This window comes from Dreissena polymorpha, chromosome 6 (genome assembly GCF_020536995.1).
Source record: "Dreissena polymorpha isolate Duluth1 chromosome 6, UMN_Dpol_1.0, whole genome shotgun sequence".
NCBI classification, from domain to species: domain Eukaryota; kingdom Metazoa; phylum Mollusca; class Bivalvia; order Myida; family Dreissenidae; genus Dreissena; species Dreissena polymorpha.
Window position 1 is genome coordinate 28,473,612 of NC_068360.1, and position 72,089 is coordinate 28,545,700.

The 72,089-nt window shown below is 36.1% G+C and overlaps 1 long non-coding RNA gene across 1 annotated transcript; it reads left to right on the plus strand.

The window, feature by feature from the left end:
* The first annotated feature begins 36,252 nt into the window (after positions 1-36,252).
* LOC127833950 (uncharacterized) lies at positions 36,253-37,447 on the plus strand. Its single transcript, XR_008027688.1, has 2 exons — positions 36,253-36,400; positions 36,985-37,447. It is a non-coding gene; the product is annotated as an uncharacterized LOC127833950 (long non-coding RNA).
* The last annotated feature ends 34,642 nt before the right edge of the window (positions 37,448-72,089 follow it).

Below are 72,089 nucleotides of genomic sequence, written 5' to 3' on the forward strand. Positions count from 1 at the left end.
GTATGTGTACAGTCATTGAAATTTAGATGTAAATCTACAAGCAAGTGGGGCTAGTAATATGCGAATTCGAAGTAGCCTGAGTCAGATTTTACTAGCCCAAACATTTTTGTTAAAAATGCAGATAAACATAACATAAAACATCCAAAGAAGCATTTATTTATTCAATCTTTAGAACACAATACAACACTCTTATTAATTTCATCCTCATCCAAGTCAGCTTCCTTTTCATCTGAGCCAGCCTCTTTCGGATCCTGAAATAAGAAGAAATTAATTTCACACACGGATTTCAATTTAATCACAATTATAAATATATACATTAAGTTTAGGTAAAAAATTAGCAGAAATGTATCCCATATATCCATGTGAAAGAGAGAGCAAACCTGAACCACCAGAAAATATATAAGCAATTTAGTGCTAGGTTATTCTACAAAAAGCCAGTTGACAAATGCGTCAATCACACTTACCTCAGATTTGCATTCCTCAACGACGTACTTCAATGACAACTGTTCGGCCATTACTCTCTGTGTCCCGAACGAAACGCAAAAGATTTATTTTTCATAATAATAATCCGGGAACCACAAAACCATGCGCTTTATGCACAGTAATCCAATTATCGGCTGATTGCCCAGCACGTGCGCGCAGTGTGTTAAAACATAAGCAGCTGTTGATTTAAGCGGCTCAAAACTTCGTTTACAAATATTGAAAATGAAATTCGAACTTGTTTTGTTAAATGAATTGTACAAGCAACTAGTTTTTTGCTGTCGGACTAGTGCGAATTTCGACGACTGTGTGTATATACATATGCATAACAGGATGATGCACGCCAAATGGAATCGTATACCATCTGTTAAAAACAGAGTTATGGCCCTTTGTATCTTGAAAAAATGCTTTTTACTATAGGCACTTTTGTGTCCGGAGCCATATCTTGGAAGTGCTTCGGCGGATTTCATTGAAACTTGGTATGAGTATATATATGCAAAAGAGGATGATGCACGCCAAATGGCATTGTATACCATCTATCTGTTAAAAACAGAGTTATTGCCCTTTGTATCTTGAAAAAATGCTTTTTACTACAGGTTCTTTTGTGTCCGGAGCCATATCTTGGAAGTGCTTTGGCGGTTTTCATTGAAACTTGGTATGAGTATATATATGAATAAGAGGATGATGCACACCAAATGGCATTGTACACCATCTGTTAATAATGGAGTTATGGCCCTTTGTATCTAGAAAAAATGCATTTGTTTGCGTGTCAGCAGCTATATCTTGGGAGTGCTTTGGCGGATTTCATTGAAACTTTGAATGAGTATATATATTGATAAGATAATAATTCACGCCAAATGGCATTGTACATTATCTGTTAATAACGGAGTTATGGCCCTTTTTATCTTGAAAAAATGCTTTTTTGAGTGTCAAATATGACACTTGTGTCCAGCAGCATATTGGCGGGGGATATCAATTCAACAAATTTGCTTGTTATATCTATACTTGCTTGTCTGACAATTATTATTTCTTTCAAGTTATCCACTGTTATTCCTGTATTACTTTTGATCAGTAAAGTGATGCCTTGTTTATTTGTATGTTGTCCGCTAAGATAAATATCTCCGTCCCATGCACTTTTCAATGTTTGTGCGCAGGTACGTGTGATGTGATTTTCCTGTAAAAGACTTTTTTTCGTCTAACCATTTGAAAATTTAAGTGTGTTTGTCTTTGTTATATAGCCCTTTTACATTTAGAGTACATATGTTAATATTCATACAAAAGGAGGAGAAATACATGCCACTTTTCTTGTTTCTAACATTTTAAAATCATTTTGTAGAGCTAGATTATTTATTGATACTTAATTATGCAAAATTATATTACGCTTTGACGTTAAAAACAATAACCTTCCATGTCGTTGATACATTCTGTTCATTAAATTGATCTACGTACTTGTTCATTTATTACAATGGTATTGGTAACTATGCCCTGCCTTCATTTAAATTGATCTCGATACCATTTTTTGAACATTTCATTATCATTAACCAGGTTTTCCAAAGGAAAAAACTGGTTATTAGATTGGCGAATGCGGGCGGGCTGGCTGGCTGGCTGGCGGGCGGGCGGAACATGCTTGTCCGGGCCATAACTATGTCGTTCATTGTCAGTTTTTTAAATCATTTGGCACATTTGTTCACCATCATTGGACGGTGTGTCGCACGAAATAATTACGTCGATATCTCCGAGGTCAAGGTCACACTTTGAGTTCAAAGGTCAAAAATGGCCATAAATGAGCTTGTCCTGGCCATAACTATGTCATTCATTGTGAGATTTTAAAATCATTTGGCACATTTGTTCACCATTATGGGACGGTGTGTCGCACGAAAGAATCACGTCAATATCTCCAATGTCAAGGTCGCCACGACTAAAAATAGATTATTTTTAAAAACAAACTTACAAAGGGGGTTAATTTTGTTTGTTCATTTCAAAAGTTCAGTTTGAGTTTTCTCCCTTTATCAGAATTTTTTTTCACAATGAAAACATGGTTTTGTGACAATTTTGTCCCTTGTTAACACTTTGCTTTCCGCGTGGTAAGACCACCATTGTTAAATGAATGAATAATTTAGTGAATTAGTTAAATGTGTTTGAATATCGTTCCAAAATATTTTATAACACTTGTTAGTGATGCTATCAGATCCCGAACTTGTGTTATTTTGCATTTCTTTAAGAGCTAGTCCACATTCATATTCAGTTAGTAATCCGTCACATACTTCTTTTTCCTCTTCATTTAAAGCATGATGTGTTTTTTTACAGAGGGTGTTATTTTCAACATTCTTTCGTTTATAGGGTTTCAAAAAATAGGCTTGTACTATTATTTGCACAATATTCATATTCAGTTTGTTATCCTTCACATACTTGTTATTCCTCTTCCTTTAAAGCATGATGTGTTATTATTTTACAGAGGTTGTTATTTTCGACATTCTTTCGTTTATAGTGTTTCAAAAAATAGGCTTCTTCTATTATTTGACTTTTATTTGATATGTCTTTGCCATTAACTACTAGTCTGTGTATAGTTTTGTGTTTGCTTCTACGTTTGAAAATGTTTGCACAGTATTTTGTATTGTTTTCATTGTGTTCAACATGATGTGCCTGGCTCGAAGTATTATGCCATTGAGGTGTGTGTGATAAATTCCTTCTATTATATTTTTTATGCCCCCCTTCGAAGAAGAGGGGGTATATTGCTTTGCTCATGTCGGTCGGTCGGTCCATCCACCAGGTGGTTTCCGGATGATAACTCAAGAATGCTTGGGGCTAGGATCATGAAACTTCATAGGTACATTGATCATGACTCGCAGATGACCCCTATTGATTTTGAGGTCACTAGGTCAAAGGTCAAGGTCACAGGTGAAGGTCACAGTTACTGGAAATAGGCATTTTAAGGATTTAGCATGGTTCAAACAAGGGAAACAACTACCGTTTATGCATGTTCTTTTTATTACAGCATTTGCCTCCCTTTAATTCATTTAAAATCTCATTTTACAGCAGAGATTCCAAATCTGACCTGTAAATGAGCCCCATATTTACTGCCAGTGCTAGGTTACCTTTTCCCATTTGATCAATCTTAAGTATTGGTATTGTAATGCTGCTGCTACTGCTACTGCTGCTACTACTACTTCTACTACTACTACTACTACTACTACTACTACTACTACTACTACTACTACTACTACTTATACTACTACTACTACTACTACTACTTATTCTACTACTACTACTACTACTACTACTACTACTACTACTACTACTTCTACTACACCACCACTACACCACCACCACCACTACACCACCACCACCGTTCACAGTGACAAAAAACGTATTCACACAATGGCTGCTACTACAACTTATAGCCCATATAGGGGGGCATGCATGTTTTACAAACAGCCCTTGTTTTGTAAGAATTTCCTTCTTCAATGGAGGTGGCATAATTTGTGTTTCTTTTATGCATCTGTTTTTCAAGTGCTTCAATGACTTTTATGGCTTCATTTTCAAGTTTGTGTGTTTCTTTTTTTTTAGCTTACCTGAGCACAACGTGCTCATGGTGAGCTTTTTTGATCGCCTTTTGTGCCTTGTCTGTCGTGCAGCGTCAACATTTACCTTGTTAACACTTTAGAGGTCACATTTATTGTCCAATCTTCATGAAACTTGGTCAGAACATGTGTCCCATTAATATCTTGGACGAGTTCGAAAATGCTTCTTGTTGTTGAAAAACCTGGGTGTCAGGGGGCGTGGCAGTTTTCCTAATATGGCTATTGTAAAACCTTGTTAGGACTCTAGAAGTTACATTTTTTGTTTGATCATCATGAAACTTGGTCGGAACATGTGTCCCAATAAAATCTTTGACAAGTTCAAAAATGGTTCCGTTTGGAAGAAAAACATGGCCGCCAGGGGGCGGGGCAGTTTTCCTTTTATGGCTATAGTAAAACTTGTTCACTCTGTAGAAGTCAAATTCATTGTTCAATCTTCATGAAACTTAGTCAGAACATTTGTTCTAATGATGGGGGGGGGGCAGTTGTCCTTATATGGCTTTAGTGAAAACTTGTTGACGCTATATTAGCCTTATTTATTGGCCAATCTACATGAAACTTGGTCAAAACATTATTTTGTCCCAATGAAATCTTAGCGAAGATTGAAACTGGGTCATATGAGCTTAAAAACTAGGTCGCTAGGTCAAATATAAGAATAAACATGTTGAAAGTCACTTTTTGGTCTAATCTTCATGAATCAGTTTGCATTTGTCCAGAATAGTCTAGTTCCTTTTGCTCTCAGGTGAGCGCCTTAGGGCCTAACGGCCCTGTTGTTTTAAATGACGTGCATCTTATTGTTGTGTTAAGTATCTTGCCTTTAATTATTTCCCATAAGGTGTTTGGATTTGCATCTTTGTTATCTTAAACTGTATTGGTTATTACCTGTTATATTTGTGTTTGATATTGTGTATCTTTTCAGAAGCTATTATTAACTTTTAAAGTACCTTGGGCCTCTTTCAGGTTGTATTTCATGCAGTTAAAGTTCAACTATCGAGTGATCAGTCATAAATCCTGGTTTTTAAGTTGCATGTGTTGATAAGGTTGCAAATAGACTCGCATATTTAAAAAAATCTTATCTCCAAAATATTGCTGTTTTTGTGTTTGAGTGCCAGGTGAATTTTCTTTCATTATGATAAACTGTATGCCTTATGTCTATTAAATTGTAGTTTTCAATAATGTTATTCAAAATGTTCCTTTTTTGGAGTGAGTATAAAGATTTCCATTTCTTTTATCTCTAATAATGGGTTAAGAACATTATTAAAATCCTCTCCGACTATAATGTTCTTATCTTGGTTATTTATTATAACATTTGGATTCATCTATGTTCGGACCGTAAACGTTCATTAATGCTAATTGTTTTTCGTGTATTTTTATATCTATACTTGCGTATCTGCCAATAATTATTTCGTTCAAGTAATCCACTGTTATTCCTGTATGACTTTTACTCAGACAAGCGATGCCTTGTTTATTTGTATGTTGTCCGCTAAGATAAATATCTCCGTCCCAACCACTTTGTTTGTCAATGTTTTTGCTAAGGTATGTTTTAGGTGACTTTCCTGTATAAAAAAGACATATATTACTTTTTTTGTGTAACCATTTGAAACTTTTAGTGCATTTGTCTTTGTTATTTAGCCCTTGTACATTTACAGTACATATGTTTATACTCACACAAAAGGACGGAATTGCATGATACCATTCTTGTTCCAAACATTTTAAAATCATTGTGTAGAGCTAGATTATTAGTTAATAGTTCATTATGTCAAGTTATATTAAGCTTTGATGATAATAACAATTACCTTTAATGTTGATACATTGTGTTCATTAAATTGATCTCAGCACGAAGTACTTGTTCATTTATTGTGATGGTATTAGTAACTTTGCCCTGCCTTCAGATTGATCTCAAAACCATTTTCAAACATTTCATTATCATTAGCACTTTCCTTTCAAAATGCCATCATTGTCATTATATTGACTGAAAATAGTCTACCAGTCACACATAACTTAATTAATATCTCCCTTTTTAGCTCGACTTTTAGAACAAAACAAGAGCTATTGTCATAGCCAGGTAGTCGATGTTCGCGTCTGTTTAGTTGTCTGTAAATGTCAATTTCCGCAAAGACTATCAAAGATATCCTCTTCAAACTTACAATACTTGCTCAATTTCGCCTGTTAAGTCCATACTGACAAGGCTGGTTACCATGTGACCTATATTTATGGAATTATCTGCCCTTGTTTTGACTTAGTACATAGAAATATTGTCAAATTCTCAACAAAAAACTTAATTTTCTCAAACATTGTCCAACCTTTCAACTTGACAGTCTACATACTTATATAATATGATGACATGCAACTTCTGTTAAAAGCACATACCTTTATCCTTCATATTTTGCTAGTTATTAGTTTACCGACTTACAATTTCTCAAACACTATCGAAGCTTTCAAATGAGAAGCTTGACATCCGTTCAACACTTAAAGAAACCTAGCCTTACTTATGAATCTTCGTCTTCATCTCTTGAAAATGTTTGTCTGTAAAATACAACCATAAATCTAATATTTAATTTAAACTTTTTCATACATACATTGTTTTAAAGCCTCGAAGGCAGGCATATGGTTTCTGAACTGTCTGTCCGAAAAATTATACTTTTGCCATAACTTCCATACTACAGAATAATTGTTTTCACTTGATATTTGTACACAACTCTTCTTTGATCAACACCTTCCCACGGACATATTTCTTGATGACCTTGGCCCTTGAACTCAAAAGTCAAAGCACCCAATAACTTAACATTCACCATAACTTTGTGGTTCATGATTGGATTTACTTTATTTTTGTCCATAACTCCCTTTTGGACAAGACCTTCCCACTGACCTACTTTATGATGACCTTGACCATTGAATGACCTTAGCTTAAAGGTCGAAGTGTTTAAAACCAGATAGACATATTAAGCACGAGTAACATATTAAATCTTCAACTTCATAACATCAGTATACATGTACACTGTATCTGGCAGCAAAATAGCGTGGATCCGTTTGCATTTACTTCAGTTTAGTCACTACACTTCTTTCCAAGCACCCTAAATTTAGCCCCAGGCCTTCAGCGCCTTCGGCGCTTTGATTTCACAATGTGACTGTCCTCCACGGTCGTTCTTCAATGAAAAGTGTTGCTCCAAGATTTGGGGTAGATCTTTGTTTGGATTATATAATGACAGACACAGAAATGAAAGCCAACTGATCAAGTATAAATAAACATATTGTATTGATACCCAAAATAAAAAATAATGTTGTAAGTACACATATATATTTATCTCATATGACATCTGTTTCTTATCGTTGACGTCAATGGAGTATTAAAATGTACTGGTCGTTAAGAAAATTTAGGAAATTCTTGTTGGTCCAAATTAGCAAAATAATCTGTATTACCCCGAAAGCAAACACATTTCCTCTATATATTTCACTAATTATTACCACATAAGTGAGGAAATAACACGTGTTTTACTATTTAAAAATACGCTTGTTAAAGCATATTGACTTTAACTAATTTACAGGACACCTTTGAGAAGAAAAAATCACGTTTGTAATGTACAATTTATGTTAATTATTTCATTTAATGCTGGTGATAGACTACGATTTTTGCAATAAATCCAAATACAACATTTTCAATAATGAGTGAACCTGACAAGGATTTTCATTGAACAAACAAATGAAAGTACTGTAGGTGTGACGCTATAACAACGAGAACATATTCTTACGTAACGTAGCCAAGTTATAAAATGAACATTAAACAGGAATTCCTCGTGCAAATCGTTTTGAAATCACATTGTCAACTCGTCCTTTTCGTTGATAGCTTTTAAACATGACACATGTACGTATGTGATAATTGTGGTCATCCTTACAAGTACTGCATGTATTTGAACAGACATTCTGAACAACATTTTCAAGTGGAATACTGGACATGTGTGCAACCTCATTGCTCGGCTAAAATATTAGTATAGGCTTAGGCTGGAATTCTTTCTGTGCCCATTTAAAAGCTGTTTAGAAACTAAACAAAGATGAAGCTCGATCAATAGGTATTAATGCTCCCAGTAAGGATATCACACAACGCATACAACGTAAGTGAGTAAGTGAGGATAACTAAATATACGATTTATTACAGAATAAATGTGCTTCTTTGCTACAGACAACATCTCATGTGACAAGTTGCGTACCTTTTAATGGAAGTTTAATGCATTGTGTGTCTTTCCACGAAACCAGTATTGTGCATAAGGAGTCATATGTGTTTATGATATTTTGTATGAGTAAAATAATGTACACCAGCCTTCCGGTGTGTACAGCGATGTTAATGGTAAGGAAAGTATTTCAGAGAGGGTTCAAGAGTGTCTACCAAAGAATGTGTGATGACGTCGTATCAGTTCTTTGGCGACAAAAGCAATGGCAACAGCACTTTGAAGGGGAAAAGCACGCACTTCACAATTTCCGTTGCCTTGCAAAGGGCATCATATATTAAGGAGATCCACTGTTTAACCAACAGGACACATTATACCGAGCTGAGTGGTTTCATTGAATAATATAATGTTAAATAATCTGAAAAAGGTTAAAGGTTGTTTTTTTCTTACTGACGCGGGTAAATGTTATTTGTCTTTTTTGTAAGTTATTTATATGTTTGAAAGTACATTCCACTAATGTTAAATGGTAACACACATATATATTTTATTTGACCTATTACATATATAGATTATACAAATTTGATTTTCAATATGTTTTAATTCTAATTTCATGTGACGGGAGCGATTTTCATTTATTTTAACAAAACTTTATTGTATATGGTTCTTTAACTATTATCCTTTTAACTTTCATGTATAATTACAAAACGTTTACAATTTTTTATCAAATTTAACAAATGTCTTTAGTTTACATATGAATCGTATTATGTTTTATATGCTCCTTTTATGATCCATTCTTAATGTCTCGCTATGAATTCACAAAATAAACATCACACTATAATTTGCAGATTTATAGTTTCCTTATTTTGTCCAAGTTTTCTATGATTATTTTTCACTTATTCCTCCTAGTTCATCACATCATATATGGAGCTCTGGAAAGTATAGGGCATAGAACAATCAAACATATATGCATGTCTACTCGAACAAGCAACCAATATATCCATCTGTGCCGCCGCAGTTCAAATGGGAATAATGAATATAATATACTACAGTATTGTATACAACTTTGTGTTGTTGATGTAACCTTTACACTTTAAAATGAAAATAAAACACAGCTTCTTTTGAATCCTCAAATGTTCAAAATAACCTATATATAAATTAGGATTGTTTTATTTGGTTTGGTTTACCATGACATAAACATAAAGCTTTAAGATGCCGTTTCATCATTTTCGATTAACCCTGTTTATAACATATGCCAGTTTATTAAAGCACAACGTCATGATGTGACTATTATATCATGTTTAAATGGTGTTATATCTGAACGAATACAACCTTAACCCTAGAACAAACACCAAAGGACAAAGATCCTATTATAGTACAGATCGTGATAAGGCATCGTTCGACATTTTAGTGATCAAATTTTATGTACATTACGTTTTGCCGCATGACGTCGAAAACCCATCTAGAACCAAATGTAGTGAATTTGTTGCGAAGCGAAGCATTTCTAGTTTCTTTGTCGCAATTGTTTCATGGCCCAATAAAAATGCATGATAATAAGCAACGATAATTAAATATATAATAGTGCGTTGTGATGCGAAACGTACATTCAAATTGAATTATCGTTCACCGGCAATTAAACATGCCTATCGGAAGTACGAACATCGAGCATTCCGAAAGCTCGCCCACGATATTCTTTACTGTATATGCTCGAATAAAAGTGCCAAACAATATAGTGTCAGATTTCACAGATATATTTGCATGAATTAAGCTATTAACCCGCTAAAACATTTCTTAAATGTAAAATAAGAAAATTAGATTAGTGTAGTTGGGTGGAAAAATCACGGGATTATAATTGGCCATATGGATAGGTGGTCCAGATGGATTTCCCGTTTGACCACCTCTTAACCCATTGTATCCATTTGACGATGCATATGGGTAAGATTGTCCGAATGCAAGAGCAAACATTTATTTTAATGGTGTAGTTTTATTTTCTTCTTCTATATTGCTTCCATTTAAATTATTACTCAAGAATGAAAATCACAGCAGTCCTGCAGTGAGTCCTATAAAATGATCATTATAATAATGTTAAATAATAATTTAGTAGTATGCAGCATGTGCATATATTTTGAGAATTGTTTAATAAGAAACTATATGTGTTACTCAAGCCTGCACGATCACTACGTTAGCTGCCTTTATTAGGAATTCCGGCTGTTTGTCAAATTAAACAAAATAGAGCAGACAGTTGTGATGAACTAGTACGACAACTATAAAGGTACTGTTAAATTGTTCGATAAAGCAGGTACTGGTCAAAACTAGCATACACTATTTGCAGCAATAAGGAACATGTGCAAAAAGACCACGTTCTTCTTTCGTGATAAGACTGAAATAGGCATACAAGTTGGTAGTTTTGTAACCAGACAAATGCGTATTACAGTAGTTGTACGTACGAACACGACAACGACGGGGCCATGTGATTGAATAAGAGGTACAATTACAACCAGACATGTTTGAAAGAAATAAATCACATGATTTCTCTTATGAGTGTTTATTTCTTGTGAACGGAACAGACATTTTATCTACACACAAACAATACTTGTTTATCGTAAATTGTGTTAACGAGCCATACTGTTGACACTGTTTCCACTGTTAGATGATAGTAATTGATGTACGAATTCGAATGTGCTATACATTTCTTTATAAAGGCAATGAAGTTAACGGACAATAGCCAATCGATGTAAAAACATGTTCATGCAAACGCAAAATACCATTACGAGTAAACAAAAGAATAAAATCTATCTTTAATATTGTACCTGTAAAGATATCATGTCACATTATGTTATTATTAATACAAACCGAATCGATCCCCAATTGTCGATATCTAAAACGTTTTCAATATTAAATGTAAACGTGTATAATATAAGGTATAAACATGGTATGATCAGAAGCACTGCGAACATGTTTTATATATAATGATATACGAGTAGTTGTTTAAGTTTGTGATTGCATAAAACTAATCATAAAAATGTCATTTATAATTTAAATATTTTTAAAGTTGAATCCGGCTAATACATTTACTACGTGGCAGTTTCCATTTTTAGCTCACTTTTGCACAACGTGCCATGGTGAGCTGTTTTGACCGCCCTTGCTCAGTCATTCTTCTTGCGTCGTCAATAGCCAGTCTTACCTTATCTTAAATTTTCATTCAAACGACATCATCCCCTAAATCGCTGGACAGATATAAACGAAACTACACAGATTATAATCCGTGGGTGATCTTTCAAATGTGTTCAAATAGTTCGCTGCACATTTAAGTGACTAGAGCTACAAACAATTTCGAAAATGAAAACTTCAAATGTCATCACGGGCTTACTTTCCGTAATAGCGTATTCTACTATGTTTGTTTTCCAAGCATGTCATATGTTTAAAATTCTCAATGTCCGCCCCAGGGAGCACGTCATTCACAAAGTCTTATATAGAAAATACAATACAATTTCTTTTCTAAAACTACAAGACACAAAGTTGTAATTTTGACATGTAACACCCCAAGTTGGTTATAGAACAAGTTTATTCAAATCATGACCATGGGATCAAAATTATCCCCGCCCTGCGGATTACTTACTCCCCTTACAGGTATAACTGGAAAAACCTGGCATTTTGTATTATCGATAAAGTTTTAAAGGCTTCTTAATATACTTTTAAGACTTAAATGCAACTTATATACGAACAGAATGCGAACCTCATATTTAACCCTGTTCGTGGTTAATGTGGAATTTAGAATCAACTTGGCAAGTTGTTGATTAATTATGAACATATTTTACGTGCAACATTCACTAATTAACAGTAAACGTTGAGCCATACTAAAATTCGTTCCAGAAGCAAACACCTGTTTGTGCGAGTATAAAGTGTAATGTAACTATTTTGAAAATGGTACAATAATCCATGGCATTGGTAGAGAACTCAGATATCGCTTCAATAGTTCTTGTTTTATGGCATTATCAAATATCTATATACTTATAAATATAGACTGATTTTTATTAATGTCAGAAACTTTCAGAAGAAGAAATCAGTGCACATGATGTAACCTAATTCGATGGGATGACAATGTATACACAAGTCCGATGAAGTGTTCACTGGGATTTTATTCTGCCTATTATTAATGTAACAAGATACTTCCAGTAATCTTGAGATCGTAAACTATCGAAGTCCAATAATTAAACTTACGGCTGGCGGCCAGACCCTTACGGGCCTGCCCCGCGATTCACAATAAATTGAATCCGATGTAAAATTCTAATTAAACTCGAGATGGACTATTTTTGTACTAAATGTTGCCTATGGATCTGGTAGCTGCAACAAACATCATGATCATGGAAAAGGACCTCCAATTTGTAACATTTTGTTATGAAATGGGTCGACTTTGTTTGGTTTTCCAACTTTATTTGTTATGTATGATCTTTACGATTCCGACTATGGGGTTCACTTTCGTTATGCAAAACTATCTTACAATTGGAGTCTGTTATACAACAATGTATTAGGTTCAATTTCGTTACGCAAATTTGGTCTAACATTTGAAATATTTGTCGCTGATGTCGATCCATTTTATTCAATGAATTACGTTACAGATGGTTTAACCATTTTATCAATAAATTTAAGGCTAAGGCACAGGCTAATAAGGGACGACACTTTCATCCTCAACTATATTTTTGCTAAGAAGAGACTTTCTTTCTACAGAAAATATAATAAAAGAGGAAAGTGTCGTCCCTGAATAGCCTGTGCGAACTGCACAGGCTTATCTGGGACGACACTATACGCACTTTAATTAAACCCCCTTTTCACAGAGCACGGCTCAATTGAATCTGCTGTATTTGGATTTATTGCTAAACACCCCTTCGATCATCAACGTTCAGTGAAATTCTTTACATAAAGTGTACGTTACATGTATTTACGTGATTTTTTTCTCAAAAGTTGCCTGTAACTTAGTGAATGTCATTGTGCTTTAACAGGTGTCATTGGTTTCTAACTCACTTTCCTCACTTATGTTGTAGTTTTAATAGAAGACATTTGTTTTCCTTCGGGGTATTCGTTTGAAATAACTTCGTTAGTGAAGTGGGAAATACATATTTTGATTAGCGCCTGCGCGAGTGAAATGTATAATGTTCTCACTTTAATGAAAATAATATTTTTACGTATTTTTAATACTTTTAATTATTTCTTTCAAATAAGTAACCTTGACGACGGTATGCCCACTCCATTTTCTCTTTAAATCATAATACTCGGGTTAAGAAATTCAAGCGCCATGCTACATTTGAATGAATATTTTTCTCGGGATTTAATTGTTATTTATTTGTGCTGCTACTGCCCTTTCCAACAGGCATTTGATAGTCTTGATTTGAGTCGTCTTGACACTAGTAAAAGCAATAAGGGCCCTGATCAAAACCTTAAGTACGAAAACAATATGTGCACTAACGGCGGCATTACATTAGATAGCATATGATGTGGTAGAGGTTAAGATCACAGTTAATAAAATCATCAGCATGTTTTCCAATTGGATTTTCATGACGTTAATTGACCAGTCGCCAAATACGAGATCGCTCCGCCCACTAAGTTGTGTTTTCATAAAACGCTTTATCCATTACTCCGACAGTCTTTGTTTGTCGGACCATGTGGCCGCAATAAACGAAATCTGATTGATTATTTCGTGAGTTTGATTGACAGCTGGCGACTGGTCAATTGCAATGTTTCGATGGTTTGTACAATACAAACAATTTTTTTTAATAATATACCTGTAACTTTGACATGTGCAAGATAAGTTGATATAAATGTCATCCAAATGCGCTAGTTTATGAAACATATATATTGCATTTCGACTAAGATGCTTTTTAAGGTTGATTGTTATAGTTTACTAAAAAAGATGCGGAATCCAACGACTTTTTTCAATAAAGTGTCCTAACAGGTCAAAGTGCAGAGTCACGGGTTATTGTAACATAAAAATTGTTTCCTCCTTTAACCATGTGACCCACGACCATCAAACTATACATGTCGGTTATTCGCGAGGAAAAGTACATGCGACCATGTCATAACATCAGGTTTTCAACGTTAAAACAATACATCTACTTGATTTTAACTGTCCACACACACTTACAGCGCAATACATATACACATGTATCCAATCTCAAATTATTGAGCGGAAGACACACGCTATCTTTTTAAACTAAAGTGACCTTGTCCTGACTAGCCGCATTTGTTATCCCTAGCTAGGACTGTAGTTAATCTACCTACGCACACATTATTAGGAGAGTATGTCCATCCTTACTCAATTTACTAGCTAAACCGTATTTTCTGTTTTTGAAATAGTGAACTTATCACAGACACGACCGACTTCAATTGAAAGCTCAATATAGTAATGCTTGTAAGCTTCCTGTACATAATTATCAGCACGGTCCATCCATCCTGACTCATGGTATTGGAGTTTTGTTTTACTTTATCAATGGTATTAACCCTTGCTTGGTTTTCATGTCTTTCAGATTTAGTGTTTGCAAGCGATCAAGTGCATAAAGCGCGCTCTTAAGAAAACTGATAAGTCGAATTGAACTTGAACGTGCCTTATGTACCAAGGTATTTTGGTACATTTTAGGTATGTTTTATGGATTTTAAAAGTAAGTTGCATAATATTAAAAGGATGAAAAAGTGTGACGAATGGAAGTATAATGCCATTTGAAAAATACTTCTCCATATTTTCGTTGGAGGAATAAGGGCAAATCATCAAATACACTTGCGAAGAGCTACTTTAAACTTTTACAAAATCGGATACTGTTGTAGAGAGGATGCGATTATTAAACGCGACTGTCGTTGCTTATGGCGGATATTTAAGTTTCAAATGTTTCGCCTTTACATAAACATTTGGAAAGATAATTGTACACAATGAGTCATATAGCTTATGCGTTTGCTTTTGCTTGACTCCATTGGCCCGTTACCAAAGGATTAAAGTAAACAGCTGGAATGGAAGTCTATCATTCACAGCAGATGCTGCCTCCCACACAAGTGGTGAAGTCCATGTGTACGCACCATATCTTGGAATGAATAAAACATTGCCGTTTAACAAAAGACTTTCATTCGCTGCGAACAGTTGTATTGAGCTTTCCGCCACGCGCATTTGATAAAAACGGCGTTTCTATCCAATCAAATGTGAACATGTCAGTTTATTTAACAAATGTTCGTTCAGATGGAACTGGTCCGGACACACATGTAAGCATTCCGCTTCACTAGGACAATATGAGATTGCAAGCTATGCACCAAACTACGATAACACCAATCCCTATTTATCGTGATTGCTAAAACTCGCCCTATTTTATTTTTCTAGGCCTCACCGGATAAACTTTCTCCATCTCGGCACCAAGCATGTATTCTCTATATATGTATGGGTATTCAGGCAAAGAAAACATGTAAATTAACGAAACGATATTCTTATTACTATTTAGCAATTAAAAAATTAAAAATACTTAAAACGTTTTACTTTCACAACATATGTGAAATAACGAGTGTAATATTCTGTTAATGGTATTAAAAAGTGTTGTTCAAAATTGAATGTTGTTATAGATATAATAAGAAAAAATAAAATATATGTAATATATTTTATGGATGCGGTGCACTTTTACTCTGAGGTGGTGTCCAATGGTATTTCACTTGTTATGGTTTACTCGCGGATACTAATGCCGCGCAATAAAATCATTTTATAGTGCCCACCTGAAAAAACACCGATATTCAACGGTAATATGAATACGTACAACCTCTTTTCAAACGTCAACTGATTTATTTTGATTTATAAAAGCAACGACAACGCTATAATTAGTTTCTCTATTCACATACGTGTATGTCTATGAGACGGAAATACATGTAGTATAATTAGTTCCGTATTAATGTAGTCGGGTGGTGAAAAGCGTGCAGCCAGTCTGGGACTCGAACCCTGGACACCTTGCTTACAGGGCGAGTGCTCTCCCAACTGATATAACCGTCCGCCACACATATTTCCACCAATCCCCTTCCAAGTTGGAATTTGTCCTCGAATTCGAGACTGAAAACAGTGAATAACTGATCTCGACGAACCCACGGGCAAGTTCAATGGAGAACTGTCCGCCACAGTCCCCCGTTGGGCGCCATTGTCGCCGGGTAGTGAAAAGTGTGCAGCCATTCCGGGACTCGAACCTGGGACACCTCGCTTACAGGGCGAGTGCTCTCCCGATTGAGTTAACCGGGCCGCCACACATCTTTCCACAAATCCCGCTTAAGTTCGATACCGTGACATTAATGAAAGCCTGTGTCCTCGCTTATTAATATGCCTACATTTAAATCAATGTAAGTTCATTTTGTTCTGTATTTATTTGTTTTTAATTATTACATTGGATTGATTGGCGTCAAGTATTAAATGTTAGTTTGTGTTGTTGTTTTTTCATTCAAGGTATGCAGCATCGGGGAGTATGATGTGCTTGGGCATACCCATTTCAATCAAGGCTGTCTGGAGTCATCGGTAGTTTTTTGTGTTTAAAGTACATCTTGATGACTGCATTCTTTATGCTGTAAATCTATAAAGGAAAGCCGCTACACCACATCAAAAGTGTCCGGTTTATCACGTAAAGCAAATAAAACTAAACGTACATGACATGAGTTAGAAAAATAAATTGATAAATTCCAATTATTATTATGCACATTAAATGGGTATGGTTGAATGTGTTCCAGTGCACTGCTATCGAACATGGTCGTTCTGCTCCTAGTTGCAGGTCATGCTGCGACGAAGACTTTTGAAACACCAACTGCACAATGAAACATGGGTGGAGGTAATTCAAATTTTAGATCAAACAAACGAATAAAAACATGATTTAACCAAGATTTTTAGATTTACGTGCATACACTTAAGTGATAAAGGAGCATAGATTCCAATGACAATATTTGCTTAAAGATAGCATGTTCCTGTTCCCGCATAATAAAACTATAGTAAAACAAATATTGGTAAGAACGAATCTTAGACATCGTCGTTGAAATGTAAAATGAGGTAAGATTAATCATCCCATTTCAAAGTATTCGGTTGTACGACTATGAGGCTTCTTTTGTATCACTTTTCCTTTGTAACAAACATATATATATAATTAAACACGATATACAGATTAACTATGCGAAAACTTAAATAAACAATATAGACCGATTACCAGCTATTCTTCTACTAAATGTCCTGTCAACAACAAGAATTTATGATGATCCGAGAGGTATTGGTTCGAACGAAGATCTTGAAGACAGGTGTGATATTAAAATTGAATATCGGTGATTGCTGAATGTTAGAACTTATCCTATATTGAATTTTACATGCCAATCCGAACATACAAGGCATGAATTCTGTTTAAATGCTAATCGCAGTTATAGGTTTGGCTTTTTAATATTATTTCGTTAAAGTCTTATTTCAACACCGTTACTAGATATAAAGCTATATGCATTAGTCAATGTTTCTCTTATAAAGTATGGACATTGGGCATTGTACTCCCATCAATGCCCCCGAATACATGTGTGAAGTTTCAATAGAATATCAGGATCAAAATCCTTTATAGTGTTGTAAACATTAACAGCATCAAGCCGACAACGACAAATCGGTGAGTGGTATAACTCGAAGATTTCATAAAATCGTCTAGTAAACACCATACCATGTAATTGCAAATGTTCTTCAAATTTCTGTTCACGATTGGATTATTAGTTGAATCTTATATAAAATAGATGTTATTAGAAGTATGGCAAATAGCTTACCTATCTAGTCTCGTTATACATTTTATATGCAGCACAAATATATTTTTTAATTATGTATGCATATGTATTTGGATTTCAAAAACGATACGGATTTTCATTTATATACGACTACGCAGCACACATATATATGTGCCACTTATATCAAATGATCGGTAGAAATTGTGTGTAAACTGTTTCATTTTACGGTTCCGTGAAGTTTGTTACGTAATGGGACTTGGGAAATCTATATCGAGCAGAATTTGAATGCCTAGCTGGGTATTTGGGATTAGAACTTTTTGCTAATACTGAGCCGGTGTCGTATACTGGGTAAAGGGTATTCGAACTATCGTGAATAACGTGGCAACTTCAAATCCCTAGGAAGGGTTTTCGAACTAAGAATAATTAATACAAAATACCAGTCGGGTATCTGAATTATTCGATCTATTGCAAACATGGATGGTAGAATCTAATATGGGGATAATATACTCGACCTGTTGCGAATATCGAGCCAATGTTTACGGTTGTTTTGATGGCCAATATTTAGCCGGCTGGTTATTCGTCCCTCGCCAATTATGCGCTACATTTCGAATCAAAGCGCTGTAGGCGCTGAAGGCCTGGGGCTAGGTTTAGTGTGACGTAAAATGCATTTAGGATGTTTTGTCCGAATTTCTCCCTTTGTCCGAATTTATACGGATTGACCCTAGCGATTGAGTGCAGAAGCTCAGATACTGCAAGAAAAGACAATAGTTATGTATATACTACAGTGTACATAGGCGGTGGAGGACAACACGATACTGTAAACTTTTGTTCAAATCTACAGATCTGGTAGAGGTTCGTTTACGTAAGCGTTGAAGATATACAACAAAAACATGGCCGCAAAAAAACTGTTATTGTTGGCGTCAAATAAAAACCTTTCAATAGCCTTAAATAGTTTTCTATAACATAATTAACAGATCAGGAAAACACTCATACTTCCTTTGTAATGTGTATACAAAAGAAAATCCACTTAAGCCCAAGTCTCACTTTTTCCGGTAGAGCCCCGGTCCATCCCGGTTTGCTAACGCCGGTCGACCGGCGAGGACCGGGATGATTCGTAGCGTAGACATTTTTTTAACGCAGTCACACTATTTCCCGGTGCCGCCCCGATTGAAGCCGGTCAACAGCCCGACAGAGTCCCGGTCAACCCGGACTGGCTACAGTTTATCCCGGTCAAGCCCCGGTTGTCGCCGGCAGTGCCCCGGTGAAAGCCGGCAGCTTCCCGACATAGCCCCGGTTGTCGCCGGTAGTGCCCCGGTGAAAGCCGGCAGCGTCCCGGCAGAGCCCCGGTATACCGTAACACCGCCGGCACTCACCGTGTCTATACCGGCATCAGACCCCGGCAGAGCTACAGCAACGCCCCGGTTTCAACCCGGTCGTCGCCGGTGATTCCCCGGCGGAGCCCCGGTGAATGCCGGTGGCATTCCGGCAGAGCGCCGGTTTTCTTATGTACCGTAGCTATACCGGAACTCTAACGGCATTCATTAAAATGAAAGAAAAGAAAATTGCATGAAATTGATTTTCTCTTCTTTCTTCGCATATTTCTAAGTATTGTGGTATTCTGCATTGATCATTAAAGTTTAAATACAATTCACCGTACAATATTTATTTTTTTCCATTTTCAGTTTTGAACCCCAAAAATTATATTTCCTCCATTGTTTGTGAACCATTTTTTTACAAAATTCACTCTCATTCATCCAAATGTTGAACAAACAACACTTTTTTAGTATGTATTAACAGATAAATGCGTAATATATACAAATATGATAGTTTATAACATGTGACAAAAAGAATAAACAAACAAGGGTTGTTTGTAAAACATGCATGTCCCCCATATGGGCTGTCAGTTGTAGTGGCAGCCATTGTTTGAATACGTTTTTTGTCACTGTGACCTTGACCTTTAACCTAGTGACCTGAACATTAATAGGGGTTATTTGCCAGGCATAATCAATGTACCTATGACGTTTCATGATCCAAGGCGTAAGCATTCTTGCGTTATCATCCGGAAACCATTTTACTATTTCGAGTCACTGTGACCTTGACCTTTGACCTAGTGACCTGAAAATCAATAGGGGTCATCTGCCAGTCATGATCAATGTACCTATCAAGTTTCATGATTCTAGGCTTAAGCATTTTTGAGTTATCATCCGGAAACCATTTTAATGTTTCGAGTTACTGTGACCTTGACCTTTGACCTAATGACCTAATTGCAATTTCTAGTCACGAATCTTTTTTTAAATAAAGTGTCAAAAAAACATGGCAAAAGGAAATTACAATCTTCGAACATAGAAATCATCTTCAATTTATACTTGAATGAACAATAAAGAAAACAAGAGCTGTCAGAGGACAGCGCGCTCGACTATTTGAGTGCTTGACAGTATAACATAATCCATCATGGGGAAATTGTTCAAATAGCTCAATAAGGTCAAGGTAATTGTTCAGGTATATTTTCAACAATCTATTGAACATTTGTAAAGACATAAAACAAACTAATAAGATTTTTTTTCAAGTTTGATAGCAATAGCTTAGGTGGGATGTTTGGACGGCCTTCAAAAATAAAGTAAATAAATATTTGTTGTTGTTTTTTGGGTTGGGTAGGGGTGGAGTTGAACGGGGATATAATGTGGGATGTGGTCATTTATTAGACAATCTTTCAAAAAAAAGGGGAAGGTGGGTGCGGGGGGGGCGGGGGGCGGGGGGGCGGGGGGCGGGGCGGGGTTGCAGGGATTTTGGGTTGGGGTGTGGGGTATTGTTTTGTTTGGGTGGAGTCCATTGTGGTATTCAGGTAAGTTTTGTATTGTCAAATCATCAATAAAATCTTATCATACATAAAGAAGTTATGGCAATTTAACTAAAATTTATTCTTGTGACCTTGAGAGTCAATTTCATTCAAAGGTCAAGGTCAAATTTAACTTGCCGGGTACAGTAACCTCGTGGTAGTAAGAAAATATTTGAAGTTTGAAAGCAATAGCCTTGATACTTTAGAAGTCAAGTGGATCTAAACACAAAATTTAAGAAAATATTCAGTTACTAAGACAAAAAAGGACCATAATTCTTATAAAATGCTTGATACAGTTGTCTGCTCTTATTTATAGATTGGGTTCATGTTGGTAAAAAAGTTTGCAAAATATGAAAGCAATATGTCAAGGGATATTGAGAATATTTGAGGTGGTACGCAAACTTTAAAGGGGCCTTTTCACAGATTTTGGCATGTTTTAACTTATTCATTAAATGCTTTATATCGATAAATTTAAACATTTGATCGTAAAAGCTCCAGTAAAAAATCAAGAATAAAATTAAAAAAGGAAAAGAACATTGCCCGGACCAGGTTTCGAACCAGTGACCCCTGGAGTCCTGCCAGAGTCCTGAAGTAAAAACGCTTTAGCCTACTGAGCTATTCCGCCGAGTACACATGCTGAAACGTATTTTATACCTTATATAAGCAATCTTCGTAGTTTCACAAAATTTAACGACAAAAACAGAACTCTCCAAATTATTCAATCGTTTCGCGTTGCAACGCTTTATAATTTTTAGGTTTTATAATCGTCAAAAGATGCATATAATGGCTATATTAGAGCATGGTAAATGTTCAGTATTACTGTTTCCTCACAAATATCATAACTAAAACGAAAATTTGCGAATCTGAAACAACTTTTTTCAATTTTGTCAATTTACCAAAGCGTGAAAAGATCCCTTTAACATAGATTTATCAATAATATGCATATTCTAAATGGAAGAAGGTCCATAATTCTTACAAATTGCTTGATACAGTTGTCAGCTCTTGTTTATAGATTGGGGTCATATTGGTAAAGAGGTTTGCAAAATATGAAAGCAATAGGTCAAGGGACATTGAAAATATTTGAGGTGGTACGCAAACTTTAACATAGATTTATCGATAATATGCATATTCTAAGTGAAAAAGCGCCATAATTCTTACAAAATGCTTGGTACAGTTGTCTGCTCTTGTTTAAAGGTTGGGGTCAAGTTGGTCAAGAAGTATGCAAAATATTAAAGCAATATGTCAATGGACATAGGAAATATTTGTTGTGGTACGCAAACTTTAATATTAATAATATGCATATTCTAAGAGAAAAAAAGGCCATAATTCATACAAATGCTTGATACAGTTGTCTGCTCTTGTTTAAAGGTTGGGGTCATGTTAGTAAAGAAGTATGCTAAATATTAAAGCAATATGTCAAGGGACATAGGAAATATTTGGGGTGGTACGCAAACTTTAACATTAATAATATGCATATTCTAAGTGAACAAAGGGCCATAATTCTTACAAAATGCTTGATACAGTTGTCTGCTCTTGTTTATAGGTTGGGGTCATGTTGGTTAAGAAGTATGCAATATATTTAAGGAATATGTCAAGGAACATAGGAAATATTTGGGGTGGTACGCAAACTTTAACATTTGCACGCTCACGCTCACGCCGACGCCGGGGTGAGTAGGATAGCTCCACTTTATATATTTCATATATAATAGTCGAGCTAAAAATTGGTGGTCACCAGTGAAAACGAAAAGTTCCCGCTTTACAATCAAGGTTACTCCCATTTTCCAGAAACGCCATACTGAATTTGAGATTTTTATATGTGAGCATAAAGATGAGCTTAATGTTAAAACAAGAGCACCGCCTTGCGGGTGCAGACCGCTCATCTATTTTCTTTTTAAAGCTGAAGGGACTCTCAATTTCAATCACATAGGAGGTAGGGGTGGAGTGAAGAGGGGTGTATAGTGTGGGGGTGTGGACATTTATTACATTATCTTCCAAAAATGCGGACAAAAAATGCCAAAAAAAAAAATCGGGGGGGGGGGATGGGTGGGTGGGGGGGTGGGTGGTGGGGTGGGTGGGGGGGGGTGGGTGGGGGGGTGGGTGGGGGGGATTCTTGGGTGCGATGGTTGGACGGTATTTCAAACATAAAATAATAAAAAAAAATAAATTGTGTTTTTTAACCGTTTCAAAAAAAATTGGGGGTTGGGTGGGGTGGGGTGGGGGGTATAGTGTGAGAGTGTGGTGGTCATTTGTGAGATGATCTTAAAAAAAAATTAGGGGGGGGGATTCGGGGGGGGGAGGTGGGGATGGCACGGGGGATGGTTTGGGTAGAGTCTATTGTGGTATGTCAGGTAAGAGTAGTTTTGTCAAAGTATCAATCAAATCTTATCATAAACAAAGAAGTTATGGCAATTTTAGCAAAATTAAATAATTTGACCTTGAGAGTCAAGGTCATTCAAAGGTCAAGGTAAAATTCAACTTGCCATGTACAGTAACCTCATGATAGCATGAAAGTATTTGAAGTTTGAAAGCAATAGCCTTGATACTTTAGAAGTAAAGTGGATCGAAACACAAAATTTAACCATATATTCAAAGTTACTAAGTCAAAAAAAGGCCATAATTCCGTAAAAATGACAACCAGAGTTATGCAACTTGTCCTTTTACTGTACCCTTATGATAGTTTGCGAGTGTTCCAAGTATGAAAGCAATATCTATGATACTTTAGGGGTAAAGTGGACCAAAACACAAAACTTAACCAAATTTTCAATTTTCTTAGTATAAAGGGCCCATAATTCCGTCTAAATGCCAGTCAGAGTTACACAACTTTGCCTGCACAGTCCCCTTATGATAGTTAATAAGTGTTGCAAGTATGAAAGCCATAGCTTTGATACTGTAGGAATAAAGTGGACCTAAACACAAAACTTAACCAAATTTTCAATTTTCTAAGTATAAAAGGGCACATAATTCTGTCAAAATGCCAGTCAGAGTTACATAACTTTGCCTGCACAGTCCCCTCTTAATAGTTAGTAAGTGTTGCAAGTATGAAAGCAATAGCTTTGATACTTTAGGAATAAAATTTATCTAAACACAAAACTTAACCTAATTTTTCAATTTTCTAAGTATAAAAAGGGCACATAATTCTGTCAAAATGCACGCCAGAGTTATCTAACTTTGCCTGCCCAGTCCCCTCATGATAGTAAGTAAGTGTTCCAAATTTGAATGCAATAGCATTGATACTTTCTGAGAAAAGTAGACCTAAAATTAAAACTTAACCGGACGCCCACGCCGACGCCAACGCCGACGCCGACGCCATGGTGATGACAATAGCTCTTTTTTTTCTTCAAAAAATACATGAGCTAAAAATATTATAAATAGAAAAAAAAGAGGAAAAGCCTATAATAAATTCATAAACATATAAACATACATACATCTCATATATCATGTGTGAGATGGAACCTACTCAGTGCAGTAAGATTTGCTAACCTAGTTTGAAATTGCACGTGAAATGCGTTCTTCTATAAATAAGACTTGAAAATGTTACAGGGAAATAAGAACATTAATAATTAAGTAACAAGGCACATTTAATCATTCAATCAAACACGTTTAAAGGAAAATAGATTTATCAATTTATCTATGACTAGTGATACTAGTGATATTAAACTTTAAACTTATTATGACAAACAAAACAAATACATGATTGTCATGGTAGTTCTTTGAAGAACTTCGACAGGTTGGAATAAGTGTCTCCAAAAGACGCTTGGTATTGTTGACCCTGGGCTGACCGTCAGAGTTATTCATTATAAAAATGTTCTTTAGACCATCGCGTTCAAAGATCATTTTAAGATGCATAAGGTTGAGTCCAGAGCCAGCTATAATATTTATGTTGTTGCAGCATTGAACACATGACTGTAAACAAAAACACTCAGTGACTGGAAGTTCCTAGCTTTTTTCTGGGTTGAATTTGAGTCCGTAATCTGTCTGGTTTCATTTTCCTCCTGCACAGGTAATCAGCATACAATGTTTCATTGAAAAGATAACACCATTGTTCCTTTCAAGTTGATATTTGACTAGTACATGTAGTTATATTCAGGCAGGTTCATAAGAACTTCAATAAGTTTAAGTCGAACAAAATTGTGCATAATTGCAAATTGTGTATAAATAATTTTAACCATTTTTATTTATTAAAATAAAAATATTTGGTCTTTTCTTATTTATTTGGCTTCAATAAGCCTTCTAGAAAGTTGTTTCTATAAATTGACAACATTTTCTTCATGTTATTTAACAATCCAATCATATACAGATGTCAAATACACAAGCACTTGTATAGGAGTAAGAACTGACATTAGTGTTTCATGAGAAGGTGACATAATCCATTATGCGTCATTGTATTTATTTATTCAGACATTCACGACATAGCATGTCATTACTAGTATTTTATATGATACACCATTTTAAACTGGATTAATAAGTAAGTGTAAACACCACATATATACATTCTTCATCCAAATGTTAATACCAAATACATGTATTATCCCTACTGGATATGAAACTGACTATTAACGTTACATTTTATTTATTACTTAAAACATTTGTTCTACATTAACAATCACATAAATCTGTAAAATACCTACTTCGTTTCCATTTTATAAGCATGTCTGCTGTAAAGGAGATAGTTGAAACTTGATGAATGGTCCTCCCCGCATGTATTTCCATTTTTTATAAGTTCAATTGATCATTGGAACATACAGTGTTCTAATTATAATGTTGAAATGACATAAACACACTCAATCTACTTCATTGAAAAATAATGAAAATGAAGCAATGATAAACTTCCTTTCTCTATTGATGAGCTTGATTGATCACTGATTGAATTAACATTGATAATTCAATCAGTGACTTATCAAGTATATCAATAGAGGTGTTATAAGTAGCAGATTAATCCCCCAGTATGAAATATGTTAGGGGGAGAAAAGACTAGGGTATTAGGAGGAGAAAAGACTAGGGAGAGAAATGTCCAAGGGGGAGAAAAGACCAGGGGGAGAAAAGACCGTACACCAAAATCACTGACAGGGTGCACTTTTCCTACAAAATCTACTTTACTCCAATTATGAATAATGAAACTGTTATACTTGAAAAAAAAATTGCATAATCCATGTACCTTCCTGTTCCGAGCTTTGTGTTGATAGCAAAACAAGGCATTCCTTTCTTGAAAAGTTGAAGACTCTTCTTTACGTGATGGGTTTTGCCGTATGATAACCCGTTCACATGGCTACAGTCATCACACAAGCATAAATCCACTTTATCCCCTTTTACTGCTCACCAACAATATTAAATTTTATAAGTGACACGGGTTCTAAACGTTATTCTTCACAGTGTCAGTGGTCAAAATTTTCAAGCGTTTGACATTCGTATTTCCAGGAATCGTTTTCTTCATAAATATCAACACTGCCATGCATTAGTTGACGTTTATCATTAAGGTAGTGCACCTCTAATGATTTCCCGCGATTTCTTCGAAGGTTGAAGAGCCTACTATTAGGTGCCGTAGCCTAGTGGTTAAGGCGATAGACTAGAAATCTTTTGGGATATTCCCGCGCAGGTTCGAATCCTGCCGACGACGTATACTTTTTTGCGACGCGTTTTATTTATTTTCTAACGTAATTTGATTTAATATGGCATATAAGCTATATTTATTGTTAAATATGTTGCAATTTTTATGCACATTTTTCAATTATTAAAATTAAAACAACGTTATGGCGAAATTGGGTGATTTACTGTTGAAAATACGAACCATGCATGTTGCATTTTTATTTTTATTTCAAAAAGTAAACGGTAAATCTGTCTAGTTCTTGGTATTTTTGCTGTATATAGTGTTTCTATAAAAACTAAGTTTAAAATATGACTTAAATGATACTATTTTGAATTTTATGACACTTTGTTTTTAACCGACCCAATTTTTACTTGGCTGAAATCACTTACATTTCATGGTGCTCTTCCATAGATAAAAATTTGTAAAAAATAAATGTCTGTAAAAGAATACTTATTTCATCTTGTTTAAACTTTAAACATCTTTACAGCATCTGTACACACCAACTGCATGCCCATATTTGGAAATTTGAATGAATTATGGAACTTTTATATACCCCAGGGGTGAAAATAAACTGGACAAAAGCCGAGCGTGGGGGTGGTTTTGAAAAAATCGGTATATTTTTTTAAAAAGCATGGAAAGCCTACCTACAAATTTGCATGTAGTTCAGTGAAATGATGCTGATTAAGAAAATAATTAATTAGATTATATTTGGATATGTGCCCATTAGAGGTGCACTACCTTAACTCCAGTCACATTAATATGAACAATAATAACAGTTTTATTAATCTTTCTCTTTCAATATAGCAAATTGCTTTTTCTTTAAACGACCCTATCTGTCAGGTACAATGTCGGCCATATTTGTTGTCATTTTATTTAGGAAGCGGTTCCTACATTTAGTATTTCATAGCGTATTTATAGAATATCCGTAGTTTTCCGCACATTCCCGGATAACGTTCGGAGTGACGGATATGTACGAAAGAAGGCGATATTGCACGAAGTTCATTAGAGTGCTAATACCTTAAAAAATGTATCAGAAAAAATTATTCTTACTGTCTCCGTAGACACTCGTATATTTTCGGTCGTCAAGTGAGGAACTTATTCTCGCATGGATATGCAAACAATAATAAAAACCATGTCGTACCCAATGCTAAGCAATTTTGCTTCAATAATATGTTTTACACGTTTTATGACACTGTCATGTTATATAGTGATGTTCTGTATTTACAATGCGGGTTATTGAGATCTGGGAAGAACTTCTTTGCAGGGACCTATTTGTTTGTATAGGTCCCTCTTCTTTGATTGCGCATCAATGACACCAAAGTGGTAAATCGGACTTTTAGGAATTCATTCATTCGTGGATGTTTTGGCAGCCAGCCAATTCTGACTTTCTCAGAAATTTGTATCATTACTATGGCCTAAGGGCTTCGCTCCAGGCCCAAAACCAATGCCAAGCTGTGTATTTGACAATTGCTTAATGTGCGTTACCGTCTCGGTCATAAACTGCACACTGGGGTATACCATCTTAGATCAATATTCGCTAAGGTTCGAGTTCCCTATTTTCAGTCGGGTTTTGTATCCTGGCTTGATATTATAATATTCGGTAACCCAATACCCAATACCCAGATGGGTATTTGTCCCTACGTTGATTTTTGACAATGTTCGAATATCTTATCCGGTTGTTATTCTTCCGACGTTCTCTAAAGTTCGTAGTTGGTGGTGTGTTATTAACATGTGTTGATACGAATTAAAATTGATCTCCTCATAAAGTTTCATTGTTTTTTATATTGCATTGATGTGTGGGATATGTGACTCCCAATTCTCAGATAGGTATTCAATTTGAAGATGGGTATTCGACCATGGCTAGATATGTGATATAGTTGGAATACCAAAAAACCCAGTTGGATACTGGATTTTTCATGGATAATCGCAATTGTTTGATTTCCAAAACCCAGCTAAGTATTCAACATTGGCTTGATATTCTCAATAATCGCCAACTTTTGAAAACAAAACATCCAGCATTCAGATTTGTCTATACATTTTTATAAGAAAGCGTTATTCAGATTCTTTATTAATTTATGAAAATGAATAATTTCCAAGTTGTCTAACAAGACACACAACAAGGAAATACAACACCACATAGAGATGTAACAAAGGCAACCCAACATACTACTTAATAGAACTAGGGTCGTCGACTGGAATGGTGAATACAGTGCATTTGGGTGAGTGAACCGGTTTAATAAAGTCCCAATCCTTTAATTGACTCAGAATTACACAAAGAACATTGAAGGTAAATTTAACAAGAGCTATCAAGGTCGATTTATTCTTTAACGTTGATATTATAATAAACATACCCTGTAAGTAAATTATATAATGACCAACATGACATATTGAAGTTGAATATTTTGTGTAGTTATGGAGTATAGCTTAACTTATTTAAAAACGAGACATTTCCATGTGAGTAAACGAATATCAGAGTTGAATATGCATGAGGCAAGTTAAATAATGCTTTCTTATGCATGTATTTTCAAACTTACCAAATATGCCCATTTTCATTTTGTATGTGTGTTTAATTGTACAATTCTAATTATGATCAGATTTGTAGGATAAAACCATATTAAATTCAACGATAGTTGTCTTCTTTAAAGAAATCTCTGGACTTATCTATCATGCACAAAGCATGCACTAAAAAGTAAACTTGGTAAAGTCAGGGTATGTATTATGATTATATGGGGGGGGGTCTTTTAAATGTCAACATAGCTTCTGAGCTTAAACATGCATACAAAGTACATGTATAAGTTTAAACTCAGGCGTGTCACTCATAAGGACATTCAGACACAGTTTAACACGTGCTTAACTACCGACAACCATGAACCATACATTAAAACTAAGGTATCTGACAGCTACTTGTATATATCAGACAAACGGTATAGACAGAGCAAGTGTACTAAGGTATAAGGTTAGAATTTTATTGGATAAACTTCCATTACTTGCAGAGCATTACAGGACATATGTTTTAGTGCTACGTGATAAGTTATATGGGCATTAAGGAATTTGATTGTGTTTGTTCCCATTCCAATAACATTTTTAACCATGACGATCATGGGCAATTTCTGCCTTATTTTTTATTTATAAATCTTGAATAAACATTATGTTTATTTATATATAAGTACAGATGTAACGTTTTTATTGAACTCAAAAGTAAATGCAACAGGCAGTGGAGGCGCGTTGATTTTGTGTTTTATGCTCCGTTTTTTTTTACATTTGTCGCTGATTACAATGACAGTTCTTGGAGAAGCAAACACAAAACATTCGTATTTACTGTTTGATAATAAATTGCTTGATTTCATATCCTCGCCATATAGAATAGTTTCTGGTGTACATCAGATTTAAAATATTCTAACTTAGTTGAATAGTTAGACAAGGTGCAACATTCTAAAAGAATGACATGATTTAAATTATTTTATATAGTTTTATGCATGGATTATGCCTGGTAACATTCTAAAGAATGTTTATGTTGCATGCTTAAACTAGTACACAAAATGATGAAGGTACAGTCGATATGTGTGTTTGATGTTTAATGATTGTCGTCATTTTCAATAGTTCAATATTTAATATAATCTATATTATCGTTATAAATCGAGAAATTTAACTTTTGTAATGTATTTAGTAACAATTAGGTGCTCCATGACGTTTTCCTATGTAATTTAAAAGAAAATACGAATGAAAGTTTTTCGATATTGTTGCCATTTTCTTCTAATTCTGAATATGAACGAAGATTGTTAAAAAATATATATATGACCTATAGTAAAACGTTAAATCACATGTTGTTTACTTCAATGAAATTCCTCCAAACGACCAAGTTAATACCGAAAAGTTTTCTCGTATCTGATGTAGCAACAATACGCGTAGCCATGTGCAGTGTGAACAAATCTGCACAAAATAGTGGGGATTTCTTAATAGTGCACAGATCTTTCATAAATAAATGATTTTTTTACATCAGAAATCATTCGCAATTTAATTAAACATACAATCATTGCTTTTCGGATACCAATTTTTCAAAACTTGTGTTCTAGTGTTTCAGTCATCAACGGTGTAACTGTTTAGAAGGATATTGCTAAGTTTTTATATACGTGCGTTACAACACAACCACACCGTTGGCAAAAGTAAACGTACATACTGGTTGTTCAAGTACATTTCATTCAAAATGATTGACTTCAACTCTTAAGTCTGAAATTTAATCTTTCATATATTTATAAAAAATATTTAAATCATTATAATGCTAAGCATTAATAAAGATGAGACATGCGTCTAATGCATTTATTAATACCTAAATATATAATAATATATTATGTTTAACATCCGTTTTGTACGAATTGCATAAATCGTATGAATATACTCGTTATCTTGAAAACTCATTACTTTGCATAAATTTGTTTTATTTCGACCCAATCTCTAATAACATTTGTGTAATAAGTACATGTACCTGAACCGTCGTCTAGGATTCGAGTTATGTTCATGATCTCAGATCGTTGTATGTGCGTGAAGTGTCGTTCCTTTAAATATAAAAAACGCTATGGCTAATCAGCGACGATACTTTCCGCTCTTATGGAATTTTTACAATTAAAATAGCTAATGTTCCCTGTTTCAGGAGAGCCATTGGCCGGTCCTAACGCACTTCCTGGCCATCCTCCTTTCCGGCCTGTGTGTGACGAAAGGCGTGAAGACAATCGAGAGTTTGAGCGTCGTTCTGGTACCGCTGCTACTGCTGATCGTACTATTCGCATTCGTCTGGTCCCTTACCAGGAAGTTTGGGGACAAGGGCATCGAGTTCCTGTTTACACCGCATTGGAGTAAGGGCTATCATCAATTTCGTCATCGTCTACGTCATCGTCATGATCGTCAATCTGATCGTCATCCTGATCATCATCATTTTGATCATCATCATCATCATCCTCATCAACATCAACATCCTCATCATATCATCATCATCATCAGCATCATCATTAGCATTATCATCATCATCATCATCATCATCATCATCATCATCATCATCATCATCATCATCATCATCATCACCATCATCATCATCATCATCACCTTCATCGTCGTCATCATAATAATAATAATCATCATCATCATCATAGTCATCATCGTCATTATCATCATATCGACCCATTTATATATCAATCAATCTATTCATCCTTCCATCAATCTATCATTTTTATCATTAATCTGTTTAGTAATATTTTTCCTTTTCGTTATAAACATCATCAGTATCAACCTACGCATCTATCCGTCTGTCATTAATGATCACCACCGTCATTACCTACTATGATTGTACTGCACACACAGCGAACATCATAGTTCCAATCGTGCAGACTCCTTTCTGGAGCCCCGTGTCTGGGTGGATGCTATCAGTCAGAACGCGTTCGACACCGGGGCATGCATGGGTCAGATGATCCCCTACATGACCCGCCAGAACGGCATCGTCAAGTTTGGGTACCTGATTCCTGCCATCAACAACCTTATCAAGTAGGTACCATTCTATACATAGATGGTGATGTCACTACGTTATTGTCACCTCTATACTAAGACGCATCATATACCCCTGGTTTTCCAAAAGCTTCTTTGTCGGTTAATGTGACCACAAAACAGTGCGTGACATCATACCAATGATAAAGGTAGCTCCTAAAAAGACTGGTCTGGAGCTACGCTGGACATAAATGGTATAAGACCCATTTTCGCATGACGAGGTTTGTTTATTACTGAATGTGTATGTGAAATATACTCATATTTTCTCTAAATAATTATACACGTATTTCTATTAATCACGTCAACTTGAATATACATATAATTTACATATAAACTACATATTTATAAAAATCATAATGTCAAAACACTCACAAGAGTTTTCTAGGCTCACGCCCTACTATGTTGGAAATTATTTCAAATTAGAAAGATGGTTATATTAATATTTTAATTATTTACCTGATTCATTACCCGACATAATGAATGTCGTTATTTCAAGAAATTTTTCCAAGCCAAGTTTTCGTTTGTGAAAACACCAGTGCTGAAATGTAAACGCGAGGTTTTAAACACCCAGTCTCACATGTAGCTGACGGCGATTCAAACCGGTCGCATTCTAAATGTTATTATAACATATATATATATATTCGCCCGGAAATCTTACTGAACGTATGTTGACTGAGTAGCTTCCCCGCAAACACACTTCAATTGGGCTAAATGCATATGTGTTAGATGTCGTACAAGAGTAGCATGTGAAGTCCGCACAAGCTTATTACGGACGGCACTTTCCCCTTTTAGGGAATTCTTTGTTCAAATATATGCGCTTACAAACGAAAATCCAGTTCAGGCGGTGAGTTGTCTGTGAATACTAGTAATCGCTGAAACAGCGTATGCGCACACTGCACAAGAAATCATTTAATTTCATAAAAAGAAATGGTAAAGGTAGGTTAAACTTCAGCGGAAAAAAGGAGCCCCTAATCAGAATGCAATTGTTTTAATTTCCTTTCCAAACATTACGGAAAACGCTATCAAATTTGAAAAGAGCTTTGTTGATATTCTATACATGAAGTCTTAAACACAAAGTTGCGTATGTAGATCAATGTTATTCAAACTGTACGTATTGTAAATACAATTATTACAAATACATATATATGCGAAAAATATTCGTATTTGTAGAATACTGGTCTCTATTCAAGCACTTGTTATCATTATCTGGTGGAGAATCGATCTGATTTCGAACGAGTCTGGGGACGGAGAGAAGTGGTACGCGTTCGGTCGGGAGACGCTTGTCATGACTCTTACCCAGGTCAGTGGGGTGCTTGATTGTATAATTGAACCTTGCTTTGTTAGAAGGATGTTAAATGAAGGTGCGCCAAGTGCCGTCCCAGATAAACCTATGCAGTCCGCTCAGACTAATCAGGGACGACACTTTCCGCTTTTATTTGTTTAAAGGAATACTCTTGTTGTCGAAAATCCAGTTAAGACGGAAAGCGATACGCACACACATTTAATCCCGTTTTCTCAGATCGCGATTCAATGATATAACTTAAAATTAATGTTATGTAAAGGCGTGTTTTTTTACATTGTATGTGTTGCAGCTAAGGGTAACTAAACGTTACGAATAACAAACACAATATACGGTGGCATAGAGGTGACATTCACTACTCTTTTTTAAAATTGCACTCCTCTTTTTTCTATCTCGTGACCACGACTTAGTAACTCGGGATCTCGAGTAAGCTATGTCGTGGCCACGAGATGGAAAAAAGAGGAGCGCAAAACTAAATAAAAGAGGAGTAGAATTTAAAAAAAGAGCGGTGCAGTAAATAAAGGAAGGGTGCATTAAACAAAAGAGGAGAGAATTTCGCGATCTCGAGATACCGCCTTAGCTAACTCGTGGTAACGAGTTTGTCAGCCAATCAAATACTATCTTGTTCCCTCAAATGAAAACGTCTTAAAGGCAAGGCTCTGATATAACATAACATAATACTATTAGTAATAGTATTACTACTATTACTACTGCTGCTGTTGTTGTTGCTGCTGCTGCTAGTACTACAACTACTACAACTACTACTACTACTACTACTACTACAACTACTACTACTACTACTACTACTACTACTACTACTACAACTACTACCACTACTACTACTACTATTACTACTATTGCTACTGCTGTTACTGCTCCTCCTCCTTCTCCTCCTCCTAATATTACTACTGCTACTGCTACTGCTGCTGTTGCTAGTAGTAGTAGTCGTAGTAGTAGTAGTAGTAGTAGTAGTAGTAGTAGTAGTAGTAGTAGTAGTAGTAGTAGTAGTAGTAGTAGTAGTAGTAGTAGTAGTAGTACTAGTAGTAGTAGTAGTAGTAGTAGAAGTAGTAGTAGTAGTAGTAGTTGTCGTTGTCGTAGTAGTAGTAGTAGTCGTAGTAGAAGTCGTCGTCGTCGTCCGTCTGTCGTCGTCCGGTAGTCAGTCGGTCGTCTGTCGGTCGTCCATCGGTCGTCCATCGTCCGTCCTCCGGTCGTGGTCCGTCGGTCGTCCATCCGGCGTCGTCCATCGGTTGTCCATCGTCCGTCCTCCGGTCGTCCGTCAGTCGTTTTTCCGGCGTCGTCCGTCGGTCGTCCGTCGGTCGTCCCTCGTCCCAACATCGGTCGTCCGTTGGTCGACCATCAGTCGTCCCTCGGTTGTCCGTCGGTCGTCGTTCATCGGTCGGTTGTCGGTCATCCGTTAGTCGTCCGTTGTCGTCGTCGTCGTCGAAGTGGTAGTCGTAGTAGTTGTAGTTATTTAGTTTTGCACTCCTCTTTTTTCTATCTCGTGGCCACGCTATAGCTAACTCGTGGCCACAAGATAGAAAAAAGAGGAGAGCAATTAAAAAAAAGAGAAGCACCGCTCTTTTTTTTTTAATTGTGCGCCACTTTTATTTAGTTTTGCTCTCCTCTTTTTTCTATCTCGTGGCCACGACATAGCTAACTCGTGGCCACGAGATAGAAAAAAGAGGAGAGCAATTTAAAAAAAAGAGAAGTGAATGTCACATTTATGCCACCTTAACAATATGCCTATACAATGTCCTTCTTTCCAAATTACCAGATCTCGGAATCTTATCAAAATATTATTCTTATACTGCATTCATGTACTGTAGAATACTATATATATTATTTATTGTATACACTCCAGCCATTAGATTCTTCCGATAACTCTCAAATAAATTTGTAGATATATATAATACGAAAACATGGTTATTGTAGCACTATCGTTTATACGTGTTCTGGTCCCTCTAAACGCTCTAAAACGTCTCATATATTTTTACTCTAAGTGGTTCGTTCTGATGCTGATTCTCATTCTGATCAAAATGGCGTACCTAAAGATACGAGACCGCATGCGCGGACAACACTTCGTGCTTGGTCGTGAGACAGATCCACTACTGCTTCCTTCTAGCGGCTACGTCACATCCGGGGACGTAGAAAACTCATTGAAAATGTCACGTGACTTAAAGGGCAATTTGATAGAGCAGAAACGTTGATTGAAAATATGCCCAACAGTGTGTGTGTGTGTGTGTGTGTTTGTGTTTGTTTGTTTTTGTTTGTAGCTATGTGTTTGGATTGTTAAAAGTTATCAACACTTATTTCCGTGATTTATCGTCTGAAAGTTAACTTACTTACAATGACATGTGTACTCATTTAGCGGTATATTAACTTTTCCAGTCAAACATATGCATACAGCTTTGTTATGCTATGTTTATGCAACTGTTTTTTTTTTCTCGTTTTTACTCTTTTTAAAGGAAGTCTCTTCTTAGCGAAAATCCAGTTAAAGCAGAAAGTGTCATCCCTGATTAGCCTTTGCGGGACTGCACAGGCTAATCTGGGACTACACGTTACGCACATGCATGAAGTCACGAATTCCCACATTGAAACTGTTCAGGCTAATCTAGGACGGCAGTGTACGCATGAGGCAGCAAAGGTTAATCTAGGACGGCAGTGTACGCATGAGGCAGCAAAGGTTAATCTAGGACGGCAGTGTACGCATGAGGCAGCACAGGCTAATCTAGGACGGCACTGTACGCATTAGGCAGCAAAGGTTAATCTAGGACGGCAGTGTACGCATGAGGCAGCACAGGCTAATCTAGGACGGCAGTGTACGCATGAGGCAGCACAGGCTAATCTAGGACGGCAGTGTACGCATGAGGCAGCACAGGCTAATCTAGGACGGCAGTGTACGCATGAGGCAGCAAAGGTTAATCTAGGACGGCAGTGTACGCATGAGGCAGCACAGGCTAATCTAGGACGGCAGTGTACGCATGAGGCAGCACAGGCTAATCTAGGACGGCAGTGTACGCATGAGGCAGCAAAGGTAATCTAGGACGGCATTGTACGCATGAGGCAGCACAGGCTAATCTGGGATGGCACTGTACGCATGAGGCAGCACAGGCTAATCTAGGATGGCACTGTACGCATGAGGCAGCACAGGCTAATCTAGGATGGCACTGTACGCATGAGGCAGCAAAGGTTAATCTAGGACGGCAGTGTACGCATGAGGCAGCACAGGCTAATCTAGGACGGCAGTGTACGCATGAGGCAGCAAAGGTTAATCTAGGACGGCAGTGTACGCATGAGGCAGCACAGGCTAATCTAGGATGGCACTGTACGCATGAGGCAGCACAGGCTAATCTAGGATGGCATTGTACGCATGAGGCAGCAAAGGTTAATCTAGGACGGCACTGTACGCATTAGGCAGCACAGGCTAATCTAGGACGGCAGTGTACGCATGAGGCAGCACAGGCTAATCTAGGACGGCAGTGTACGCATGAGGCAGCAAAGGTTAATCTAGGACGGCAGTGTACGCATGAGGCAGCCAGGCTAATCTAGAATGGCACTGTATGCATGAGGCAGCACAGGCTAATCTAGGATGGCACTGTATGCATGAGGCAGCACAGGCTAATCTAGGATGGCACTGTACGCATGAGGCAGCACAGGCTAATCTAGGACGGCAGTGTACGCATGAGGCAGCAAAGTTTAATCTAGGACGGCAGTGTACGCATGAGGCAGCACAGGCTAATCTAGGACGGCACTGTACGCATTAGGCAGCACAGGCTAATCTAGGACGGCACTGTACGCATGAGGCAGCACAGGCTAATCTAGGACGGCACTGTACGCATGAGGCAGCACAGGCTAATCTAGGACGGCACTGTACGCATGAGGCAGCACAGGCTAATCTAGGAAGGCCTTGTACGCATGAGGCAGCACAGGCTAATCTAGGATGGCACTGTACGCATGAGGCAGCACAGGCTAATCTAGGACGGCACTGTACGCATGAGGCAGCACAGGCTAATCTAGGACGGCACTGTACGCATGAGGCAGCACAGGCTAATCTAGGACGGCACTGTATGCATGAGGCAGCACAGGCTAATCTAGGACGGCACTGTACGCATGAGGCAGCACAGGCTAATCTAGGACGGCACTGTACGCATGAGGCAGCACAGGCTAATCTAGGACGGCACTGTACGCATGAGGCAGCACAGGCTAATCTAGGACGGCACTGTACGCATGAGGCAGCACATGCTAATCTAGGACGGCACTGTACGCATGAGGCAGCACAGGCTAATCTAGGACGGCACTGTACGCATGAGGCAGCACAGGCTAATCTAGGACGGCAGTGTACGCATGAGGCAGCACAGGCTAATCTAGGACCGCCTTGTACGCATGAGACAGCACAGGCTAATCTAGGACGGCACTGTCCGCATGAGGCAGCACAGGCTAATCTAGGATGGCACTGTATGCATGAGGCAGCACAGGCTAATCTAGGACGGCACTGTACGCATGAGGCAGCACAGGCTAATCTAGGACGACAGTGTACGCATGAGGCAGCACAGGCTAATCTTGGACGGCACTGTACGCATGAGGCAGCACAGGCTAATCTAGGACGGCACTGTACGCATGAGGCAGCACAGGCTAATCTAGGACGGCACTGTACGCATGAGGCAGCACAGACTAATCTAGGATGGCACTGTACGCATGAGGCAGCACAGGCTAATCTAGGACGGCAGTGTACGCATGAGGCAGCACAGGCTAATCTTGGATGGCACTGTATGCATGAGGCAGCACAGGCTAAACTAGGACGGCACTGTACGCATAAGGCAGCACAGGCTAATCTAGGACGGCAGTGTACGCATGAGGCAGCACAGGCTTATCTTGGATGGCACTGTATGCATGAGGCAGCACAGGCTAATCTAGGACGGCAGTGTACGCATGAGGCAGCACAGGCTAATCTAGGACGGCACTATACGCATGAGGCAGCACAGGCTTATCTAGGACGGCACTGTACGCATGAGGCAGCACAGGCTAATCTAGGATGGCACTGTACGCATGAGGCAGCACAGGCTAATCTAGGACGGCACTGTACGCATGAGGCAGCACAGGCTAATCTAGGATGGCACTGTACGCATGAGGCAGCACAGGCTAATCAAGGTTCATTCAATGTGTTAAAAAGTATAGTAGGAAAATGTCACAGCCTCATTTCTGCTTTTATCTTCTTTTTTTGCACGAATGGAATTCTAGGAAATAAAAAAACTTTATCAAAAGAAAATTAAATGTTAATGTAAAATGTAAAATTTAATGAAAATTAGAGTCGCATTAGCTGGACTTGACTTAAAGTTCATTCAAAAGTTGTCAAAATTCTGCATAAAAATCAAATGCTAGTTGTTAATACGTTCTACTATTTATTTATTTCTTTATCTGTTAAGTTTTTACATTACTTTAGCACAAAGTGATCAAGATGAGCTATTGTGATCACCCTATGTTAGGACGAGTTCCAATCTGGTCAAGTGCGTCCAAAAAAAATGATCTGTACAATATCTATGCCAAGCTCGAATCTGGATGATGTGGGTCCAAAAACCAAGTTAAATTCTAGAAAAACCTTGTTACATTCCAGCAGCCATAATTAACTTAATAAAACTTGATCAGAATGTTTATCTAAACCATATCAAGACCGAGTTCGAATCTGAGTTACATGTGTCCGAAAACTGGGTCATAATGTCAAATCTTAGAAAAACGTTGTTACCGCTCAAAAGCCCGCATGACTCGAGCTTGATGAAACTTGGTTAGAATGCTTATCTGGACAATTTCCAGCTGAGGTTCGTATCTCGGCCACGCGTTGTCTTAAAACTAGGTCAACATGTCAAGTCTTATAAAATCCTTGTTAACACTCTAGAGGCCCTTTTAGACTCAATGTTGATGAAACTTGATCACAATGCTCATCTTGACAATATCTAGGTTGAGTAAGCCTGGGTTACGTGTGTCCAAAAAATAGGTCTTAGAAAAACATTGTAACCGGATCCAGGTTTATTTGACTGACAGACGGATGGACAGATGGTGAACCGTAAATCCCTTCCTGTGAAAACGGTAGGGAAAATAATAAATATCACATTGCTCTTCTGAGTTCATTTGTAAACTAAGTTTCATCACAAAATTAAAATGGTCATTGCATTACTTTGTGTATTTTAAAATTATGTGAATATAAAGTTTCATGAAATCTTATCGAGGTGTCTCAATTTTAGCGACTATTCGGACCTGAACTGACAGATAAGTGGACAACAATGTCGCAATGTGTATACCAAGTTTTATAAGAATTGTTTCATAAAAATGACACGTTTCTGTTCTGTGTCAAGGTTACTACTAGGATGAAATACACAAAAAGGTTATGGTTCACAAGAGGGTAGGCTCCGCGTGCCGTGAACCGGGCAACGGCTTTTGTCATTTAACATTGGTGTTATAATGGCATAAGCCGGCAGATACCCTTTAACCTTAACGATGTTTTCCGATAATTTCTTGGAAAATATAATCTAGCAATTTTTTATTTAATGTAGATTAGTAAATATTATATTTATGCCCCCTTCAAAGAAAAGGGGTTTTATTGTTTTGCACATGTCGGTGGGTCCATCCGTCCGTCCGTTCACCAGATGGTTTCCGGATTATAACTCAAGAACGCTTAGGCCTAGTATTATGAAACTTCATGGGTACATTGGTCATGACTGGAAGATGACTCCTGTTGATTTTCAGGTCAAAGGTCAAGGTCACAGGGACTCGAAATAGTAAAATGGTTTCCGGATGATAACTCAAGAATGCTTAGTTCTAGTATCATGAAACTTCATAGGTACATTGATCATGACTGGCAGATGACCCCTATTGATTTTCAGGTCACTAGGTCAAAGGTCAAGGTCACAGTGAATCAAAATAGTAAAATGGTTTCCGGATGATAACACAAGAACGCTTAGGCCTAGGATCATGAAACTTCATAGGTACATTGGTCATGGCTGGCAGATGACCCCTATTGATTTTCAGGTCACTAGGTCAAAGGTCAAGGTCACATTGACTCGAAAAATTAAAATGGTTTCCGGATGATAACTCAATAACGCTTATGCCTAGGATCATGAAACTTCATAGGTACATTGATCATGACTGGCAGATGACCCCTACTGATTTTCAGGTCACTAGGTCAAAGGTCAAGGTCACAGTGACTCGAAACAGTAAAATGGTTTCTGGCTCATAAATCAAGAATGCTTACGCCTAGAATAATGAAACTTCATAGGTACAATGATTATGACTGGCAGATGACTGCTATTAATTGTCAGGTCACTAGGTCAAAGGTCAAGGTCACAGTGACAAAAAACGTATGCACACAATGGCTGCCACTACAACTGACAGCCCATATGGGGGAATGCATATTTTACGAACAACCCTTGTTCTGTGTAAAAATGTGTGTACACGTCTGCGTTAAATAAATATGTTCACATTTGAAATAAAGCTAAAAAGGTGTATTGTTGCTATTAGTAATTTGAACCGAATTGTTCTGTGGGAAGTAAAAGTACTATCAACCAGACCTAAATGTGTGGGTAATTAAAGAGCACGAGAAAAGATGAAAATTAAGTTAGCTCAACTATTTTAAGCAATATTAACGGGTCACACTCTTACGATGCAAAATGTCAAGGGTCCCTAGACTCTATGATGATTACTTACACGAGGAGTGTCTTATTCATTGCTGCCCTAGACTCTATGATGATTACTTACACGAGGAGTGTCTTATTTATTGATGCCGCATGTTCCTATCAGTATCGCATTAACGCTTGTTTCGTTAAAGCAAGTCATATATTAACGTTTATAAATATTTAAATAGAAAACAAAGGTTTAATTGTCGCATATCCACCGCTTGATGTGTATCTAATAAAGGTGCACGTATATTCAAACCGAACAATTGTGTTCTTAGATAAAAATATACTACATGTGATCATATGTGGCCTCACAAGGCTTATTATGAATTAATTACATCGCCATCGAAATGAGATGTAAATATTTCATACATACACAGTGTTCTTTCAACACATCAAAATCACAATTTTATAGTCGCGTCTTGGGAAAATAGGTCTGAATGCGTATGCGGCCAGCGTAACTCAAACACGGTCTGCGCAATTTCGCAGTAACAACATGAGCTACGCAGTCCGCTATAAAATCACGCAAATTATCGTGGTCTCACTAGTTATTTACTGGCCAGATGGCGAAGAATCGAATTAAATGCGTAATTGTAGTTAGGTCGAAAACGTGCAGAAAGTCCGGATTTCCGCAGTGATTTGGCCAATGCTGTGGGTGATTTCTCTGAAATCAATTATTAAAATATTCTGATTTATTCATTCGGGGGTACAGGCGTGAAATTTCCCTAACATTTAATATGTAACTCAGAAGTGTCTGGGTAAATTTGACTGATTATCAAACTTGACCTAGATGTTATTGCCTTCCACATTTTCATGAAGCATAGTGAATTTACAATGACAATCGCTGGAGTCATTGGGTGGAAACGAGAAAAAACGCAGGAGTATCTGGGTCAATTTGGTCGTAAGCCATCATGGGGAACTTGGGGTGTGTGGGCATTTATTAGATGATCTTTCAAAAATAAGAAATGTTTTTGTTTTGTTTTTTTGGGGGGAGGGGTTTTGGGGTGGGGCATGGGGTAGGGTGGAGTCAATTGTGGTGTGTCAAGTAAGTGTTGTTTTGTCAAAGTATGATCATAAATAAAAAAAGTTATGGCAATTTAAGCAAAAAAATTTAATTTGACCATGAGAGTCAAGGTCATTCAAATGTCAAGGTCAAATTCAACTTGCAAGGTACATTACTCTCATGATAGTAAGAAAGTAATTGAAGTTTGAAAGCAATAGCTCTGATACTTTATAAGTAAAGTCGATCTAAACACAAAATTTAACAAAATATTCAAAGTTACTAAGACAAAAAAGGGCCATAATTCCCTAAAAGTGCCAACAAGAGTTATGCAACTTGCCCTGTACAGTCCCCTTATGATAGTTAGCGAGTTTTCTAAGTCTGAAAGCAATAGCTTTGATACTTAAGAATAAAATAAACCTAAACACAAAACTGAACCGAATTTGCATTTTTCTAGGTATAAAAAGGGAACAAAATTCTTACAATATGCTTGTTACAGTTGCCTGCTCTTGTTTATAGATTGCAATCATGTTGGTGAAGAAGTACTAGTATGCAAAATGTAAAAGCAATATACCAATGTACATAAAGAATATTTGAGATGATACGCAAACTTTAACATAGATTTATAAATAATATGCATATTCTAAGTGAAAACAAGAGATATGTTTGTCAGAAACACAATGCCCCCTATTGCGCCGCTTTGAATGTATTTTTTGACCTTTGACCTTGAAGGATGACCTTGACCTTTCACCACTCAAAATGTGCAGCTCCATGAGATACACATGCATGCCAAATATCAAGTTGCTATGTTCAATATTTCCTTAAGTTATCGCAAAACTTTAACCAAGGTTAAAAGTTTTGTGACACACACAATGAATGACAGACAGACAGGCCAAAAACAATATACCCCCGATCTTTCGATCCTGGGGCATAAAAAGGGCCACAATTCTTACAAAATGCTTGTTACAGTTGTCTGTTATTGTTTATAGATTGGGGTCATGTTGGTAAAGAAGTATGCAAAATATGAAAGCAATATGTCAAGGGAAATAGGAAATATTTGAGGTGGTACGCAAACTTATACATTCCAACGCTCACGCACACGGGAACGCCGACACCAGGGTGAGTAGGATAGCTCCACTATATATATTTCATATATAATAGTCGAGCTTAAAACCCAATTGTACAATGATTCAAGGGCCATAACTCAAGAGCGTCTGGGTCAATTTGGCCCATTATCTAACTTGACCTAGATGTTATTGCCTTACACATTTTCATGAAGTTTGGTGAAGATCTGATGATAAATAATCCGGACGGACTGGCGGACGGACTAACTAACGGACGGATGGACTAACTAACTAACGGACGGACGGTGCGACTTCAATATGCCCCCAGAACCGCTGGTTCAGGGGCATAAAAATGATATTGTATAAAACGTATTTCTTTAACTGTATTAACTTTTATATGCAACTTCCACCACTCAAAATGTGCAGCTTCATGAGAACGCGGCTTTGATCTATTTATTTTTGACCTTTCACCTTGAAGGATGACCTTGACCTTGAAGGTTGACCATGACCTTGAACTTCCACCACTCAATATGTGCAGCTTCATGATAACGCCGCTTTGAAATTATTTATTTTTTTACCTTTGACCTTGAATATGACATTGACCTTGAAGGATGACCTTGACCTTGAACTTCCACCACTAAAGAACGCTGCTTGACCTTCAATTGTGACTTTGACATTTTACAGAAGAGAATGCAAGTTTTTGGTGCACCATCTAATTATGAGGCATAATAAAAAAGTTTAATTTTAATCTTACCAGGCATTCAAAAAGTGCTGAGTGGAAATGAAAATACATAACATTGAACCACTGTTACCTTGGCATTCAACCTAGTAGGCTTGGAGTTATACACAACAAATCATCTGGTTTTGGGGAATTATAATAAGATATATTGAGATCCTCTAATGCATCTAAAAATAACAGAGCAGAAACAAAATCAAGTTGGATAAACCAACACACCAAACCATAGCAAAACTGCCTTGTTCCTTGGCGGCTTAATTTTTAAACAGACCTGAACCATTTTGAAATTCAACAGAGCAATTCTTGAGACAAATGTTATGACTATGTTTCATAAAGATTGGACTATAAATGTGACTTGTATAGTGTTAACAAGGTTTCACAATAGCCAAATAAGCAAAACTGCCACGCAGCCTGGCGGCCATATTTTTCAACAGACCGAAACCATTTTCAAACTCAGCCTAGCTATCATAAGAACAAAAGTTCTGACCAAGTTTCATTAAGATTGGACTATAAATGTGATTCCTAGAGTGTTAAGAAGGTTTTACTTTAGCCATATAAGCAAAACTGCCCCGCCCCTCGCGGCCACGTTTTTTTAACGAACTGGAACCATTTTAAACCTCAGTCGAGATATCATTGAGACAAATGTTATGACCAAATTCATGAAGATTGGACAAAAAATAAGACTTCTAGAGTGTTAACAAAGTTTTAATAAAGCAATATAAGGAAAACTGCAACAGCCCTGGCGGCCATGTTTTTCAACAAACTGGAACCATTTTTAAACTCAGCCTAGATATCATAAGAACATATGTTGTGACCAAGTTTCATGAAGATTGGACTACAAAGTAGACTTCTAGAGTGTAAACAAGGTTTTATTATAACCATATATGAAAACTGCTGGCCCCCTGGCGACCATGTTTTTCAACTGACCAGAACCATTTTCGAACTCAGCTGAGATATTATTGGGACAAATCTTCTGACTAAGTTTTATGAAGATCAGACAATAAATGTGGCCTCTAGTGTTAACAAGGCAAAATGTTGACGACGGAAGACGGAAAAAAGGGGATCCCAAAAGCTCACCATGAGCACGTTGTGCTCAGGTGAGCTAAAATAGTATGCTGTTATATTTACCCTGTATAGTAATACAGATTATTCAACTCTTAATAACATGATAACTTTCTTGTTATGACTTCAAATTTTTACAAGCATATTCGTTGAATTGATATCGCCCACCAAATAAATTTTGTGTTTATCCCTGGATATATATATATATGTTCGAACCCTATCAATTTCACTTTACCGTAATTATTCTATGTTTTGGACAAATTTTTTTTTCGATTTAGATACGAAAAATAGTCAAAAATTACAGATGTCCGAAAATTTAGAGAAAACAATTAATGTCCAAAAATTATAAGTATTTTGAAATAAATACAACAAATTATTGTACAATAATTGTATTGTGATAAACACTTCTCTTTCTGCTTCAAAAATAAATACAACTTCACAGCTCTGCTATTTCTTGCCTGAAATGATATAGAACAAACAAGAGTTGTCATTATAGGATGACTTATGCCCCCTATACACGCTTGGTAGTTATGAGCTTTTTCGAAACCAAAACGCAGATTTCGAAACATAAACGCTGACCCTAAGTTCAAGTTCAAGGTCACAGGATTCAAAATTTGTGTGCGTATGGAAAGGCCTTGTCCATATACCAATGCATGCCAAATATGAAATTGCTATCAGAAGCGACATAGAAATCTAAACGCAAATTGTGACGTCCGGTTACTATATGCCCTCCTTCGGATGTCTTAGAATATCAAAATAAATCAGAAAGCCACATAAACTAGAGAGCGGACACAATGCTAAATCCTTGATAGATATTGTCTTGATACAACTTCTGACTTCTGACCAAGTTTGGTAAAGATCAGATGAAAACTACTTCAATTAGAGAGCGGACACCATGCTAAATCCTCGAGATGCACTAAGTGACCCCGTGACCTAGTTTTTGATCTGGCATGACCCATATTCGAACTTGACCTGTATATTGTCTAGATACAACTTCTGACCAAGTTTGGTAAAGATCGGATCAAAACTATTTGAATTAGTGAGCGGACACAAAAAGTGTGACAGACTGACAGACAGACAGACTGACGGACAGTGGGAAAACTATATACCCCCTTTTCTTCGAAAGGGGGCATAAAAATTAAAAACATTTTGCTTCCAAGAAAGGACGACACTGTTTAAAATGCTGTTGGGTGTATCCATTATATTCTTCAGGTGTATACATGGCTATTAAACAATAATGCTAATGTAATGTTATTTTTGCTCTCAGTCATGCATCCGACCGGTTGTATAACCTCAATCCGGCTGTAAGAATCTATGATCGAAGTGTCACAAGATAAGCAAAAACAGGGTCAAAGTATGTAGAATAGCGCGGTAAAACACAGTGTCTGAAAATTAAGAGACTTTAATAATGGACAAAAACCCTGTATGCAGGGTTGTTATATTGACCGGTCAATTTAGTATTGACAGGACTGGCGGTCAATACCCGGTTAAAACCGGTCAATACTGGTCATTACTGGTCATTATTGGTCAATACTGGTCGATTGAAAATTGCAGAATTTAAACATCACAAAGGAAGACTCAAAGCTATTCTATATTAAATCAATCATTATTCTGTAATAAATCTGTGATAAACTTTTTTTGAGTTTTTTATTGTAAAAAAATCTTTAAAGCTGTATAAAAATTACTTCTTTATCATTGGTTGAAACGGCTTAGAATACATAAGGACTAAGGCAATATCTTTATCTCAGTGTATCACATCTGTTACTAAAGTATTATTACTATTGTAGTAACCATAGTATTTCACTGATCTATTGATAGATTTATTTGATAAGCAGATGGACATACAGAACTGTTGTGTTTTCTAGGGTCATAAATCTGGCCCCTAAGCCTCAATTGGTAATAAAATGCATGCAGAGTTATGTCTCTGATATTGACAATGAAGCAAATCTGCACTTAGGCTATTTCATTTCACTCACACAAAAGGAGATAACTTGCCATTAATTTAATAGTTACTTCTAACTTGTCTCCTTTCTGTATTAAGAGGGTTTTTTTCCTTCCATATTTAAAAGTTCAATTGGTCTTCAAATGAATAGGCAATCAAAGTTCTTGATTTTGCCAACAAATAATGATTTCCAAATGTGGGTCTACTCTAGATTCTTTTTTTCAATTATTTTTTTTCCTTTAATAATTATTTCTTATGTTTTTTATTTTTATATCAATTGAAAATAAAATATTTGTTCACTATTTTGTTTAAAAAGTACTTAAATAAATCTGAGTAAGAATACATGACAGGTAAGGTTCGTGTCAAAAAGGTGCCATTTAAGGCCCTATTAGTATTATCAGTTTTGGGTGCCCCAACCTGTATAGGTGAGAAGACTGTGGGGACTGTGAGGAACAACAGTTACTAATAGTCTAATAGACTAATACACAGTAATTGACAGGTTCTTGTTGAATCAAGCACATATTATGTGAACATTCATAATTCATTAGAATTGAACAAAAGTTCAATCAACTAGAAATATCTAATTGACCAACTTAGACTAATTTGCAAAATGTTGAGAGATTGGCCTACAAGTGGGTATTATTAGCTTAGGACATTATTGACACCATGTCTGTTAAATTTATATTATCAATATTGTTTAATTTAGCATGGAACATTCATCAAAATTGAGGGTAAAGTTCAATCGACCAGTATTGACCAGTAATGACCACTTCGGGAGTATTGACCGGGGCGGTTTTAACCGGTAAAAACCGCCGGTTAAAACCGGGGGCGGTCGATTGGTGCCAACCCTGCCTGTATGTATAAAGTTAACAGTCACAAATATAATTATTTTTGCTAAAAAAGAGGTTGTCCGGAAACTTAGAGTAATTACGGTAATCCAGTATAATTATCATGTGTATATCCAAAAACAAAGTATGACAAATATTCATAAAAACAGACCTCTGCCATTTTACGGAAGTGCATAAACAAAGTGAAATGTGTGATGGGGAATTCCATTAGACCAAAAATGGATCAAGCTACGTGATGTGCGAGCATCGAGCACTGTTCATATTAAGTAATAACGAGTGAATTTAAATTTAGATTGAATATAAAATTACGCGACAGTTAAAGTGATATACTTAGTATTGACAATAACAAGAGGGCCTGAAAGGCCCAAAGTCGCTCAGCTGAGATTCAAAAGAACTGACCTCTTCTGTGCAGCCCAAGATGTAATTAGAACACATATTCTCACCAACTTTCATGACTAGTGAACATCCTGGGGGCCAAGTTTTTCAACAGACCAGAACCATTTTCATACACATCAAAGATATCATTTAAACAAAAATCTGACCAAGTTTCATGAAGATTCATGAAGCCTTATAAGGAAAAATGCCCAGCCCCCAGGTGACCATGTTTTTCAAGCAACTGGAACAATTTTCGAACTTATCTAAGATATCATTGGAACAAATCTTCTGACCAAGTTTCATGATGATCGGACAATAAAAGTGGCTTCTAGTGTCATGCCCCCTTGGCGCCTATGTTTTTCCATCAACCGGAACCATTTTCGAACTCATCCAAGATATCATTTGGACAAATCTTCTGAACAAGTTTCATGATGATCAGACAATAAATGTGGCCTCTAGAGTGTTAACAAGCTTTTACTAAAGCCATATATATAGCCATGTAAGGAAAAATGCCCCGCTCCCTGGTGCCCATGTTTTTATAGCAACCAAAACCATTTTCGAACTCATCCAAGATATCATCGGACTTATCTTCTGACCAAGTTTCATGAAGATCAGACAATAAATGTGACCACTAGAGTGTTAACAAGGTTTTACTATAGCCATATAAGGAAAATTGCCATGCCCCCTTGGTGGCCATGTTTTTCCACCAACTTGAACGATTTTCAAACTCATCCAAGATATCATTTTCAAAAAGTCTTCTGCCTCTAGAATATTAACAAGGTTTTACTATAGCCATAGAAGGAAAAATGCTCTGCCCCCTGGCAGCCATGTTTTTCAACCAAACGGAATTAGTTTTGAACTTGTCAAAGATATTATTGGGATGAATCTTCTTACCATGTTTCATGAAGATCGGACAATAAATGTGGCTTCTAGAGTGTTTAAAAGATTTTACTATAGCCATATAAAGCCATATTTGTAAAAATGCCCGCCCTTGGCAGTCATGTTTTTCAAACAAACGTAACCATTTTCAAACTCATCCAAGATATCATTGAGACCAATCGTCTGACCAAATTTCATGATGATCAGACAATAAATGTGGCCTCTAAAGTGTTAACAAGGTTTTACTAAAGAAATATATAACCATATAAGGTAAAATGCCCCGCCCCCTGGAGGCCATGTTTTTAAAGCAACCAAAACCATTTTCGAACTAATCAAAGATATCATTGGGAAAAATTTTCTGACCAAGTTTCATGAAAATCAGACAATAAATGTGGCCTCTAGAGTGTTAACAAGGTTTTACTATAGCCATATAAGGAAAATGCCCCAACTCCTAAATGCCATGTTGTTCAACCAACCGGCACCATTTTTAAGTTCGTCAAAGATATTATTGGGATGAATCTTCTGACCATGTTTCATGAAGATCAGACAATGAATGCCGCCTCTAGAGTGTTAACAAGATTTTACTATAGCCATATAAGGATAAATGCCCCGCCCCTTGGCAGCCATGTTTTTCAAGCAAACGTACCGTAAAAGGTTGTGTTTAAGGCGCACATTTTTACCCCCAAATTTAATTTTAATAACTTGATGCGTGTTATGCACAACTACAGCCATGCCAAGACATTTTTTCCCTGTCAGTTACCCAGTTACGGTAATTCGCATCATTCTGTTCCCCGTTGTTTTAACTGTAACTATGTTAATAATTGTGTTATATTTACGATCTGAATATAGATGGACAAACGTTATAAAGTTAACAATAATATTAACTATCTTTTTCAGGTACATACAGAGCATTGAAATCAAATAAATTTGAAGAAGAAAATGAAAAACAAGGAAGCCATTTTTATTTAAACGTTATTGTTTTTCCAACAATATTATACCCTACTGTACTAGGGTTACACAATTTATTTACGGGCACTTGTCGATTTACAATAGTATGTCGGCAAGGTCTTTCCCGATATATTTATTATTATTTTTCTTGCTTTTCAAATATGTTAATAAAATTGAAGTTGTGTTTGTTTACAGGTTTTCATACGTCTTGTCAAGATTGGGGTTGTGATTATCGAGCAATTTGCGTCACCTGTCAAGTTTTGTGTAGCTGGGCTATTATCAAAACATGCGAACCGGCAAACGACTTCAGACCTCCATTGTTTGTTTTACGCCGGTAATGTCAGTAATGGTGTTGAGAAGTTTGAGTCGTTAAAGTCTCCTGTCAATTATGGATGCTCGAAAAGAACGCGTGAGATGGGAAATGTAAATAAAATGCGCGGATGTGAATAAGTCATGTGTGAATAACCCCGTGCCAATACTAATAAAAAAAATCAGTGTCTTAGTTATACTAAGCACACTAATCGGTCCGCAATGTGTAATCCTCCACGATAAAATCGTGGACAGTTACTTCGGAGACTTATGATGAAAACCTCGATGGTATCCTCGTGGAAATTGTGCATTTCATGCATAATTCATATAAATCGAAACATTTACACGTAATATTATAATTTAAAAAAAAAACACACACAAACAAATGTAAAATTTAATGTAATGAACCACAAGATTCGTCGTAACTCAATCGTACCACTGTCGTAACTGAATCGCAGACTGTCACGAGTCTTCCCGATTCAATGAATGTGAGAAATCGTAGCGAATCGTGGGCTTGTTTTCGTAGTGGAATAGGGCCATAAGTCGCAATTTGACTCAAGCTGTAGGGCGATTTTTGAAAATGCCATACTTTATCCACATTAATAGTTTATTCAAAGAAACTTCTCAACAATTTATAAAAAGATAGATACTCTTTATTGACGATTGTTTAAAACACAGAACATATTCTTTTCTTTTATTGATACAATAAAAGACTGTATATTAAATTGTTTGTTTTGACATTTGTTCCACTAGATCACGATGACGTAACGTTTGAAACCAGGTATTCGGAAATATGCACTCAAAGACTTGTCCGTGATAATCATAAAGAACGGTAACCCATATGTGCGTTATGCAATCTTAAAATCCCATCCAGAGTAGCTGCCCATAGTGAATTCAGGGAATAGAGCGGTAGGGCGTATGCTATCAAGATCATACGCGGAACAGTGTCACAAGTGCTCAAGATGGTGTGAAAATATTATTAGACACTTACTTTGTTTGCCCTTATAAGCTAAGATCAATTTTGTTTAATATTAAGAATGTAAAACATTTGAATACACAAAATATCGAAGACTCTAAGCCGGCTGAGTCGCCTAGAACACAAGAGCGATAAAAGGGTTAGGATTACCACTAAACCTATATTGAACAACGAACTTAGTCTTGGTGTATGCCTACTAACTATTCCTTAAAATGTCACGAAGGTTTCACATGTGCGACGCGCTCTGGTAAAATCGGGCTTAATGCATTTGCGTTCAGTGTCGTCCTAGATTAGCACGTTTAGTCCGCACATTATAACCAAGGACAACATACTCCGTCTACAGTGGATTTTTGTTAACAAGAGTCTTCTTTTCATCGAAACATTTTTATAAAAGTGGAGAGATCGACCCAGATAAGCCTATGCGGAACGCACATAATCCGATAATCAGTGACGACACTTCACGCATATTGTTTAAGACCCGTTTTTCTAGAGCGAGGATCACATATATCATTTGCCAACACAAGCTCTATCTGAAAACAGAGGTCTACAACTTATGAATGATTATGAATTCTAACACGGTACGTGTCAAATTTCATATAAACAAAGAAGGAAATCGTCTATGGGTTATTCGGAAATAATTATGGGCGGAGCTTAGACACTGAAAGCACGCGCTGTAACTAAACCAAAACATGCCGATACATTTTCCACCAGCGTAATAATCCGGGTTTTTTATGAATGAAAGTCGGAGATCTGATCGACTTACAGCCGAAAGTTATTTTTATGGTTGGAACTTCAAATAAAATAGTACACAAGAATTTAAGATACATTGTATACATCTTTAGTAAAAACCGTGTTTAAGAATCGAAATAATTTGTGTACATTATAGTTTGTTGTCAAATAACCCACGGCCTAAAGTTTATAGGCGTTGTTTCAAATCACTCGTGCTTCACACTCGTGATGTTATTAATCCCTACGCATCTAAACTTCCGGCCGTGCGATATTCGACAACAAACTATAACGTACACGAAATCTTTCTTAATTAGACAATGGTAAGTTTTGGTAAAAAACAAATACTTATAACACGTGCATACTAGTTAAGTTGTACACTGATTGCAAAACAGTTTTTATTTATTTATGTAATTACATAGCGTTTGAAGAATGGATAACAGGCTGATTTGCAAAACAAAAGAAAAAAGCTAACACGTCCCTGGGTGGGCTTGAACCACCAACCTTTTAGTTAACAGCCGAACGCACTTACCGATTGCGCCTCAGAGACATTTATATTATATGACAAAATATTACATGTTTTGTTCAGCTGCGACAAGTCTTCAATATACGACAGAACGCTGTACGGAAACTGTTACAAGTCTTCAATATACGACAGAACGCTGTACGGAAACTGTTACAAGTCTTCAATATTCGACTGAACGCTGTAAGGAAACTGTTACAAGTCTTCAATATTCGACTGAACGCTGTAAGGAAACTGTTGTCGTCTTTCAGTGTGTTGATCGTGTCGTGAAAAGAATACAGTGAAAATGCTAAGCGTCCTCTGTAATGTACGCTGTTCAATATTGCGAAACAAATAACAATTCGTGTGTGACTCATTTTGTGTAAACTGAATCAAATTCAAATGTTTATTAAAATTACATGTAAATAGAAAAACACAATAGTTAGATTTTTGGTTTATGATTTAAATCCTTGATCATTGCTTTCATTTTCTGCAGTATCCATTTTTTCACGAGAGGCATGTTATTTTAAGGCATTCAATCGTAGTGCTTGCTAATGCAGTTTAATATTTGGGCCGTGCTCTGTGAAACGGGGTTTAATGCATGTGCGTAAAGTGTCGTCCCACATAAGCCTGTGCAGTTCACACAGGCTAATCAGTGGCGACTCTTTCCGCTTCATGATATTTTTCGTTTTAAGAAAGTGTCCTTCTCAAAAGCGGAAAATATCGTCCCTGATTAGCCTGTATGGACTGCACAGGCTAATCTGGGACGACACTTTACGCACACGAATTAAAGCCTCTTTTCACAGAGCGAAACTCTTTTTAATTTCATGGGTAATATTTTCTTCATTTTGTTGTGCTCATGGGAAAATTAACTGTTTCCATTAAAATATTGAGAATGAAGAGCGTCTTGCGAAAATGGGTCTTATGGCACATGCGGTCAGTGTGGCTGTAGACCAGCCTTCGCAGTAAGGTCAGGCGTTACCCTTTCCGCTGTTACTTCACGCAAGGTTTCGCGATCTGATTAGCAAACAACGCATCTCCTGACTAAACTGTACGAATGTGAATATATCACAAAGCGCATAAGACCCATTTTCGATTGACGCAGTTTAGTTATGTTTATCCTCAAAAGTAATACAAATGAACATGACGTTCGAGATGGGATTGATGCAAAATTAGTAAGAATTTAACATCAAAAGAAAAACAATACACGTTGGGTATTTATTTGTGCAAATAATGTCAACATAGGTTACATCAGACGTTGTGTTTAGGGCTTCGCAAATAGTATTTTGACACTTATTTATTTATATTTCTTACTTTGTTCTAACATTTTCAAAAATGTTTATCATGGTTTTCTTTAATAACTGAACAATTAATTTGTGAGGTAATCAACAACAAAAAACTACATATTTACTTAAAGACGTTATTTTGGTTTACAAATAATTTAAATTAGTTTACAAATAGGTTAAATTCGTTCACAAATATTGAAGATGCGAAACTGGGTATTATCCTATATGCGGCCACAGTAGCTCCAGGCCAGCATGCGTTCAGTCTGGTCAGGCGCTACCCTGTCCATCATTTAGTCAGGGATGCGCAGACTGGGCTTGAGCTACGCTGGCCGCATATGTAATAAGAACTTTTTTCGCATGACGCTGGTATTATATTGTTCAAATGTTATCTTATTGTTAACACCATAGCATGTGCACGTCATCTGCGATAAGAAAATAAGTTCACAAAACACATTTACTCATATGAACGGAGGCTACAAGTTAGTTAGTAAACAGCAACCATTGTTTAAATGATTCATGCCAATACACAGTCAGCTCCAAAAATACTAATGTCCAGACTGCATCCAATACAGTCTTTACAGGGCTTTTTCTTGACAGTGCCTTACCAATATGCTCGACAACACGCATTAGTAAAGCATATACATGGCGTATGTGTCACAGTAGAAGTGGTTACAGACGTTGTCACAGATACTGTCATGGTTGAAGTCGCTGTTGGAGTTATTAATGTTGGTACTGACGTTGCAGTTGTCGCGGTTGGAGTTATAGTTGTTTGTATTGACGTTGCTGTTGTTGCGGTTGGAGTTATAGTTGTTTGTACTGACGTTGCTGTTGTTTCAGTTGGCGTTATAGTTGTTTGTACTGACGTTGCTGTTGTTGGAGTTGGAGTTAGTGTTATTGGTACTGACGTTGCTGTTGTTGCGGTTGGAGTTATAGTTGTTTGTATTGACGTTGCTGTTGTCGCAGTAGGAGTTATAGTTGTTTGTACTGACGTTGCTGTTGTCGCAGTTGGAGATATAGGTGTTTGTATTGATATTGCTGTTGTCGCAGTTGGAGTTATAGTTGTTTGTATTGATGTTGCTGTTGTCGCAGTTGGAGTTATAGTTGTTTGTACTGACGCTGTTGTTTCAAAAGCAGTAGCGGCTAAAGTGCTGTAAGGATTAATATGTTTTTACAACATTTATTATACACGAATTGTATACAAATTCTTAAATTATAATTTATATATAATATAATTATAAATTCAAATTATAAGTATAACAACTATTAACAAACGAAACTAAATACATTATAAGACACTTGCAATATAGAACATGATGAATGATGAATATGAATCTACGCTCATATGTTATGGGTTCGAGTTAATCAATATAATTCAGGATCACGTGACTGTATGGGGTTCACAAATGGATGTTTATGATTGTAAACACCCCGGTAAGTGGTGCCTATTTTAAAACAAGTATTCTGGAGAATTTCAACTAGTGCATAAAAGACAGTTTTTTATGCGGCTTATGGCTATGTGAAAAACACCAGAATTACTTTATTGAGTATTGCCAAAAAAAATCGATATGTGTAACATTCATATACACTTGTGGTTTATGTGGTTTTACACGACGTGAGGTTTGTGCTGCACGCAACGTGAAACTTTGGCATCGATTCAGACTATTAAATAATGTACTCGTTAATCTTAAGATATCAGCATAACCTGCAAGAAAAACTGTCTCTTATGCACTCAAGATTTTTGCAAGCATATTTCAATAACTTGAGATAATTGTAAAAATTAAGTTCTTAACGGTGTATTTTCTTTCTGTACAGAACGTTTTTAAACCCCAGTGAACCCCGTCGATCCTACACCCTGAATTATACTCAGTATTATACACATGTTGGCTTTTGAGTCGCCTGTCTCCGTGAGACTTTCGCATGTTTCCGTGAGAGGTTCGCATGTTTCCGTGAGAGGTTCGCATGTTACCTTTGCCTCGACTTTGAATGTCCTTCACGGACATCAGTGCGTGTTGGCATGAGACAACTGGGTCGCAAATCGACGCCAGAAATGCAACAAATAATGCGACATGTTTATATTTCTAAAATGCGTTTACATGTGCCATATTCATTACAAACACATCGTGTCATGTGCGGATAAATTGTTTCCTTGCATATCAGCGACAATAAATGGAGCGAAAGTTAAGATTCAAATTGGATTCTGCTGCAAAATGTGGATGTAAAAGCAAATAACAAATGAAGTCACATTTTAATCTTGACATGTACACAGCATAGCAACGATCTAGATGTAAAAGGTACCTAAATTCGAGATCTAAAACTCTTACCGATTCGTGTACTTCTGTAAACTCAGATATGAGCAAGTAGAAAATGTCTTCGAATATGCGGCCGTGTCAGACAGTTGACTGATGGAACCTGCAGACATAATGTAGGTCTGGTCGTGTAGCATTCCCAATCTATTGAATAACAGTATATTTGAGTCTTGTTCTGAGAAAACTGGGCTTAATGCATATACATGAAATGTCATCCCAAATTAGCCTGTGAAGTCCGCACAGGCTTATCAGGTACGAGACTTTCCTCCGAAACTAGATTTTCTGTAGGGAGAAACTTCCTTGAAACTAAAAATACAATCAAAGCGGAATGTGTCGTCCCTGATTAGCCTGTGCGGACTGCACGGGCTAATCTGGGACGACACTTTACACACATGCATTAAGCCCAGTTATATCAGAACGCTACTCATTTATTCATACAGGTAATACATTTGAGCCTTGGTATAGGAAATCTGGGCTCAATGCATATGCGTAAAATATCGTCACATATTAGCCTGTGGATTCGAACAATCTAATCAATAAAGACACTTTTCGCCTTAACTGGATTTTGTCTAAGAAGAGACTTCCTCAAAACGAAACATACCATAACAGCGGAAACTGTCATCGCTAAAGTGCATGTACGGACCACACAAACCATTCTTTGATGACAATATTAGTATATACTATATTCAATGCCCATAAATAAAAACTGATGAGAGATCTTCAAAAATAGTCTTTTTCATTTTTACCAGCGATTTTGTGCGATCTTGATAACATTTCTTTCAAAACAGATAACACGCTGATACGTATAAACAAACTTAAATATGGGTAATAGTTCAGAAAGTCAGCCAGCAAAATAAACGAGTTTTGTAAAATTACAAATATGGTATAGTTCAAACAGAATAAAGTCATTCATGTACTTGAGACATGTACACTATTGAGATATTGCCTCATTTCCGTCCAGCATTGTTTATACCGCACTTTATAATTATCAACCTCAGCGCAGAGATTTGACTGGAACCAGCACACCTAGATCAAATTTCTGTCGTCATAACCAACCACAGGATGATAGCCGAGCAATGTGGTATACTAAATTTACCGTTGTTATTTTTACATTTTTGTTAAATTTAGGTACTTTAATTTATATGATGAAACTTAACTGATATACTATTGTCAAATGTTAAGAGAATGGTACTTCTTTTCATAATATAATTCTTAAAACAAGATCCTACCAAATCTGGAAGGATTTTCTTGTGATGGAGGAGAACGACAACTCTGCGGGAAGATTGCATAATTATTGATTCTACAACAAACGAATACAAATGTCGGTATCGGAGTAAACCAGCTTACCCATGTCCGAGTTCATGCGCCCATGTTCGAGAGATGGTGGACGTGAACTCTATGACGGACGTGTGGTACCCGGAAGAGAAGGATGACTGTTTGCACATGGTATCTGCATACGAGTAGCCTGCACGACAAGTAGGGAAGTTCACTTGTAGATCTACCCATTGTATTACACGGCAAATTATCAAGCTTTCGGATTGACATGTTATAGTCATAAAAGCCCATTGTTGTTTGCACCGTTTCACTTCTATAAAATCCTTTATGCCCTTTATGTCGGCATGACATTTTGTGGCTTTTCGAACAATTCATTTATGTGGACTTGTCAATGAGTAGATTTGTGATTTTGTGGAAAACCATGCGAATGTTCCGATGTATTGTGTAAATTCGAGGATTGGTCAAAGTACGAAAAAACTTTGAAAATGGATGTCTCGGGAATAATAATGATTATACGGTGTTTCAGACGGTTTATTGACAGAAAAGACAGTTTAATCCAATAAAGCAAACGAGACTCTATTTGAAAGATAACATCAAACAGATATATATATATATATATATATATATATATATATATATATATATATATATATATATATATATATATATATATGTGTGTGTGTAAAATAAAATGCGTTATTCAAATCGTCCATAATGAAATCGTGCATAAAAACTACATGATTGAAGGTAAACAAAATTTACAACGTAAAATATTAATGGCACACTGAGATTATTTACCTTAAAGTTCAGCATCACCAAGCACAAGGTCATATCTGAAACATATGAAATTAATCTTGTTTATAATCCCATCGATTAATATGTATGACCCCGTCATGCGAAAATGGGTGTTATGTCATATGCGGTCAGTGCAGTTCCAGAATAGCCTACGCAGCCACGCAGACTGCTCAGGAGCTATACTGTCCGCTTACAAGCCCACATAACCTTTCGTGACTTTATAGAGGACAAGATAACTGGTGTGCAAGCTGGGTAGAGCTACGATGGCCGCACATTGAAAAACACACAAAACCCATTTTCGTATAACGAGTCTCAATGTGTGGATTTTAAGATGCTTACTTAGGCACAGCTCTTAAAACAAAAGCTGGAAATTTGTTAAGTCTCATTTGAATAAATGTTATCGACATTCAAAAGTAATACCAATGCATCCGTATTACAGTGGCAGATAATGGAAACCGATCTATGTCACACATGCTCAGACTTAAAATTATTAGTCAAATAATCAGAAAAACGAAAATATAGAAAACGAAATAACTTTAAATGATCGTCGTTCTGGCAAAATCGGGCTTAATGCATGTGTGTAAATTGTCGTCCTAGATAAGCCTGTGCAGTCCAACAGGCTAATCATGGACGACCGTCCGCCTTTAAAGAATGTTTTGTTAAAGGGAAGTCTCTTTTTAGTGAAATTCCAGTCTAGGCGGAAATTGTCTCCCCTGATTAACCTGTGCGTACTGTACACCGTCCGCCTTTAAAGAATGTTTTGTTAAAGGGAAGTCTCTTTTAAGTGAAAGTCCAGTCTAGGCGGAAATTGTCTCCCCTGATTAACCTGTGCGTACTGCACACCGTCCGCCTTTAAGGAATGTTTTGTTAAAGGGAAGTCTCTTTTAAGTCGAATTCCAGTCTAGACGGAAATTGTCTCCCCTGATTAACCTGTGCGGACTGTACACCGTCCGCCTTTAAGGAATGTTTTGTTAAAGGGAAGTCTCTATTAAGTGAAATTCCAGTCTAGGCGGAAATTGTCTCCCCTGATTAACCTGTGCGGACTGTACACCGTCCGCCTTTAAGGAATGTTTTGTTAAAGGGAAGTCTCTTTTAAGTGAAATTCCAGTCAAGGCGGAAATTGTCCCCCCTGATTAACCTGTGCGGACTGTACACCGTCCGCCTTTAAGAAATGTTTTGTTAAAGGGAAGTCTCTTTGAAATGTAATTCCAGTCTTGGCGGAAATTGTCCCCTCTGATTAACCTGTGCGGACTGTACACCGTCCGCCTTTAAGGAATGTTTTGTTTAAGGGAAGTCTCTTTGAAATGTAATTCCAGTCTAGGCGGGAATTGTCTCCCCTGATTAACCTGTGCGGACTGTACACCGTCCGCCTTTAAGGAATGTTTTGTTAAAGGGAAGTCTCTTTGAAATGCAATTCCAATCTAGGTTGAAATTGTCTCCCCTAATTAACCTGTGCGGATTGTACAAGCTAACCCGGGACGAAACTTTAGACACATGCGTTCAGCCCCGTGTTCACAGAGTGCGTTAAAATATGAAAATTGACATATGAACAATTCTTACCCAGAAACAAATGTTGCATGGTCATGTGGGACCGCCGACACAAATGATCTCACGAAGGCACCAAAGGGCGCCGGCTGCAAGTCTCCCAGTCAGGTCAACATTGTTCTTTGAGAATGTAAAGTCATTTCCCTGTAATAAACATAACAAAATCAAGTGCTCAATTAAATCTGGTTTGCAATTAATGTTTACATATTTTGTCATAGCGGTCGATTACCGTGAAAAACACACACACAACATAGCTACAACATTTCAGCCTTTGCAGTCCACAGAAGCTAATCAGGAACGACAGTTTCCGCCTAAACTCCTTTTTCGTAAAGAATATTATTCCTTTAAACAAAACAAAAAAAATCCATTAAGCAAAAAGTGTCGTCCCTGATAAGCCTTTGTGGACTGCATAACTATAAATCACGCATTCGGCCATGATTTCCCGCTTGCGCTGCGCCATGTTTACCGTTGGTGGGAGAATAACGGCCACGACCTCGACGGCAAAGTCCTGGGTAGTCGGGGAATGCACACCTCGATGATACACATTGTCGTATTGTTTCAGCGATTGGAACATCTGGGTCATCTGTAACGAATAATATGTGTAAACATATTTGTGTGCAGAAGACATTGAACGTAAATTAAAAAAAATAATGGCAGCGCTGAATATTTTTATATAAAAACGCGCTATAAACACGTAAAATAAGTGTATATTTAACAAGAAAGTAAATTGACCTCTGAAGCCGACAATGCGAAGATTTTTTTATGTCTTCACGAGTTTGAGTAACGTTGTTTATCGTCATTTCTTGAAATCTATAAAATAAAAATGTATTCAATATCCGGTTTTATATATGAGCACACATATGAGCAGCGTTCTGGAAAAACAGGGCTTAATGCATGTGCTTAAAGTACCTTTCAATATTAGCCGGCTAATCATAGAGGAAACTTTCCGCTGTTATGACATTGTTCTGTTGAAGGAAGTGTCTTATAGCGAAAATGTGCTATAAGCGGAAAGTGCCTTCACATATAAGCCTTTGATGACTCCTACAGCTTATCTGGGATGACACATAACGTACGTGAATTAAGCCCAGTTTTCCCAGAAAAAGGCTTATATCATTATTCGCAATCTAATTGCAAAGTTCAATTTATCAAGCATCTAATGTCCCTTTAATATAAATATCACCTCTCAACTACTGCTGAATCGACGAACACCAGTAGCTTAATAAAGGCTACAGGATCAAGATCTCACCTGTCAACTACTGCTGAATCGACGAACACCAGTAATTTAATAACGGCTACAGGATCAAGATCCTCTGCTGCTGTATGCTTGGCGTGAAGTGTTCTGTCTTTCGGTTGCGTGCAATTGAAGTCTGAAAAAAAAAAATATATCCACTATGCCGTATGTTTGTGTATGCTTGACGCTAGGCAGATACAACATTAATTACAATCCGACCAGTCTTTAAACAAACATTCTCAAATACTGTAAAAGTATTATTGTTCGTTGGGCATACATTTTCGTTGACTTCGTGGGATGAGCGATCCACGCATTAAAAACTAACACATCGTCAAATGGCGCTGTAAATTTCTCATTCTTTTTCCAAATAATAATATTTATAAAAAAAACTTAATTTCACGAAAGATAACCATTAAGAAATAACATTTCTTTTTTACAATTTGAGTCTTCAAAAAACACAGTATAATAAATATAACTTCAACAATGTCTAGCCATACTCATCCAGGCCTTAAAAATAATTTAAAACGCAACATAAACAATAATTATACTACTATACTACTACACTATACTACTGGACGACGACGACGTACGAAGTGCGACGACGACGACTACGACTATACAGACGACGACTACGACGACGACGACGACGACGACACGACTACGGCGACGACGACGTACGACGACTACGACGACTACGACGACGACGACTACGATACTACGACGACGACGACTTCTACTACTACTACAACTACTACTACTACTACTACTACTACTACTACTACTACTACTACTACTACTACTACTACTACTTCTACTACTACTACTACTAATAATAATAATAATAATAATACTAACAATACTAATAATAATAATAATAATAATAATAATAATAATAATAATAATAATAATAATAATAATAATGATGATGATGATGATGATGATGATGATGATGATGATGATGATGATGATGACACATTATCATCACACAATATAATACAAATTTACGTGTCCGAGAAAAAAAGTCATTAAAAACTCTACGAGATTTCACAACTGTAAATGCTTAAAGAGTATATTTTACAAACTGAATAAAATGATCTAGGATCGGGCTCACTTGTTACGGCAGAATTGGTATCTGAATCTAATTATCAAGTTTGTGCAGTTCAAAACCTAACCTGGAGCAAGTTTTGAATACTCGGCGCCAGCTTTGTTTTCCGGTAGTACCAGAACCTGTCCTCGACGGTTGAAGTATTGAAGAACGCCGTTCTCATAGACGAATCCATACTAAAATACATATACGAAAATTAATGCATTAATGCTCTGTGTCGTATAATAATTACCTGTAAATCGTTTTAAAATTAGAAACGTTTCATGTTTTCATGTTTTTCAAACGTAATGATCAGACAGTAATCAAATAAGAACAAAGCAAAATAAAATGATATACAAACATTAATAATAATAATAAAATAACTAATACAAACAATACAAATCAATGCATTAATGAATAAAGTTAAATGAGATCACGAACCGAGACTGTTGTTCCATCCCGCTTGAGATCATGGTGGTAAATAATGTCCGCTGTATCAGAAACGTATATCGAGGACTCCTACAAGTGCGTTATTACCGTACTTTACCGTGTTGAACGCGCAACCATGTTAACGGTCTTAAATACACATGCTTTTTAAACGATGTACCGTTACATTTTTTTTACACATTGACGTGTTTGTTTAACTTTGATATATGAACGACACATCGAGCAATCAAAATATTTGTTTGAAAAAATAAATTATTTATTTTACGATAAGATGTCCATTAAATTTGCTTTATAGGTAGACACTTGCTTTCAAAGTTTGAAATAAATTAAACAATAAAAATAATGTATAAAAATTAAAATTAAAGTATGTCATTGTCACTAATAATACTTGTTCGCTAATAGTTAATAATACGTGTAATATTATTATAAAAAGCATTTGTGAACAGACATTGAATGTACATTCCTAACATGATGTAACAACCTTAACATTGATCATATAATTATAGGCGAACATACTTTAGTTTTGGTATATTTCGAAGCTTACACATCTTGTTTAATATTGTATTGGGAGTTCCGGTGTTTTTTCTAGAAACAACAGTTTCATAATTTGTTTCGATTACTCTCTTTTTACATGTACGAGATAAATCAGAGCCATGAACAATACAAATAATAAACTTAATGTTTGTAGTTGTTAAAATGACACTTTTGAATAAGTATACACGTATTTCTATTAATCACGTCAATTTGAATATAAATATAATTTACATATTAACTACATATTTATAAAAAGCATGATGTCAGAACACTAACATAGAGAGATATAGTGATTATTGTTCTAAACCTACATTTTCCATTTTTTTGACATACTCATTGCCACCAATATCTGCTCTTCGAAGGTTTCGGACCTGGTCCGAATGGCCGCCAATGCCATAGACTATTGTGATATCACCGTCGTCGATATTTAAACTTTCGTCAACTGTAGATTTGGCATTAATGTTTCCGTATTTTATTCCATCTGAATAATTTAATCATTTTATAAAAATATCGTTACTCATGCAAAGAAGACATTTAATAGCAAATTACTAGTTTAACTGCAACAAATAGTTTAAATAAAATTTGGTAATTTGTTCAATATGGAATCTAAATAAGCGAACGTTCAACATTTATTTAATAACGCACAAATAAAATTAATTAAAACAATTTTATTTTATTCACAATAAAAAGTCAATAAAGCAACAGACATGAGAATTTTCAGTAAAATGGTCACCCGCGAAGATATTTAAAAAAAAACAACGACGTATTAGTGCACGCGTTTTTATCAAATAAAATAAGCACAATTACTTTTGATGCCTCAATTTTATGATTAAAGGGACTTGCTCATAGTTTGGCAAAATGACGATTTTCAAAACGATGGTCATAAATTTAAACAAAAACGCATGCAAAATTCAAAAAAATAATCGCCTGTCTAAGGAAAATAAAAAAAATAGGTCGAAAAAAAAATTATTATTATTATTTAAAATCGATAACATCATAAAACGTTTGTTAAATCTGTTAAACGATAATTCGGACAATATTTTGATTGCTACTATAGCGCTTATGTTTCACTCACAGGCATTTAAGTCTACGTAACACAGTTGTCGTGCATTGCATTTTGAATCAGGAGGTCTCATGTTCGCATCCCGTTAAAGGCAAAACAGTGTTTGTCAACCTTTTTTGCTTTTATTAATTTTTAATAGATATTAAAACATTAAAGATTTAATAGTTAACATATGTAACGATATGTTAAAAAAAAAACTTAAATAAGAGAACCCGTTAGATATAATTAGATATTTAGAATTATTAAACAACAAAACGTCGAATATATTTACATGCGTTTATGTCGGCTGCGTTGACGCAATGCAAAAGTGCTGCGAAAAAAAAACACACACATCACCATCATCTTAGCCAAAGTGATCGTATGTCTTCTTCAGACGAGTTAGTAAGCATAGAGCCAGAGAGACTGATAGGTCCGGTATTTATAGAAAATCAGGAATCAGATAGGCTTGTTTACAAAGACATTAAAGAGCCTCTTGGGTGTATCATTAGCAAAAGGATGTGCTTTTAAGTGAATTTCTCCCGACAGATATCAACGCATTTAAAATAAAATTACGGATTTTCAAATTACAAACAATAAAGAAAGAAAAATACAAATATCATTACAAGTAATGCCTTTTTGCGAATGAAACTGTTTTACTGGTATGGGTACGTTATGTTCTTTTTGTGTCATGTATCGATATTTTTTTCTATGTTTTAGTTACGAATGCAACCATACATGTATGTGTTTAGTTATGGCAGTTTGTTTCGATTTGATGGGGGCATGTAATGTATGCGTTTATACGTGGTAAAACAACACTGTCAACTTATCCATCGATATACGTTAATATTTATTCTTAACAAAAACATTAAAATTGTCCTTTAATTTGCAACATTATTTCAAAATTTACAATTGAATGGGCATTAACAATTTTTAGTTCTTCGCTTGCGAAGGACTAACGTTATGAGTGTGCATTTCAAGTTAGTCTGCTTTTAGCTACGCTAGGAACGATAACCACCTTCACTACGCTAGGAACGATAATCTGCCTGTTTATACTCTACCACTGGTACACTGCAGACAGCAGTGTGTGTGTAATTAATATGTGTTAAACAGCTTTTGGGACGAAATTTGCCAGTTTGTCATTGAAATCTGTACATGTTTATATTGACTGCTTTCAGGGAAAACAGGGAAAACTGGGCTTAATGCATGTCAAATAAGAAGTGTCCCAGATAAGCCTGTGCACACTGATTAGCCTGTTCCATGCACACAAGCTAATCACGGAGGACACTTTCTGATTTTATGGTGTTTTTCGTTTAAAGAGAGTCTCTGGTACTGGGATGACAATTAATGCATATGCAATATTTCCGGATTTTTTTCCAAAATGAAGCTTAAATTATCTTTTATATTAATGATTTGAAAAAAAGGATAAAATTGATAATAACTTCAAAGTAACCTCGCTGAAAAGGCAAATCACTTTAAAATCAAATAAACAACCAATGAGATCTAAATTTTTACCTTGTGACATTTTAGTAAACATCTAAAATGGACCTTTTCACAGTTTTTCATTAAATGCTTAAAATTGATAAATGTAAACATTGGATCTTAAAAGCTCCATAACAAATACAAGAATAAAATTAAAGAAACAAAAAAGTTACCCTCAACTGGGAACCACTGACCCCTGGAATAAAAGCCTATCGTTTAGACCACTCGGTCATCCGTGCTCATCATTGTAGTTTATACTTTATATAAGCAATACACGTAGTATGAGGAAAAAACGACCACAACAGAACTCTCCAAATTATTGAATCGTTTAATTAATTTCTTCAGATTTGCAAATTGAATGTGTTCAATACACTGTAAGAATTTACATGATGCATAAATTACATGTAAGGTGGTTTAGTGATTGCTTGTTAGCCTGGGGCCAGCCCAGGAAACTAAATTCAAAAGTCGGTTACAGATGGGCTAAAAAGCTAGGCAACTTTTCAAAGCTTGAACAACTCAATCCAATTCAACATAGAATACAAATTGGCGACTGATGATTAATTAGGCATAGGAAATGATTCAATTCCTGTTTCTCAACACGACATGATGCATTAAAAGTCTGTCATGTCGGCAAAAATGTTGCTCAATAATTTAAAGAAAATAAATAAAGTATTAGATACACATAACACAACATGAATATGATTCTAGGCTTGTTATTCTTTAACAAGGCAACCAAAAGTCTAAAGATGGTTGCCAGTGCAGCAATCAATTGCGAAAAAATAGACATATTGTTGTTGTTTTTTTTGTCAAAGTTATCTATATAACATAAATATGAGGATAAACTGTGCACATACATCTCGATCTGTGCTTTAAGGCACACTCTTTATAAATTTGAATGGGTTGCGTTCATTTCAAACTTGCGATACAAAAAGCTATAACATAATTTTGAAAACTGATTTTCGTCTAAGATTATGCAATAACGAAGAACGTCAGTGCCTTCAGCGCTTTGATTAACAACTGTATTCAAACCACAACTTTGAAGACTGACTCCAATTATCTCTTACACTCGGGCATTACATAATTTACACTGACATAGGTGTTAACAGGATGAGGATTGATTTTGTTCTACTCCCTCACAAAGAAAAGTAAAGGGCTTCAAAAAATGAATATGTTACAGCTAAATTGCTGGCTGGCAACTCTTCTTCTTAGAGGAGGCGATGTCCACCAAAATCCTGGACCCGACAACTCTCTTGATAGGTTGTCCTCATCTATGGGTACATCTTTTTCATCTTCAATATCTGATGCATTTGCACATAATCTAAAAATTGTCCATTACAACGTTCAGAGCTTCCTCGCCAAGAAAGATATTTTATATACCGACCTTAATTATTTTGACATTATAGTTTTTACTGAAACTTGGCTCAGCTCAACAGGTGACACTGCCGACTTACTTATCCCTTCCGATCATACGCCGTCATACGATCCCCATGGAGGCATTCTAGTGTACATACAATCTGATCTCTTTGCCATTAAGCGACCTGACTTACAAATAGATGATCTAGATTGTCTCAGTGTTGAAATACGTAACAAGGGAAGACTTTTAATATTTGGAAATTTCTATAGACCATCTTACTCTTGTCCTTATATACATGCATAAACGATTCGATCTCACTAGCTGTTGACACAGGTATTGAAAACATTGTTATCGCAGATGATTTCAACCTCGACATGAATAAACCACAGTGTAGGATCAATATAGACTCCCTGCTTTTACAGTACAATCTCACACAGGTTATTAACGAACCAACTCATTTCACTAAAACCTCGAATTCTCTTCTTGACCTTTTTATGTTAACATCCTCATTGACAGTGCTAAAAAGTGGCGTCGGTGAACCTTTTCTTGACCAACAAGTTCGGTTTCATTGCTCAGTCTTTTTTTATATTCAATATAATACATACAATGTAAACATGTATGTGATCATAAAACAAATTGATACCATGTAACAACAATAATGTTTAAACATGTTATACAAGATATGCTAATATATTCTTTAAAAGAAAAGAAAGAACGAAAAGAAAAGACAGAAAAGAAAAAGAAAAACTACAGAATAATTATGAATATGAATGAGTTTTATGAAGTGGGTAGAAAGCATACTGGACTTTTTATGAAAATGTAATGCGTTTCCATTTTTGTTCAAATATATGAAGTGTATCATTGTTTAGGGCTATTTCTTTTTCAATTTGAATCATCAGTTTTAAATAATTGATAGAACAGTTTATTGTAGGTAATTGTTTTCTGTATTTCATGCTGAATATAAAATATTTCATTAAAATAATTATGTAATTCAAAGCGTTTTTAACCTCTTGTATTTTGAAGGTATTTACCCCTAAACTGATGTCTAAGAGAGATAATGTAACATTTAATTGTTGTTTCTCTAGAAAGGTATTTACCCCTTAACTGATGTCTAAGAGAGATAGTGTAACATTTAATTGTTGTTTCTCTAGAAAGGTTGTCAATTGATTCCATAGAAATTGAAATGTTTACACTCCCAGAAAAGGTGTTGTTTCAATATGTTCACTACACATATTGCATAGATTTGTGTTGGATAGGTTGCACTTAAAAAGATGTTTATTTGTAGCTATGATTCTCTGGATGTATTTATATTGAAAGTTTCTTAGTGTGCTATCAGTAGTTGATTTATATGGCATCACAACTATTTGTTTCCAATTGAATTCTTTATCACCAAGTAGATTTTGCCATTTAGTTTGAGCTTTAGAGATTTCGGTAGGGTTTTTAATTTGAAGTGTGTAAAAGATTTTGTTCGTTTTGTTTTGTTTTGCAATAATGTTTTCAACAAATGTTTTTTTAGTACATGGTGTGTTATTTATATTGGTTACAGCTTTAATATGTATGGGTATACTTTTGATCAATGTGTAGTGCATAAGGAAATTATTTGTAGGTATTCCGAATATGTAGCATAAGTTATCAAAAGAATAGAAATCGTTTATTCTGTAGTCGTACAATTCTGATTGATTGATGGTAATATTTTTTAAATTATATTTGATATACTTTTTGTGGCAATTTTATAATCATTGTTCAGTAAACTAGTCGGGCGCCAGTTTGATAAGGATTCTAAAAAATTTCCAGGTTTTGGAATGAGTGATCTTATACCTTGTTTTTGTAGTGTAGTTAAGTTTTCGTTGGTAAATGAATAGTTAAGTGAATTAATTAAATGTATTTTGATATCATTCCAGAATATTTTATAAAATTCGATTTTGATGCCATCAGATCCTGGTCTTTTGTTATTTTGCATTTCTTTAATTGCTAATCCACATTCATATTCATTAAGTATTCCGTAGCACAGTAGCTTTTTTTCTTGATTTAAAGCATGATGTGTGTTTTTAAAAAGTGTGTGTTTTTTTTCAACATGTTTTCGTTTATAAAGGGTTTCGAAACATAAACGTTGTTCTTCTAGTATTCGAGTTCTTTTTGTTATATCTTCGCCATTGACTACAAACTTGTGTACAGTTTTTTGTTCGCTTCTGCGTTTATCGATGTTTGCGAAGTATTTTGTGTTTTTTTCATTGTGCTCAACATGATGTGCACGTGCTCTTAGTATTATTCCATTGAGATGAGTATGATAAATTCCTTCTAATACTTGTTTTTTTATGCTATTTCATTTTCAATGGCTATGATATCGTTTGTGTTTGTTTCATGTAATTGTTTTTCAAGTGTTTCAATGATTTTGATGGTTTCAGTTTCAAGTTTGTGTGTTCCTTTTTATTAAATGATGTGTATCTAATTGTTGTGTTACGTATGTTTCCTTTAATTACTTTCCATAAGGTGTTTGGTTTCGCATCTTTAATATTTCTTGCTTTATTTGCGTTTGATATTGTGTATCTAATAAGAAGCTGTTATTAATTTTTAAGTATCCTTTTAAGTATTCAGGTTGTATATTGTGTAGTTTAAGATCAACTAGAGAGTGGTCAGTCATAAATCCTGGTTTTATGCTACATGTGTCAATGATGTTGCAAAGCGACTCAGATGTTAAAAAATAGTCTAATCTACAAACTATTGTTGGTTTTGTGTTTGAGTGCCAGGTGAATTTGCTTTCGTTTGGATATAATGTTCGCCAGATGTCTATCATATTGTAGTTTTCAATTATGCTATTTAAAATGTTTCTATTTTAAGAATGAGCATACAGGTTTCCCTTCTTTTTATCTAGTAATGGGTTAAGAACAGTATTGAAATCACCACCGACTATAATGTTTTTATCTTGGTTATTATTTATAAAGGATTGTAATGTTTCATAAAATGTGGAATAATCTATGTTAGGGCCGTAAACGTTGATTAATGTTAATTGTGTTTCGTGTATTTTAATATCTATACTAATATGCTTGTCTGCCAATTATTATTTCGTTAAAGTTATCGACTGTGATCCCTATATTATTTTTTATTAGAAAGGCAATGCCTTATTTATTAGTATGTTGTCCACTAAGATAGATGTCCCCGTTCCATTCATCTTTTAAAGTTTGTGCTAAAGAATGTGTCAAGTAACTTTCTTGGAAATAGGCATATACTATTTTTTTTGTCTAACCATTTGAAGAATCATTGCCCAGTCTACTGCGTCATAAACTTCAACAGAAAAATTGGGACAATTTTAAACGTAAAATATTAAATACAAAGATGGGGACTACACTAAACTAAGACAAATTGTGCAAAACTTTGATTGGAACAGCTGCTGCTATAATAACATTGACATATATACCTCAAATTTCACACGTCAACTTATCTGTTTCTGCGAAGCTACTATCCCATCCAAAACAGTTACAATAAGAACAGCTGATTCTCAATTGTTACATAATCATATTCATATTCGAAAAGAAATCCGACGCCGGATTGATGCAGCTAACCATCTTAACTCTGATCTTGCAAACACCCATTCTTGGGCTGATATGTGGTTGGTTACCTTCAATCCATCAAAAACCGAATCCTTAGTAATGTGTAGAAAAGTCAATCCATCCCCCTCTTTTTCTCAACGACTGCCAATTCACTTAGGTTTCGTCTCATAAATATCTCGGCTTAAATTTTTCTGATTCATGTTCCTGGCACGACCATATTGAATCAATCAAGAAGAAAGCATGAAAGAGAATTAATTTAATGCGAACGTTTAAGTTTACGCTCGATAGAAAGTCCCTTCCATTGATATACACAACATTTATCAGACCAATTCTCGAATATGCTGATGTGGTCTGGGACAACATTACTACACAAGATGAAATTGAACTTGAAAAGATTCAACAGGACGCAGCAAGAATAATAAGCGGGGGAACACGTTTAGCATCTTTGCAGAATCTATATAATGAAACGGCTATCGGACCATTAGAAAATTGGAGAACAAAACATAAACTTACCAATTTCTATAACATGTATAATTCAATATTACCCCCCCCCCTATTTGTGTACACTGATCCCCTCTAGCGTTGGAGAAAGTTCGGTTTATTCACTTCGCAATTCTAACAATATTCGCAGCATTAAATGTAAATCACAACTTTTTTCACGATCTTTGCTACCATCAACTATAAACTTATGGAACAATCTACCGGAATCTGTAAGACCAGCTCCTTCTCTCTCAGCTTTCAAAGCAAATCTAAACAAAGATAAAAAAAGAATTCCCCAGCATTACAACGATGGAGAGCGTCCAATAAGTCCATATTGTCAATGTAGTTAGATTGAAGATAGATATCATGTTTTCTTCAATTGCCCCATTTATACCGTGAAAAGAGTAATCCTTTTTGACAAGATGTCCAGTTTTCAACCCATAACTTTGCAACTACTTCTTTTTGATGTTAAAGACGGATCATACGAAGTAATTTCATTAATTTTCAAACATTTTTAAGTCTTTCATCCGAGATAGTCATAGATTCTAATCCTACTCCATCTCAGGAACAAACCATTTCTGCTAACGATGCCCCGTCCCGCAACTACTTCTTTTCTTATCTCAACTTCTCTTACTTGAACTCTACTCTTACACTTCATTCCCTTTCCTTCTCAACTTATTAGCTTTTTTTGCTATCTATACTACTACCCTGTTATACGATTTGTATTACAACATATATAGACTTTTTTCCATTTCTAAACGGTATTCAAATACCAATCACTGAACTATATTTTTCGTATTTTTTCATGTTTATAAGTTGTTGTTACACTTTAGGTTGTTTCCACCATAACATCCGCGTTTTTAACTGCATAACATCAGCGCTTCTAACTGACAGAAGAGAGACCTAGCATAAGCCTCGAGCTTTTTTCTCAATTCTGTCAAATTGTATCCTACAGCCTTTATATTAAGCAATACTGCAATTTATCCCTGCCTTGTATATTGTTCGAAAATATTATGTATGTTTGTATTGTATTGCTTATATGTACTTTCTATTGAACTAAATAAATAATGTTTAAACTAAACCAAGAATGACTCTGATCAACGAATCAATCTCAATATCCGTCATTGCTTGCTTACGGGATAATGAGGAATGTAATTGTTTCGCAATACAATACTGTGTTTGTTTAACCTTTAATCGCATATATTGACTTTTAAATTAAAGGTTGTCACACGCTTTTGATTTATCTTAAGGACCAAGAAATGCGTAATTGCATGAACAAGTAAGACTCCATATTACATTTTAGATCGCCTGACCAACTTGCTGCACTCAACTTGCTTGCTGATGCTTGTTTAAATACAAATATTCAATTATCAAAAATAAAACTTCATAATTGGTTTCGGTGTTATCTATCAGATGAAAATAATCAACTCAATTTTGTATA